Source organism: Adiantum capillus-veneris, chromosome 7 (assembly GCF_014529385.1).
Source record: "Adiantum capillus-veneris isolate H3 chromosome 7, ASM1452938v2, whole genome shotgun sequence".
Taxonomy (NCBI): domain Eukaryota; kingdom Viridiplantae; phylum Streptophyta; class Polypodiopsida; order Polypodiales; family Pteridaceae; genus Adiantum; species Adiantum capillus-veneris.
Window position 1 is genome coordinate 98,280,207 of NC_140937.1, and position 72,089 is coordinate 98,352,295.

A 72,089-nucleotide genomic window follows, 5' to 3' on the forward strand; every position below is an offset into this window, starting at 1 on the left:
CAATATTTTGGGAGAGATGTTAATGTTAGATTTGTGAATGTTGATGATGAGTATGAAACCTGTTAGCAACTAGACACACCCAATGGAGAATGACTGCTCGGTGGAACATTATTTTTAGTAATTATTCTTTAATTGAGAAAACCCAACATTTCACCTTTTGTAAATAGTGGGGCTTACAGAAGCTTCCAGATTGTATCCCATTTTTGACATTTAGATTGAGTAGATAGTTAAATTGGAACATTAGGGTTTGATATTGTAAGGTATTTATACCACTTTTGACCTTAATGAAAATGACCTTTGTCATTTTTAAAAAAGTTATGTCTGTGAGTGAGCGTACTGTGTACGAGAGAGAGTGAGAGTTTCATCTTGACGCTACGCTTATATCGGTGGTCGGAATCGAGTGAGAAGAAGTGCAGCATGTTGCCCCTGACGAGAGCTACGCACCAATACCTACATTGCGGGTGTACGGTCTGGTTTTGCGAACTCAAACCACGAGCTACATCTGGTGATTGGTGAGCATACGTTATCCGTTTTCGCATTTGAGCATATCCACGCGTTCGCATCGAGTAGAGCTACACATTAGGCACTTTAGTTTTCAAAAACGACGACCTGTAAATTTTGACCATACATCCTACGTGATTTTACACCAAGTGTTTAGGGTTGGAATTTTGGTTCATGAACCTTAGGGAGAGCCACCTATTGGTGTTAGTAGGGTCTCCTTCAAGTTCTGTGGCATTTCGAGAACGTTTGATGGGTATTTAGCTCTTGGAAGCGTTGTAGGAAATCTCCTCTTAAGCACTCCGGAAGGCTGTAGCTTAGACATTGGGTAGAGACCTCCTTAGAAATTAGTCGAGATTCGGTCGAGTGTAGGTTGACACCCTATGCTTGCTTCCACGCGCCTGCGGTTCAAGCTTTGTCCTTAGCTGGCAAATCTTGTTAGGTGAGTTCTCGCTGTGCTGACGTCCGTCACGGCATATCCGCCAACATTGGCACCGCTGTCGGGGACGAAAACCCTAGGTAGGTGATCGAGACTAGTCCTTGAGGATAGAGATTCTCTGGCTTGACTAGAGTCTCGTTTTACATTTGACAGGATCAGAGGGTGGAGGACTCTTTAGGTCTTAGAGGGAGTCTAGGGAGCGTGTGTCTGGCCTAGATCCTTCGACTTAGGTAGACTTAGGTAGTTTTAGGTCTTATTTGAGTTGTGGTGTAGAGAGTAGGAGTTGGAGTGGTAGAGGCGGTGGAAGGAGAGCTTGAGATTCCGGAGAAGCCAGGAAGCAACCAAGACACCAATATCACCATCTCATATGATGAGTAGGAGTAGAGTAAGTAGGACATCATGATGTATGATCTGGAGCACTTCATGCATGTTATATTTTTTGTTAGGCTCATCGCAAGGTTGTAAAAGACACAAAAGAGTGTTTGAAAGCTGAAGTGAAGTTCAAAAGTTGTTGTGAGTGTTTCTGAGAGAGCTGCAAAGCATAAGGAGCATTTCTGTCAGGAAAAAAGTAAATTTTAAGCCAAGAGACATCCTACACGTAGGATGTCTACAGGGTGATCTGGTGGGAATTTTGAAATTCTGAGTTGACCAGTGTGTTTAGAAGGTAGGTTTTACCCTATTTTCACCTAGAAAGTGGAAGTTTGACCATATCTTGACAGGATAAGGCCAGATAGACAGAAATTGCCAAACATCCTACCCAAATTGTGCCAAGGCATTATTTTAAGATCAAACCATAGGATGGCTGCATGAGCATGATCTGCATGATTTATTGAGTGCCTGAGGAAGTTTTCATCTCAATTGGGTAAGAAAATTGGGTTTTAAGCAGACTTTAGCATTTTTGACTGAAAAAGGCTAGAACAGCTAAAATTGAGGTCTTTTGAAATCCAAACCAAAATCTAAGCATAACATTGGGTTGCTGACATCAAGGGGAAGCTGTGGCTCAAGTTTGGGGTCAAAAAGGCCAAATAGACATCCTACATGTAGGATGTGTTCTGTGTGATTTAGCACTCCAAACCTAATTTTGAGCATACCAAAGTGATCAGCACCTTAAGAGGAGTCTATGCTTTGCATTTGAAGCCATTTTGAGCAGTTAGACATGCTACGTGTAGAATGTCTAATGCATGAAATTGAAGCCAGAAACTGACTGTAGGCATAGTAGGGTGTTGTATAGCCTAAGACAAGCCTCCTAGTCAATTTTGGTCCAATTTAGAGTTGATTTGACTGGTCAGACCAACATCAGGCTACTGGAACAGATTTTTGATCCATTGACCAGCTTATAGGTGTCCAAATCAAAAAGTAAAAATAGTTGTGGACTCAGCACATCAAGGGGAATCTATAGTGAAGAGAAAAGCTGACTGAGGACATAGAGTGATGTTCCAATTGACTTAAGAGTTCTAGAACTTCTTTCAGAAGTGAATTTGGACCTTGTTTGATCTTTTGATAGAGTAAAGACGGAATTAAGACTTTCCATGTAAATTGACCAACATCCGAGGGAAGTACAGTTCCAGATTAGCATACCTAATCAAGAACATCTGAAGTGTATAAAATACAGTAGTGGTTGGGGTCAACCCTCTAGTTACACCAATCATTACTAAGACCACCTCTAGCGGTTAAATGCTTTGATTCGATTGCCGAAATTAAACGCTTGTGTACAGGACCTATATTCAGCGGCAAAGCAAGAAGTTGAGCGAAAACTAATCCTTTACCAAGTGAGTGGTTGGATTTGTGTTAAATTGCAATGCTAAGTTTGATGAATTTAAGATCAGGAAGACACATTCTTAGAGATCAAAAGGTGGCAGGTAATCAGGGTAGCTTAGTGTCCACCGAAGAGAGTGTAACTCAGGCAAGGCTAGATCCATTAGCACCGATCATTGAGGAGGGTAGTGATACTGACACTTCATCCGATAATTCCTTCTTCATGATGGGTATTCAACAACCAGGAGGTTTCTCCAATGAAGGACCAATGCCGAGAGGAAGCACCTCCCTAAATCCTTTAAACGATTCCAAGTTCACTATAATCTTCTTAGAAGGAACAAACTCTAGGGGAGCCCTAGTTTATTCTGACTATCGAGGATGCAAGTGTATTTGTATTGAAGAAAGGCCTACTCAGAGACTGGAAATAATTTGAGTCTATGATGATGGAGATAGATTCCGAGACGAAAAGGGGAACCACTATCTGATAGTTAGTAACCCTAAGGATTACAACAGATATGGAGATAACGTGGCAAAAGGAAAAATGGTTTCAAAAACTCAAGAACCACCTCCAAACATTGATCGACCTTGAGCTCTTTTTATGTATGATAAGAAAACAACCAGGGTCTCAACCTATAATGAGAAAATGGGGATTTACAAGCATGAGAGCGAGGGAATAGTCTCCTACTTTTTTTGCAAAGAAACCTAGCCAAACGAATTAGGCAAAGACAAGGTTCTTTACTTATTCTCTTATGAAATTGCTATGGGAAAGGGTATTGTTTTTGTTGATAGGTACGGGCGAGAATACAAACGTATTCTCCCAGAGGAGGTAGAAAAGGAAACAGTTCCAGAAGCATCAACATATGTCCCCGAAGAAGTGCCAAGGGTCACCTACACCCCTAGCAAGTCAAAAAATCCCTTTTCAAAAGATTATGACACGACCTCACATTCTACCCGACAACAGACGCTCAACTACCAGAACCAACCATCAACTCAACCATCGTTGCGCGCATGGCTTCGACAAAGTGCAACATTAGAACAAGATCAAAACCGAGATGGTTATCCAGCCGCACAAGGGCTAAGGGATTTACAAGAACCACCACTCTATTCACGGTATCAAGGCGAGAGTAAGCCAAAAACTCAAGGGTCAACAGAGCCTGGAAGACAACCCATAGAACAAGTTCGAACAGATGAACCATCTCTTGCAAAAACCGTCCAAAATTACGGCTTAGGAGCACCACTAGGAGAGGAACCCGCTCACTACCAAAGGCCAGAGGAGGTATATCGATTAGGACAAGGAGATCCAATGATGAGAATTATAGACCATCGTATAATTAGACCTTCTCAAGTGCAAAAATGGGTAAACAAAAAATACACGGGAAACAGAGATCCTAGGGATCATGTAGCAGCCTTTGTGGGTGTAATTAGAGCTGAAGAGGTGTTAGACTTCCCTACCCAATTTGCAGGGTTTGGACTAACCCTAGAGGAGGATGTTGCTACTTGGTTTGACTCTATGGAGCATAGAGACTTTGAGTCTATGGAGGAGGTGTTTAACGAGTTTATTGAGGAATTCTCACAAAGGGGGATAGCTCATAATACAGTCTCACAAATCCATAAATTCAAACAGAAAGAAGGGGAATCTATGCGAAAGGCAGCCTTGTGACTAAAAAGATATGTTAAGTTCTGTCATGTGGAAGAACTGCCAACTCAGTCCAGACTTATGCTTATATTTATTCAAGGACTAAGAAACGTAGATCTCCAAAAGGACTTACATATGAAGAGGAGCACGACATTAAACGAGCTAACTAAGGAGGCTCTTTACCTTGTAGACAATTGTGCGGTCTACAAGGAGGGTGAATTCAAGGATCTTGACGACGATTCATCCTCACAACAAAGTGGAAGCAAGTTTGCTAAGACAGCACCGAAAGGAGAAGTAGCTGTAAGCCAGGAGCAGCTTGTAGAGGAAGTGCTAAAAAAGATTAAGCTGTACGCCAAGCCTCAGGCTAAACAGCCAAAGTGGTGTGCTATCGAACAAAAATGGACGAACCATGTGATGGAAGAATGTTATTATAACAAGGGATATGTGAGAGAACAACCTTATGCTCCCAGGCTCAGGTAGCATCTCCTCAACTTCCACTGATGTCTAGATATCAAGCAGGCAACCTACCAAAACCTGTAGGTGTAGAAAGACCACAACCAGTGTTGGGGCAGCAACCACCCCTACCAGGATTAAGACCAGTCGGCATAAGATACACACCAATAGTAACCGAACCAGAAGAGAAGGCTTTGGTTCCTATGCATGCATATTACGAAGATCCCAATGGATATGCTACAAATCCTATCTATTATCCACCGGAAGAACCCCCAATGCCAGAACCTTGGAGCATGATGGGAAGTGCAGGACTGTTGGAATTAGGGTTACAGAGAAACACACACAGCTTGGAGAAGACGAAGGAAGCTCAAGGAACACAATAGAGAGTGTATTACTTAGTGTGCAATGGAAAGATAGATAGCCCTAGAGTGATGGGCGTATATACAATGCACGGGGGAAAAAACCTCCTAAAGAGGGAAAAAATGCCCCGACGGTCCTAGTGTGTTCACACACATCACTACCACATGTATATGGTAACAAATCCCCCCTGGAGTGATGCGGTGAACGAGAGCTAGCACATGAGTAAAGGGAAATGCCATGCCCTGAGGACAGGATCATTCCACAAAGGGGAGTAAGCCCAAAGCTTTGCGGAAAGCTTCAAGCTTCTCACGAGACAATGCCTTTGTGAAAAGATCTACAAGGTTGTCCTGTGTTGGCACATAAGCCAAGCTGATCTCTCCTATTGAGAGCCTCTCCCTGACATAGTGGTAATGCACCTCAATGTGCTTTGTGCGAGCATGAAAAACTGGGTTTCTCGCAACTGCCAATGCGCTATGACTGTCAGTGTAGATAGTGTTGGCAGTGTCCTGTCCAACACCCAAATCATCCATAAGGCATCTGAGCCATACACACTCAACCGTAGCTGTGAAGACTGCCTTGTACTCAGCCTCACAACTCGAAGTGGCCACAGTAGGTTGCTTCTTGCTCAACCATGATATACTTGAACTGCGAAGCATGAAACAAAAACCACTTGTGGACACTCGCGTGTCAAAACAACCAGCCCAATCTGAGTCTGAAAAAGCATGTAAGTCTGGCGGCAATGATCCCCCCTTGGGATAAAACAAGCCAAGATGTAAAGTGCCACTAAGGTAGCGGAAAATCCTCTTGACAGCCTGCCAATGCTTAGACCCTGGGCAATGCATAAATCTGCTGACCTATGAGACTGCAAACTGAATATCCGGCCTCGTGTTGCATACGTAAATGAGGCAGCCAATAGCAGTTTGGTAAAGAGTGACATCAGCAGGATCGCCAGCATCATGTAGACTCAACTTCAAACCTGTTTCCATGGGAGTGGCAATAGGTTTGCAATCCTCAAGTCCAAACTTACATAGCAATGTCTCTATGTAACTTTTCTGACACAAGGCAATACCACCATCACACTGCTTAAACTGTATACCCAAGTAATGATGCAACAGCCCCAAATCTTTCATCTTGAAAGTAGCATTCAAATCAGCCTTAAATTCAGAAATATGTCTCTCATTTGGTCCAGTGATCAGCAAATCATCAACGTAAAGAACCACAATGAGAAGTACATCACCCTCACACTTTACATACAATGTGCTTTCTGTTGGACTCTTACGAAAGCCTCGTTTAACCAAATGAGTGTCAGCTTTCTCATACCAAGCACGAGGAGATTGCTTCAACCCATACAAAGCCTTCTTACATCTGCGCACTTTGTCCTCTTGTCCTTTTATGACAAAACCGCGAGGCTGCGTTACATAAACTTCCTAAAATATGTCACCATTTAAGAAAGCAGTAACAATGTCTGATTGATGTACATCCCAACCAAAATGAGCTACCGATGCACATAGAAAACGCACAGTAGTCATACGACAAGTGGGAGCAAAAGTCTCTTCATAATCAATGCCTTTTTGCTGTGCATAACCCTTTGCAACAAGTCGAGCCTTATGGCGATGGATCTCACATCCGGCTTGCATTTCAACTTGTAAACCCACTTCGTACCAATGGCCTTTTTGCCAGGAGGCAAATCACATAAAGTCCATGTGTCATTTTCTAGAAGTGCATCATATTCTGATTGCATGGCAGCCATCCAATTTTCTGAATTCTGTGCTTCATCAAAAGACAGAGGCTCCTCAACATCATGTAAACTAGACACAGCCAAAGCATAACAATCTGATGCATAAGATGCATGGCGAGAGCCTGAACGAGTACGACTAGACAAAGGTGCATCCAATTTACTGTCACGCAAAGTGTGCACCAACCATTTTGGCATACCTCTAGCCTGCTCATTACACGCATGTGCTCAATAGAAGGATTTCTATCATGCCATGCTTCATATGGAGTAATAGACTGCAAAGCTTTTGTAGGACACCTATTAAGTACATAAGTGGCACACATGATGGCCTCAAGCCAAAACGAATGCGGCAGAGCTTGACTTTTGACCATACATCATGCCATTTCCGTCAGTGACCTGTTTTTCCTCTCAGCAACACCATTTTGTTGAGGTGTATAAGGCATTGTACATTTGTGTTTTATCCCACGACTAGCCAGAAAAGTATTAAATTCATGAGACATATACTCCCCCCCTCGATCGGAACGGAGGGTGCCCATAGTACATTTCGAGACATTTTCAGCCCTAGCCAGAAATTGTTTGAAGCACATAAAAACTTTGGACTTCGTTTAAGTGGAAATACCCATGCATGCCTGGAGTAATCATCAATGAAAGTCACGAAGTACAGGTAATTGCCCAAGGACGGAGTTTGCATGGGCCCACAAACATCACTATGCACAAGCTGCAACTTGCATGTGGCCCGAACTGAACCATCCTTTGGAAATTTAGAACGCTACATCTTACCCAAAATACAGCCTTCACAAACATGTTTGACAGGTGCTTCAAGAGGCGGCAAAGAAGCAACCATATCAGATTTCTGCAAACGCAGCAAACTGGCAAAATTCAGATGACCAAAACATGCATGCCAAAGTTTTGCATCTGAAATAGCCCTTGAATCTGCAACAGCATTTGCAAAATTTTGTCCACACTTCTCATACAAAGTGAGCTTATACAACCCACAGCACAAAAGGCCAGATGCAACAATTTCATCACCAAAACTGAGATCATGAACTGTACATCTGTCATCCACAAATTTGACTACAAGTCCAAGTCTAGCAAGTGCGGATACAGACAAGAGATTCTTCTTGATCCCAGGTACATAAAGTGCATCAACAAGTGTGAAAGAACTGCCATTAGCAACAATGAGCACAATCTTTCCAACTCCCTGAACTGGATAAGAGGCATTGTTGACACGAGTGACTGAATTCCCATGAGGGACAGACTCAAGAGAGGTAAACAATTCACAATGTGAGGTAATGTGCTTTGTAGCACCACTGTCAAAATACCACACATGTGAATCTACAGCAACTGACAAGCATGCATCATGGACAGCAGGATTGTAAGTGCACTGTGCGCTAAAAGCCCATTCTGCATCAACATCAGCATTACAGTCTCCTTTCACAGAAGACTCAACAATGGCTGCATTTGTAGTGGAACCAGCATTTGCAGTGGAACCACCCTCTTTCTTCTTAGCCTCTTTGGCCTTCAACATAGGACACGACTTGATCAAGTGATCATTAGCCTTGCAATAATGGCAACGCATCTTCTTTTTGCCCTTATCACCAGAATTGCCAGACGAGTGCTTCCAGCAGAAGCATTAGAAATAGAAGTTTTGCCACTCACAGCAAGACCATAAGAAGTGGTTGCATTGTTGTTACCACCCTTTCTTTGAGAAGCAATAAAAGCCTGTTCAACTGCACGCTGTCTAGTCCTGTTTTTTCTGGAAAGTGACTCTTGCAACAGCAATGTGCATAATGCATCAAACTTGACAACTTCGGGATTTCCTTGGGTCATAAGTCTCCAAGTACTAGCAAAAGTCTGGTAAGACATCAAAAACAGTCTGCACAAGGGAACTGTCTGAAATGACTTCACCTGCAGAAATAAGCTACTCATTGATATTCTTGACACTAGCAAGGAAAGTGTCCATGTCATCTTCCTCATGCATAATCTTTGACTCCAGCTCTTTACGCAGCAAAGCAATTTTAGCCTCATTGCGGCTTGCATAAAGACCTGCTAAAATATCCCAAGCCTGTTTTGCAGATTTTGTTGAACGGATGTGAGGAACAATGGTGCGCTTCACAGACAACGCAATCAATGCATGAGCCTGCGCATCCTTAACATCCCAATGAGCTTGTTCTGCCGTAGGCAAAACAACTCTAACAGCTGCAATCCTTGCAGCAAGACCTGCAACATCCTCAACAACGCCTACATCCTCAGAACCAGGACGTACATCAATGCCTTGCACAATGTTCCAGACACCCTTTGACACAAGAACATGTTGCATCATATAAGCCTACATAGGGTAGTTGTCCCCATCCAACTTGTCCTCAGCAGCAAACATCTTGAACACATCTGTGTTGTTGTTGTCAGCCATGGTAAATGCTGCACCTGATGTGAAAACTGCCTGAAAATAGGAGAAACAGAGCAAGAACAACCTGTGCTATATAGCACAAACCGTAGAAGACTATAAGGCACTTGTTATGCAGAAAACGGCACTGACAGAAATTCTGCACACGAAATAGCCTGTGCAGTACTACCTGTAGTGGAAACGGAGATCGAAATGAGCCCAAATCAAAATTCTTAGCAGACCGAGATCTACGAGGTCTCCCAAAGTATTTGTCGACCTACGAACGCTCGCCAAAGCTCACTGAAATCGGAGAAAGTGAGCAGGCGTGTGCTGGAGCAGCTGGCGACTAAGCCCGGGAGGACGTGACCTGCTCTGATATCAATTGCTGGAATTAGGGTTGCAGAGAAACACACACAACTTGGAGAAGACGAAGGAAGCTCAAGGCACACAATAGAGAGTGTATTACTTAGTGTGCAATGGAAAGATAGATAGCCCTAGAGTGATGGGCGTATATACAATGCACGGGGGAAAAACCCTCCTAAAGAGGGAAAAAATGCCCCGGCGGTCCTAGTGTGTTCACACACATCACTACCACATGTATATCGTAACAAGGACCACCAACAGCCGCACAGGTAGCAGGAGAAGGAAGATATAGCTTGGATGAACGAACATTGTTGTTCATAGCCAACGAAGGCATGGGTGGGCAGAGACATGCATACCAACAAAGAGGAGCTCAAGGAGCACCTCAACAGCCTAAGGGACCCTGCTACAAGTGTGGTGGAGACCATTGGCTAAGAAACTGTCCTCATGATGAAATCATTAGAGTCAACGCATATTGCACCGAGTGTGGAATTACTCATTTACTTCCTGATTGCCCTAAGAACCCGAGCAAAGGAGCAAAAACTACCTTGAACATGTTGGAAGCAGTGCCTTCCAGTGGAGGGTCAGAAAACGAGATAGTAATACCTATTCAGGCAGTGACACGAGCCCAAGCTCAAAGAATGACGAATGAACCCATAATTGAAGAACCAAAAACCGATGCCCCAAGTTCAAAAATGAAAAATTAGAGAAGCACTTGGAAAGCTAGAAAGGCGCGTATGAGAGCCAGGAAAGAACGAGAGCAAACGGCTCTATTCGAGGAGTTAAAACACATGAAGGATAGATTAGAGCGGTTAGAGGATCTAGCTAGTCTAAGCTCACACACTGCTGCAACCATAGCACCCAAGGAAATAGTAGAACCCAAAAGTGCACGATCAGGAGGATCAGTGTTGGGAGAAAAGGTAAATGAGCAGTTAGACGCACTTTTAAAAGCATACGAAGCCAGACTCAAAAACAACCAAACCCAAGAGCAAAGATGGATGACTTATCCATATGCAGAAATAGAAAAACAGAGGTTGAAAATGTGTCAAAAGATGATTGAAACAGCTTAATCCTTGATAGAAAACCTGCTTGGTAAACCTACAAGTTGGCATGAAGTACCAACTCCAACCCCTATCAAACCAACTCTAGAGAAACAAGTAGACACGAAGGAGAGACTCATGACTGTCTCTAAGTCTAGGGGAGAGCCTAGGGGACTATGATAGGCTCTCCCCTAGACTTAGAGACTCGTGACTGTCTCTAAGTCTAGGGGAGAGCCTATCATAGTGCCAAATACAACAGATGAGACAATTGATGATTGTCAGCCTAAAACATTGGTAGAAATGGGTACGGATTGCAACGGTCTAGATGACCCTTGGAAGCAAATCCGGGATGCCAACGAAGCTAACAAGGTGAGCTACCAAATGAATAGCACGAGAAAAGATAAAAATGAGATCTTACCTCCTATTGAAGAATTTGAGGCAAGATCACAAATGAACTTTGATATACATTCACAAGGGGGAGACCAGGGGTCAATTAGTTCGGGGCACAGCCAACCAGACTCGCTAAAAACTCTACCCTCTTACTTAGGAGAGTATGAAGCCAAGTCTGAGGTGAGAGCAATCCCATCTCAAAGACTTTCTTCATACAGAGTGATGGATTCACAAGGGTTGATTGAGTTATTGTCCACCCCTGTGGCATGCGCAATCACATTAGCCGAACTCCTAAGGCTACGACCAACCATGTGGACCACTGGAGGCAAATGCTTAGAAAAATTTGGAGTAAAAGACCCCACCTCGAAGCTTCAGGAAGGGATCAGAGAATTGGACAAGCCTCAACTAAACACTAGGCCAGTACCTTTAAACAAGGTTGGAGAGTATTGCGAGGGAGAAGATGGAAACACCACGCTACCAGTAGAGTTCCAAGGAGTAGTTTCCAAAGCTATTCTTGACAGTGGAGCAGGAATCGCTATTGCCACCAAGCAAATCTTTAAAAAATGGGGAAAACCGGCTTTGAGAGCTACCAGAATGAAATTGCAATTGGTAGATGGGTTCATGGAAAAGCCTCTAGGACTCTTAGAAAAAGTAATTGTCACCTCGTGCGGAATTGAGTATGAGCATACATTTGCAATAGTTGATTTCGACAAAAAGAACAATTATGAGATCATCTTGGGAAGACCATTCATGAGACAATTAAAAATGGTCCAGGATTGGGGTTACGACCACATATACCTCAAACATGGCAAGACTACAACCAAAATACACATAAAAGACCATAGTTACAAAGATGTTAACCAGACACCAGTGGAAGAGTTTGATTCAGCTACACTGGCAAGGTCTGAACTTCCATCATGGTTAGGGAAAAAAAAGGATCTATGGATGTGTGGAGCTTCACATTGTGGGAGCTTAAAAAGAGAGGAATCTGTCTTAAAAAGAGCTATTGAGGACAAGGATTATATTCCGGAACCTTTTCCTGAAGATACCTTAGAACCTCTGGAATGGGAACACATACTAGCAACATTTGGATGTCTGTACCATTACAAATAGCCCAATGACAAAATTTTGCGATAAGGACGGCTATGATGTGCTACCCTATTACATGGTAAGCCTTATACCAGCAGGGGATGAGAATGTAGAACCACCAGAACAAGAAGAGTTTTATAACTCCTCTAAGCATCTGGAGGTAAATAACGATGCAGATAACGAGTGTTCAAATAGCTCAAGCGAGCGTGGGGAGAAAACAGCGAATATCAAGTTTTATGATATTGCCAATCAACACCCCAGACGCCAGGAACACTATAGGAAAAAATGAGCAGAAAACAAAATGAGAGAGAATCCTATGCCCAGGATAAAAGATAAAACTCACTATCTAATGCTTGTCAAAGCAGAGGATTGTGTAAAAGACCAAATATCAGGAAGATTCTCAAAAGTTCGAAGGGAAGGAACACGAGAGGAAATAAAACAGGTACAGAAGGCTAAAACAGAAACAAAATCAAAAAAATCACAAAAATCAAAACAAGAAAAAACAAAAGACTCAGAGTGGACCAAATTAGAGCGTAAAAATAAATACCAAGAACTTAAACGATCATTACGAGAGGTATGGACGACTGAGGGAGAAAGTGATGGTAAGGAGGAGTCAGAAATAGGAAACATGAATGTACCATCCCACAATCGAAAATTCACCATCCAGGACAAAAAAATCATAATGACACCACCAGTCAGGGAAAGAATAAACCAGGAATCTTATGATGGGCCGGAGAATGCAAAACAGATAGACCTTGCTTCACCAGGTGAAAATCCTCAGCCGGTCTATATCGCAATTGATTTAGAGCCTAAAGAAGAAGAACAGTTAACACAACTTCTCAAGAAGTATAAAGATGTCTTTGCATGGTCTTACAAAGACCTCAAAGGAGTTGATCCATCAATATGCCAACATACGATTCCTTTGAAATCAGATGCCAAACCTAGCAAACAGCGTCCTTACACATATAATGACACATTTGCTAAATGAATTAAAGAGGAAATTGACAAGCTGATGGATGTTGAATTCATGTACGAAATTGAACATACAGATTGGGTGTCACCCATTGTGGTTGTACCCAAAAAGAATGGGAAGCTGCGTGTGTGTGTGAACCTCAAAAAAGTAAATGCAGCCACCATAAGGGATAATTATCCCTTGCCGATCACAGAACATGTACTTGAGAGGGTGGCTGGAAAACGGGCTTATTCCTTTCTAGATGGGTTTTCAGGGTATAACGAACTGGCAATTGCAATAGAGGATCAACACAAAATAGCGTTTGCAAAAAAATGGAGAATATACGCGTATAGAGTTATGCCTTTTGGCTTAACCAATGCCCCAGCGACCTTTCAAAGGTTAATGACTCATGCATTCAAAGAATACCTGAGAATATTCTTAGAAATATATGTGGATGATCTTTGTATACACTCTCTTCTACGAGAAGAACATATTGACCATTTACAAAAGGTATTTGAGAAGTGCAGAACATATCGAATCTGTCTTAACCCGGAAAAGTGAATTTTTATGGTTAGGCAAGGCCGCATCTTAGGACATATTGTCTCAATAAATGGCATAACCACTGACCTAGACAAAATCAAAGTCATAGTAGACTTGCCCAGGCCTACTAATGCGAAACAAGTACAATCCTTCATGGGACACTACGGATATTATCGAAGATTCATATATATGTATGCAGTCATTGCACAACCTCTGTATCGTTTATTAGTCAGTTTCGACTGGACTGAGGAGTGTGAAACTTCATTCCAAAAGCTTAAGAAAAACGTTGTATCAGCACATGTACTTAAAGCACCAGATTGGGAAAAGATATTCCATGTTCACATTGATGCTTGTGCATATGCAATTGGGAGTATTCTGGCTCAACCTAGAGACGGAACAATGGATTTCCCAGTTTGTTATACAAGCCGACAGTTAAATAGTGCAGAAAAGAACTACGCAACCACTAAAAGAGAGGGGCTAGGAATAATTTATGCTGTAAAGAAATTTCGGCATTATTTGCTTGCAAACAAATTTGTGTTCTTCACAGATCATCAATCTCTTTTGTATCTGGTAAATAAACCATGCAATACTGGGAGAATTGTACGCTGGTTTATTATATTGCTAGAGTTTGATTTCACAGTGGTGGTCAAAAAGGGTAAAACTCATCTACGGGTGGATCATCTTTCAAGGCTGCAAAACGGGAAAGCTCCTGAAGGAGTAGATGATGACATACTTGATGCTTATCTTTTCAATATTGAAATAATACCCAAATGGTCTCAGAAAATTGTTAGCATTCTTTCCTTTGGAGGTAGATTTGATAACAAGTAAGACAGATCCAAACAACTTACAATTCGACAAAAAAAAAAAATTCCAGTTAATTGCAGGACGACTGTATCATCTAGGATCGGATCAGATTCTACGATTATGTATAAATCTAGAGGAATTCGAGTGTTATCTTGAAGAAGCACATGTCCAGGATTGTGCATTTCATTGTTCAACAATGAAAACACACCAAAGACTAAAACAATTAGGGGTTTATTGGCCAACTATGTATGCTGACACACATTCTTACGTTAAAAATTGTACTATATGTAGTGCCAAACGACCAGTGGATCACGCGACATTGTTTCAGGTAAACATTGCACCTGCATGGAGTCAATATATCATTGATTTCTGAACCACAAGGACATTTCCTGAAAACATAACAAAATCACGGAAAAGGGCTATAGAGCTGGAGGCTCGCGACTTTAATTTAATTGGGAATCAACTCTATAAGCGAGGAAAGGATAATCAACTTAGAATCTGTGCAAGTGAAAGTGAATACCTGCTGATTCTAGAACACGCACATGGAGGAATAAGTGGAGGCCATTTTTCAGGCGATAAGACAGCAAAAATTATCTTAACTGCAGGAATATGGTGGCCTACATTACATATGGATGCTGAGGAGTTTGTAAAGCGTTATGACGCATGTCAGCGCACCAAAGTGCCGATAAAGAGAGATGAGATACCACTACGGCCAATGATGGGAGCAAGGGCATTTGCAAAATGGGGCATTGATTTTGTGGGGCCTATTTCACCCCCTGCATATCGCACCCATACCCAATATATCATTGTGGCTATGGACTATCTCACAACATGGACGGAAGTCAAGGCAACACAAAAAGCAGATGCACGAACTACTGCACAATTTTTGTATGAGAATGTCTTTGTACGATACGGATTACCAATAGAAATTGTCAGTGATCGAGGAACACATTTTCTTAATGAAGTCATTGAATATCTGCTAGAGGAATTCATGGTCATACATAGAAAATCTGCTCCATATCATCCACATGCAAATGGACAAGCTGAGGCCACAAATAAAACACTATGCACTGTTCTGACTAAAATTGTATCAGAGTCAAGAACAGACTGGGATCAACAGTTACACTCAACACTATGGGCATACAGGGTAGCTTACAAAACATCAATAGGAACAACACCGTACAACATGGTATCTAAACGCTATATTACCCATAGAGTTTTTAATTCCAACCCTACGAGTAGCAAAACGCTTAGAATGGACAGGGCATGAGCTCTCTTCAAGAGTGGATGATCTTGAAAAGCTAGATGAACTTCGCTTGAGAGTTGTAGCTTCGATCTATGCTAAAAAGAGAAGACAAAAATAGTTTTTTGGCAAGCATGTGCGCATGAAAGAGTTCAAAACAGGTGATTATGTACTTGTTTATACCTTGAAGCAACATGACAAGAAACTTAACAAGCGAGGGATGGGACCCTTTGTGATTAGTGACTTATCACAAAGTGGAGCTTTCAAGCTTGCTACATTAGCAGGTGAAGAAATGCCAAATTGGATTAGTGGGTGTCGATTAAAAAAAATATCATTTACCACTAACACAGGATATGCTTCAACAAATACATCAAGAAAAACAACGGATACAGGAGAAACAGAGGGTACAAGAAGAGGCCCAAGCAGAAGCAAAAGAATGCATTGCAAAAAGAAGGCTTCTACGACAACAACAACAATGTGGATCACCGTTGCGAATAAATGTTATCCGACTAACGAATTTTGATGAAGACACAATGGAACCAATAATTGCAGTCAAAGTGGGTAGCAATCAAGTTGAATCGATGGCATTGCTTGATTCTGGAGCTCAAGCAAATTTGATCTCTTACAGGTTATACAAACAGCTCAAGCCCAAAGGTCAACTACATCCTACTCCACAAGTGATGGAAAGTAGCACATCACATTCGCTGAAAACATTGGGCTGGACTATATTGCATGTACAAATACATCAATATATTTACCCACACAAGTTTTATGTGGTTGAGGATGAAAGCACACAACACCCCGTATTGTTGGGACAACCTTGGCAAAAAGAGTATAATGTGCAGATAGATTGGAATGTGGATGCAGTCAAAATTCGGCATGCACAAGAACAACAGGTGGTAGCCTTTGCTCAACAACCCCGGAAGAATCAGCTGACAGCAATGCAATCACTGGATAAAGAACCAAAAGAATGGGTGCCACTAAAGAACAACATGATACCCATGGCGCACAAACAGGGGACTGCCAACCATGTTCACTACAAGCATAAAACAACACAGACCGCAGTGAAAAGATCAAGGTTAGAAACACGCGAAAAACAAGTATGGTTGCAGAAGGATAGAGGTAACATGGCAGACAAACCACATTACAACAGCAAGAGTCAAAAGGAGAAAAGAGTTCAACCAAAAGCCAAGGGAATAAAACACATATGGATCCCAAAGAGAATGCTCAGTAACAATTTAAATGCGACTCGCATTTGGATCCCGAAACCAAAGCAACAGGAACTCCCTTTAGTACAAGCAACATCGCTATGCAGACATACACTACATATGAAACCGGCAAACAGATCTATGTGGGTGCCAATCAGCAGCAAAACAATGAGAACCATGAAAGTAGCAATAAACCTACAAAAACCTCCAAATCCAAGCTACAAATGGCAAGCAAAAAAGACAAATACTATGGACTATGGCCAATTCCGCCACGACAATTCTCTCCAAGGAGACAACCATGGCCATATCGATTGTAGCCGCACACCAAGCGACTTTTGCAAGAAAGACGATCAAACAGAGAGCTATCGAGTTACAACTATTACTTGCAAAGAAAATCTGCCAACCAAATCAACTACAAACAGAAACCTCGACGAGGAATGCCAATAAGCATCTTGCTTATACCTCCTCTTGCACAGCATTGATTTTTCCATGCATTGACCGAGTATGCATCATATAGGGCCACATTACACGGCCAAGCATTAGCACAATTTTTAACCCATGCACGGCACATACACCAAGGTGATACCTTGTCGTCCAAGAGGACTCCGGCTAGGAGGGGGGGAGGCATTCTCAAATGCGGACCCAATGGAAAAAAGAGCAAAAAAGGGCATGTTTTTCGACTATTTTAAAGGGTTGTCGTTTGATTGCAAAATTTTCTAGACTAACCCAAGTACATATGCCCTTATACAGCATGAATCTACAAATATAAGGGGCCAAACGCCAAATCAAGCCCCTAGGTGTGTGTATATAGGTAAAAATAGACATTTTTCGGGCAAAATATTGGTAAAACGGAGAAATCCGGCCATAGAAATTGCATGCGAGAGTATATAGTGTTTTGTGGTGATATTTTTGAGTTATTATGATTTTTGGAGATTTTTTGGGTTTGATTTGCTATTTTCCTTTTAATTTTACTAATTATCGGCATAAAAACTTCAAAAATACAAAAAGCAGGTGAAAAACGATCGTAATGAAAAAAAAAATATGGGGATATTCAGTGACTATAGGACAACCTATGGTACAATGGGGGTGCAATTATGTGAATGGAGCAGAAAGCGTGTTTTGGCCAGATTTTGACCGAAACGTCAAATTTCTCGGAAACTGGGCAAATGGAGTCCAAATCAAGAAATTTTTGAGCCTAAACCGCATCTCGCAAGAAGTTGGGAGCACATGTCAAATTTCATGAAAAGTGGTTCGGGGACCCCCATTACAAAAAAATTTCACTTCAATTTAAGCTCATTTCTACTATTGCCTTTTGAGAGAGAGCTCTTGCCACCTAGAGCGAACAGGACTTCCAGTGGCTTCTATGACACGCACGACCACCCGACAGGCTCCAGACATGAGAGGTAGACTCACCACCTTGAGATTTTCGCGCATGTTTGTTATTTTGTCGCGAAAACTAGCGTAGGGTTCACACGAGAAGAGGGCAGTAGAGACCTACAGGTAGAAGTGGCCACCTAACGGCTAACCCAAAAGCAATGAAACTTCATCGGCGGCTTACCCTAGCATAGGAGACCATTTTTGAATGACCAAAGGTGGTAGAAAACTATCGGGAAAAATCCTAACTTCTACAGCCTTGCAAGAGGCCACCAAATGGTAAATCGGCGGAAAGGCGCCCAAATGCTACCAAAACTCATGGGTAGGAGCATCTCGACATGCTCGACAAGTCTATAGAGCCCACATGGCCATAAGGCAACCCAAAGCGGTACTAAACTTCAAAAACGGCATCAGACACAAAGCGTCAAATAGCTCTCATGACCAAACCGCACGTCCGTTTGCCACCAAACTTCACGAGCGGCTTTCCTAGACCATCAACAACCAAGTCCTATGGTGGTAGACCACCACAAGTCATCAACGACATGTAAACGCAACCGCAAGTGCTTCTAGAGTGACAAATTGCCAAACGGAGCTTCGATGAAGCCAAAGTCGATAAAAATCATATGGCAAGGATCCCTAAGGGACCGTGAAGCTATGGAGACTAACATCAAGAAATTTCATCGCCGAAAAGCACTCCAAGAGTCCAAAAATGGCTCGGAGGCTCTGAAATCCACACAGGGAGTTTCTTTCTATCTATTTGACTTTTTTGTTGAAATAGGGCTTAAAAGGGACTCAGGGAGGCTCAGGGTAGGTACCAGTAGCACCTCCAATGTAAATTTCATCAAGAGACATCCTACGCGTAGGATGTCTCAAGGCCAAATCTGGGCACCAAACTCAACATCTCTTATCACACACAGCTTCTGAATAGCCTGTACATGCTAGCCACCAAGTTTCATCACATTTGGACAAAAATTGACCTCATATGCATCAAAAAACGCAAAGTCAGAGCATAGAGGCAATAATGGGCCATAGACCTACCAAAACTAGTCCAAATCACATGAAACTTGCACAATACACTCATGAGCACATTGCCAAGCTATATGTGGGGTCATATGTGAAAAATGATGAAATAGACATCCTACGCGTAGGATGTCTAAATGACCAATTTGGCCCCCAGCTGGCATTTTTGAGTTCCGGATCTCCTTATGACACCTTCCTAAGCTCATATATCAAGTTTCAAGCCATTCTCATCACATTTGGACCCCAGCACCTCTAAGATGCACTTTTTGAGCCTGAAAACACTACACATGCTCTTACCAACACCAATTCTTGTCCAAATCAAAATCCAAGAGCAGGACCATGTTCCACATGCCAAGGGCTAACCCCAGAATCAATTTTAAGTCATTTTGATGAAAAAAACATCCTACACGTAGGATGTCTCTAGTATGATTTTGACCTTCTGTGAAAGAAATAACTTCATGGGAGCCATTAACATGGTGCAAGAAGCATGTATATCAACTTTCAACCCATTTGAATATCATTTGCCACCTGTTGAGGACATCCTACCCAATTTGTGATCCTAAAGCCTGAATCTGTCCAAAATCGCACTGTTTGATGCCCAAACCCAATTCCAATCACATAGCCATGTTGCACAGGTCAAGGGCCACCAGCCTACCAAGTTTCACCAAAAACAGGCAAGGTAGACATCCTAAGCGTAGGATGTCTAAATGATAAATTTTAGCCAGAAAGCTACTGTGAGCACATGAAGAGTTTCCCTAGTTCCTTTTAAGTTTTATTTTCAATTTTCAAGTCGTTTGGATAGTTAGAACTCAGTTTCTCAGCTAATATGGAAAAAAAGCTAACTTCGGACTACTCAGTGCAACAAGATCCATGGTAGCCACAAAATCACCTACAAAGAAGAAGAGGATGACAATAAAAGAGTACTTAGAAGAAGTGGAACCGTTTGTGATCCCAGAAGGAACCCTGAAGCCCACCAGCACATGGATTTAGGATGATTTGCTAGAGTTCAATGATTTGAAGATCTACCAAGGCATGTTCAAAGATCATGAAGGAAATGGATTGGAGCTACCCATGATACCAAGGGAGCTCAATGAATTTGTCAGAAGCAAGATGGGGGATTACCTGGAGAAGCTGGACCTACATAACTACTTTGAATCTTTGCCAGTAGGAATTGACATCAAAAGAGTGTGGGAATTTGTAACCACTATCAAAGAAGATGGAGTGGCCCGAGTCACTGATCTGCAAGGCAAGCCAGATACCATGATTGTCATCATAGAGAGGGTGGTGGCAGCCACACTTGACATCTCCAACAAGGGAGATAGTGTGACAAAGAGGCGAGATGAAGTCAAGGTGTACTCAAAAAAGAGGAACAACTACACTTTTGAAGATATTGCAAACCCAAAAGTGGCTATCATGAGCCAACTTTACAACCAATACTTCCACATGTGTACAAAGCAGCCACAAAAGTACAGGATGCCACTTGGAGCCATTGCCACCACCTTCATCTGGGCAATGCAGAAGAGCAAGCCAAAAGTGATCAATGATGCTGCTTACATCCATGACAACCTGGTGAAGATGGGCAACAAAAGTCCCACCTACATTGTATCTGGTGAGCTGATAACAAAAGTGGTCTATGGAGCACTACATGCCAAGGGAAACTGGCCTGAACCTCACTCACAGAATGATTGGCTAAAGCTGAAAGAAGATAAAGAAGAAGAACCTCCCAGGGCTCCCAGAGTAGCCACACAATTGAAGCGCCGGTTAGAGACCATGCTAAAAGAGTCGCCAGAGTCGAAGAAGGGGAAGAAGGAAAGTCTACAAGTGCCAATCAAGGAAACCAAGTCACAAAAAGCAGCACGACTAGAAAGGCTAATGGAAAGCTTCAGAGCTGAAAGGGTACTCAAGGGAGATCTAAGTGAGTTGTGGAGGCCCTCCCTGGAAGCCATGTCCGGATCATCTCGAAGGGTGCACCGAGATCGGTTTGAAGACTACATCAAAAACTTTGAGATTTTAGATGCTACGACAGAAAATATCCTGAATGTCCCTTTTACAGAAGAAGAAGTGGATGAAGTAAGACGAAAACTACTAGAAGAGCAGGAAGGCCAAGAAAGAGAGAGAAAGACCAAGGTGGACCGGGACTTCAAGAAGAAGCCACCAACTCCACCGTTAAGCTCGGAATCCAGCCCACCGCCATCACCAACTCCCCTTAGCCCTCCACAAACCCAACAAAAGGAGGATGAACAAGAAGATTCCAAGAAAGAGAAGAGCCAAGAGCAAGAGCAGAAAGAAGAAGCTGAACCGAAAGAGGAGAAGCTAGATCCACAAGAAAAGAATTTTAGAATATTTCTTGATCTACTAGCTGTGGGTTACTCTCGAGAAGAGGCACCTACTGTAGCCTTTGAGTTGACAAGCACAAGGCCCAAGGAACAGATGCAGAGCCTTCGGTTAGTGGAATTGAAAGAGATGGCCACTGATACAGTGGACCTACAGCCACCAACCAATGATTGGGATGTGGTGATGCAAAAGCTAATCGGGCGTAGAGCAAGATCAATGGCCACGGAGAGTGAGATTGATAATCTCAAAACCAATGAAGTTCAAATCAAGGCTGAAGTCGACTCACTACAAAAACAAGGCCAAGAGAATATGGACAAACAAACAAAGCTGCAAGCTAGTTTGGATGCGGCATTACAAAGATGCCAGGAGATGGAACGAGAGAATCAGGCAGTCGAACACAAGCTTCAAAGAGCAGAGGAAGAATACAAGAAAATCAGCAAGTCATTGACAGATGCAGAGAGAGAAAGGGACAACCTAACTCTACAACTTACTGAAGAGTCCAAAGAAGTGGAAACACTGAGAAATGCCAAGGAAAAGGCAGAGATAGAACAGGAAGCAAGCCAGGATGAGGTAATAGAACTAAAAGACTAGATTAAAGTAAAAGATCAGACCATCCAACGGCTAAGAGCATCTCCGGCCACAGTCCGAGCTGCTAGGTCAACTGGCACGACTTCAGAGACTGAGCTATATGAAGAACAAATGAAGGAGCTCCAAAAGGAGTGTTAACCCTCACGGCACACGGACACCCTATGATCTATAAACGTTGTATTATTTAGAGTCAGGTACCGGGCTTGTCGGTCCAATAGGGAAAGGTAGAGTGATCGCCGATGAGAGGCGCACTTTAACTTGGACATTCAAGGGATTAGTTGGCTAAGCATGGGCGCCCAAGTGTGAATGGGGTGAGCTCCTATAAAAGCCAACTAAACCTAATTTTTACTCATTCTCTCATTTGTGCAATAGAAGAGTGCTCTTGCTCCATCTCCATCTTCTTCTTCTTCTTCACCTCCTTGTGTGTGTGTGTGTGTGTGTGTGTGTGTGTGTGTGTGTGTGTGTGTGTGTGTGTGTGTGTGTGTGAGAGAGAGAGAGAGAGAGAGAGGGAGAGTGTGTGTGCGATCGAGCATTATGAAGGTACGACGGCGGCGAAGCGGTTGAGCGTGGCACGACTGCAGCTTCTTCTTCATCGCGGCGAGGAATCCACCACGAAGGCGAGCGTAGAGCAGTGAGTGACACACCCTTTGTTTTCTTGAGCTTGCTAGTTTAGGCTTGTTGTGTGCTTGGAGCCGTTTGTGGCTCGCACACGGTGTATTGGCAAGTCCCTTGCTTCGACCTTTTTCCCTGACCTCTCAATCTCCGATCTTAGGGAATGTACATATAAAGCTTTATACTCACAAAAAACAAAAAAATAAAGAGCAAGAGCAATTAGCAAACGAGTATGCACATTAAAGTCAAAACATTAACTCAGACCTACACATTCACATCTGGTACAGTGAAATAGAAACCTATGCCATAAAACACCTTTGATCCTCATCACTTGAGTGATGGAGGGTAGGTAAGATTAGTACGATAGGAGTGTTTCTGTTTTAGAGTTGAGTGATTAGCAAAGTTCTCTTTTCCCACTAATGTGCCTCCTGGAGGTATTCCTTTTGTTTCCTAGTGTGTACAGGAGCGTGTTGCTATTGATAGGATTTGGACCTTCATGGAACCTTTCTCTCGTTCACACTTCAAATCAAGCGCGACCATCAACACAAACAGGTGTTTCTTGTCCATTAGCATTGCCCTTATCTTTTTGCATCCATGTTTGTCTGCTTTGATTGTGATTGGTAGCATAATATTCAGCGCATTGGCTTAGTATCAAACATTTAATTCACTGTAATGTTTTTTCATAATCACTTGTCTAGGTTTAAAAATCAAGCAGTCCGACTAAGCTAGTTTGACCAAGCTAGGTATTAGAAATCTTCTCTTAATACCATGGGGAATGCCTTCCTAATAAACAATGGTTACTTAGGTTCTTAATCCGATTTAGGCAGCATTGTATGAAATGTACTAGGGCTTTCTAGTGGGCTTAACCCTATTGACCTTTAGCGTAAGTATTAGAAAGGGAGTTTACTAATGTGATGAGCCTGGGGAGGGTAACAGTGTTATATGACCCCCCAAAGTTACAAAATTAAAATGATGAAAATGAACAAACAAAAAATCAAAGTGCCACAATGTAAAATCTTACGCTGGAAGAGAAATCTCAGCTTGATTTGGTACTTCACTCACTTGATTGCCTATGGTACTAGAGCCCTAGAGGTTCCCAGTGTGGGCGCTTTTCCTTGAGAAGCAAAAAACCCAAGGCATACAAAATAAGCACACACATCATAATTGAATCAATGTGAAAAGACTTTGGGGGGTCAAAGAAAAAGTAATCAGTCAGGCGATGATTTCATGAGAAATTCCTTTTATGGTAGCTTAACTACAAAGTCTTCTAGGTATAGCCTCTAGTCAGCCCTCGAACATGAATACTTGGCTCTCGCGATTAAACAACTTAATTGACCACAGAAAATTAAGAAGCTTACCCATGGTATTAATATTCGATCTCTAGTGCTTTTCGACCGTCAAATTAGCGACCCCAGACTTGTTTAATTTTCTACCTTTACATCTGTTTATGCATTTGATTACATTGCAATTTAATGTTCATTGCTATCAAATTGTTTGAAATTCTTTGACCAATCAATGTGTCTACCTAAAACTGCATATGCTTTTTAAGAAAATGCAATTACTGTGCCAATGTTGTTTGATTTTGCAGTGACTGAAGAAGGCTAAGGACATTCATCTCAAATGCTCTTCCACCTCGACGAACCAGCTTCAACTCAATAGCTTCCGAGGACGGAATCTACATCAGGAAGGGGGGCATGTTAACCCTCACGGCACACGGACACCCTATGATCTATAAACGTTGTATTATTTAGAGTCAGGTACCGGGCTTGTCGGTCCAATAGGGAAAGGTAGAGTGATCGCCGATGAGAGGCGCACTTTAACTTGGACATTCAAGGGATTAGTTGGCTAAGCATGGGCGCCCAAGTGTGAATGGGGTGAGCTCCTATAAAAGCCAACTAAACCTAATTTTTACTCATTCTCTCATTTGTGCAATAGAAGAGTGCTCTTGCTCCATCTCCATCTTCTTCTTCTTCTTCACCTCCTTGTGTGTGTGTGTGTGTGAGAGAGAGAGAGAGGGAGAGTGTGTGTGCGATCGAGCATTACGAAGGCACGACGGCGGCGAAGCGGTTGAGCGCGGCACGACTGCAGCTTCTTCTTCATCGCGGCGAGGAATCCACCACGAAGGCGAGCGTAGAGCGGTGAGTGACACACCCTTTGTTTTCTTGAGCTTGCTAGTTTAGGCTTGTTGTGTGCTTGGAGCCGTTTGTGGCTCGCACACGGTGTATTGGCAAGTCCCTTGCTTCGACAGTGCGGCAAGGAGCGCACAAGGAGTTAACACTGGAGAAGAGGCAAAGGCTGATGCTGGCTGAGGGATCTATGGTAATGCAAAACCGCCTGGAAGAAGAGAACAAAGCCATGCAAAATGAGCTAGAAGCCATAGAAAGAAAGATGGATGAGGATTTTCAGATATGGCAAGCAGAAAACGAAGCCATCAAGAGGAAGCTTGAGGAGGCGGAAAAAATAAATGTAGATCTAAACGACCTCCTAGTAAACATGGAAGAGCAAGCGGAAGAGGAAAAGAAGACCCTTCAAAAGCAGATAGAAGAGCTGAGAGGCGAGCAGCAAACGGAAGAGCAACAGTTTAGCACTGGGCTAGCAGCCATGGAGGGTATTGACATAGAGAATGTGTTGGATCCAGTGGACACCACCATGCAAGAGGACATCCTTGTGGGAACCTCGCAAGAACCCCAAGATCTGACACAAGAAGAAGAAGAAAAGCTGCAGAAGGCCATAGAAGTGGCAGTAAAAGACACAGCCAGAGAAGCATTGGAGTGGGAGCAGAGGGGGTTTAAGTCGATGACCATTCAGAAGATAGATGCCAGTAACCTTCAGCGTGAATGGCTACAACCATATCTTCCATATCCTCTGCTAAACTATGAAGCTTCTACGATCAACAAACGGATCAAAGAGGAGCCAACAGTGCCATTGTACAAAGCAGATATCTACAAACCTGAAGGGGTCAAGCTGATAGTGGATTCTCAGCCCAGGTGGAGAAAGGCATGGTTCACAAAATATCCGCAATATTTAATCCATCTGGTAGAGGCACCTAAAGTGATCAGAGACAACCTCAGTTTCTGCCCTCTACCAAGGATGAGGACATGGAAAGCCCACGAGCTACTGCAGAGAAGCCAACCCACTTGGTTCAATTACCCGAAGCTGCCAGGCTTGAAGGCAGGCGAGAGAATAAGTGAGCAATACATGGTGAAAACCCTAACGGGCGCCATCAAATTGTTCACTGGCTCGCATGACCTATCTTGCATCATGATGAGAAAAATATGTAAAACCCTTCTAGCAGTCTTCAAAACCTTCAAATCAGGCCAGGCGACAGACAGTATCTTTTTCTTTCAAGATACATACAGATGTGCATACGATCTGTCTACTCAGCCTTCCCACGAGGTGATACATGCACTATATCAGAGGATTATGTCTCTGGCTTCTTATCACCTCCAGGCCTTTGAAGAAGCCTTCTACACCGGCTTCTTCACCATCAGCACAGACATATTCAGCCCGACGCTACTGGCTCAGCATGTGCAATATGAGTCCCTTCTAAACATGTGCAAAAGCGTACACTGAAGAAGCATCTCAACTGCCATGTCGGGGACGACGTGAACTAGGAGGGGGGGAGTATTAGCAGCTGGACACACCCAATGGAGAATGACTACTCGGCGGAACATTATTTTTTGTAATTATTCTTTAATTGAGAAAACCCGACATTTCACCTTTTGTAAATAGTGGGGCTTACAGAAGCTTCCAGATTGTATCCCATTTTTTACATTTAGATTGAGTAGATGGTTAAATTGAAACGTTAGGGTTTGAGATTGTAATGTATTTATACCACTTTTGACCTTAATGAAAAGAACCTTTGTCATTTTTAAAAAAGTTATGTATGTGAGTGAGCGTATTGTGTACGAGAGAGAGTGAGAGTTTCATCTTGACGCTGTCGAGAAATTTGCGGTCTTGCCAGGAAAGCACCGGGCTTATGGCTGTGAGAGTTTGTGAGAGAACTCAACAAAAACTATATGAAGGAGTTAAACCATAGATGCCATGAATACTAGGGTTTGGAAAGAAGTGCAATCAAAGAAGACTCACTCTTTCTCTCTTGCACTCACACACACAAAGAAAGAACACAAAAGAGAATGTCAAAACAATACAAAAATGAAAACATCAAGGCTATGGTCATATCGTATCCTGGGTAATATGAAAGGGTTAATAGATGAGTTAATGGCATTCAATCTTGGCTGACCAAATAGGCTACGAATTGTTCTTTGGAATTGTAGTTTTGTGCTTACCATAATATATATATTTTGTCTAGTGATTGGAATTAATTGTGTGTACAAATCCTCTTGGTTCATAGCAAGATAACTACGCTTACGTCAAAAGAAAATTTATAGTCTATGAGAGGTAGTATGATGGGATCCGGTGATAGAAGTATTTCATTAAGCCTTTCTGGGCCAAAGAGAAACACTATACGTTGTTGAAAGTGTATTTTTTGGCTAATCCATACGTTAATTCTAATAGATTGTACAGAGTGAAAGCGATAGAAATGATCATCATGTGGGTTATTCATCTAGGATAGTATATGAGAAATGTAGATATGAGAGGAGTGAAGAGATGAGAAGTTTCCCTCCCAAGCCCTATTCTTGCCCGTAAGCAATAAGGATACTGCGGGGAGAGATGTACCTGTAGAAAAGAAAACCTAGAATTTGCAGAGAGGATGAATTACTAAGAATGAGAGAGATAGGTTTGGTTAAGGAGATGAGATTAGATACATATATATATGTTGGATTAGAGATGAAAATGAAAACAACAAGAAATCAAGAAAACATCAATGTAGAACACATCTTACTTGAAACCCTTCGGCACCATTATTGATGGGAGAGAGAAGAAGAGGGGAGAATTCAACGTTGATTGATACGCCAAGTACAACACCTTCTTTGATTAGAGTTGATCTTCCAAGGATAGTGTACAAGAATGGCTAGTCTTCCTCTAGGAGAAAGTGTAGGCTTGGGCTTATGTTAATGGGGCTAAGTACAATTAGGCATTACTACTCACTCCCTCAAGAATTCCTCTCATCAATGGCTTGAATGCTTTAGTTCCTTTCAAGGAAGAAGAGGTCCCCTTTTATAGGTGAAGCGAACCCCCAATGGTTTACACAAGAAGAGAAGAGCCAGTGTAAAATAGGAATTGGAAAAGTTGGAAATGAGCTGTCCCTGCATGATGTGGGCAGATTGGGTCCAGTATTTTGATTATATCTCCTCAACCGTGGCTCCAAATAAAAAAGTAAAAATATGGGCAGAAACTTCAGCTCATTAGCTACGATTTTCATTTTAAAATCATTTTCCAATTCGGATTGGAACCTTGTGTAAAAAATTCATCAAAATAGGGTCCATTTCTGGCAGCAAAAGTCTTCCCGTGGTCCCCTTAGCCTAGACTTTCATTTAATTCCAAAGGACACTTCATGCCATATGAAAGCATGACATTCCTCCTTGAAAAATTTTTGTAATCATGCTTGCAATAATGCATTAAAATAAGTGTATCTTTGAAATCATGCCACATAGTGTCCCACTAGGATTTGATTCCCTCCTAGTAGCTATTTAAAAAGAAATATAAGAAAAGTATAAAAAATACATAGAATATATATATATTGGAGTTTACCCTAGATATAGGATCTAGATAGGGTGTGAGATGATAATGAGATAGTAGAAATAAAGAATCAATTCTTTTTGCCCCAAGTTAAAGAGGCGGCGCTATTGAGCTTTTCCCATAGTATTTTCTGATAGTAAAGTAAGGATAGGTTACCCTTGAGAAAAATAATAGGATGAGATAGAAGGCTTATTTTTATACTTAAATATGCATATGTACATTATAGGAAAGATAATTATGTATCTAAAAAGCTACAAGATAGATCTTGTAGCATGCGTTCCCACTATGTACGTGTCACAGCACGACAACACTACGCGCGCATCGGTGGCCGGAATCAAGTGCGGAGAAGTGCAACGTGTTGCCCCTGACAAGAGCTATGCGCCAATACCTACATTGCGGGTGTACGGTCTGGTTTTGCGAACTCGACCCACGAGCTACATCTGGTGATTCGGTGAGCATACGTTATCCATTTTCGCATTACAGCATATCCACGCGTTCGCATCGAGTAGAGCTACACATTAGGCACTTTAGTTTTCGAAAACAACGACCTGTAAATTTTGACCAGACATCCTACGTGATTTTCTACCAGGTGTTTAGGGTTGGGATTTTGGTTCATGAACCTTAGGGAGAGTGACCTATTGGTGTTAGTAGGGTCTCCTTCAAGTTCTGTGGCGTTTCGAGAACGTTTGATGGGTATTTATCTCTTGGATGCGTTTTAGGAAATCTCCTCTTAAGCACTCCGAAAGGCTGTAGCTTAGACATTGGGTAGAGACCTCCTTAGGAATTAGTCGAGAGTCGGTCGAGTGTAGGTTGACACCCTATGCTTGCTTCCATGCACCAGTGGGTCGAGCTTCGTCCTTAGTTGACAAATCTTGTTAGGTGAGTTCTCGCTGTGCTGACGTCCTTAGTTGACAAATCTTGTTAGGTGAGTTCTCACTGTGCTGACGTCTGTCGCGGCGTATCCGCCAACAAAACCTCAAATAAAAGCCACTACTCTAAATTTCATGAGGCAAGAGCTACAACGAAAAATTTGGTCAAGGTGGGTGATCTTGAAGAGCCATATGTTCCACTGATAGATAATGGCTCCAAAATTGATCTTATGTCCCAACAGTCTTTACATGAGTGGCAAGTGGCCGATAGACATAGACCATTTTTGGATGATTAGAGCTATCAACAACTCATCAAGAGATCTCTATGAGGCGTGTCCAAATGTGAAGGTGACTATTGATAATGTCAAAGATGAGCAAACCTTCTTTGTGCAAGAGATATCTACTTATTCTCTTATCCTTGGGTAGTCATATATCACAACGTTCACATGGAAACAAAGGTCTTGAATGATGGTTCTGCTTATGCCAAGATAAAGAGTAGATATGGAAAGCAAGCTATCTAGCTCTTGACAGTATGTGTGAATCATGAGAGAAACCATGATATTATTTGGGAGTATAGAAGGGAGTATACTCTATCGAAGGCGAGCAAAGAGTTCAAGGACTTCAAAGAGATGAGGGGTTTTGGCCATCTATCATTATGAAATGGGATTGAAATGACATATATTGAAGAAGGTTGTCATCTATCCCAAACAAAGAAGAATCTTTCTTTACATGTTTTCAAGGGCTAATAGAGTGCATGGGTCAATATATTTCATGAAGCTTGAAAATATGAAGAGAACTCAACCTCAACATGTATATAATGTCCAGAATGAGATGAGAAAAATAGGGTTTATCGATGATAGTGAATGTATTTTAGGCTTCTTTGAGCGGGTTTCTAATGCTGATTCTATGTTTGAGCTTGAGGCTATAGTGGATTCTAAGATGCAATATGGAAGCCATGTTGTGAAAGTGTGCACTCTGCAAATGTATGAAATGATTGAGGCTTTTGAAATGAAGAAAGATTCAATGTCAATGAAGGGACAAAAGTTCGAGTAGAGACCGGGTACAAAATTGTGGCAAAGAAAGTAAGACCAGTGGCCTTGCCTTTACCATCAAATTCTAGAGAAAAGCTAGAAAAATCCCCTTTGCGGTCAAATCTCAGGGATCCAAAAAGAACAGGACATAAGTTCACAATGGAATGTCTAAAAGAACTAAAGGTTGGTTGTGATGTTTGTTTAGCACAAGAAGAGAATAAGTTTTACATAAGTGCTTTCAAGACATGGTAAGCAGTTCTTTTTTGCACTTGCATGACATGGGAGGTGTTGATCCTAGTTTTGTTGCAACTATGGTGATCTTTACTATCCCTCATTTACCTTGGAATTTATGTCTAATTTTGATCCCAAAAGCACACATTTGCGAAAGCTGGCAGAGCTACTGATATGCAGTTTGTAAACAAGATTATAATAAAAAAAGTAGGTGTAAGACTAGTTGTGGATGAATTTACAAAGGCATTTTTAGAAAGGGCGATTTACTCAATGGAAGATCTCTATTTAGGGTATGAGCAATTTTAACTATCTATTGAAAGTAGGAATTTTACAACAATGAAGACACCTTTGGGATATGGAAGGATGTGCTCCTTACCACAAGGAATGTACATAGTAGAGTCATTTGTGTGAAAACAGTTTCCATGGCTACATTAATATACATATCTTACCAGGGAGGTGAGGCCATGGACATGGCACTATGGCATGTTTATCTCATAATAAAATATGCTTAATTTTCTTTAGAAATGTACATATAGAAAGTGCATGCATATGGCATACTCATTTTTCCTAGAAAAGCTCAATGTGAACGATCTCATCCAAAACTAGCAACTTTCATGCGTAGTCGTAAAATATGTATGCAAAGTGCTTGTCAAGTGGGACAATGAGCTTTAGCATAAATTGATCTCAAGGGAGTTTTTTCGCAAATTTAGGGTTTATTGAGCTCGTTTGGGCTTTTTACAGACAAAAAAGGAGCATTTTTGGGTCCACTATTCCATAACTATGAGTAATTAGGGATCTGGTTTGAAGAAGAAGATCGGCACTTTAAGCCTCTCTGAGAAGGGATCCACAAGCTATTTCTATGGTGTGCTAGTGCAGTCCCCCATTGTTTCTACCTTGTATTCAAGTGTGTGAGGGTTCCAATTAGGGTTTTCTCTCTTCAAAAAGGTGTGCGGAAATTTCTATGAAAGTGTTGAATCTTCCATGAAATGGCCTTGATGAAGAATTGAATGAATAAGAAAGTGTTTTTGATAGGGCAAACAAGCATTATAACTATGCAATTGCGGTTGAGGCTACACCAAATTATGGCACACACAAGAGTTTTGAGTTGATATTGGTTCTTTTTTAGATTGAATCTTTCATGGATGGAGTTTTGTTATTTTTTAATGTGTCTTTTTCTTTGAAGGTTCCACAACTTAATTAATTTTCCTACAAACTCTCATGTTAGGGACCCAGTGCTTGGATGCATTGCCTACTTCTTGACAATGTTCTATAGGTATTTTTGGAAGGTGAGCTCCATAGATTCCACCTACTTGTATTCCTTTCCTCCCATATGATCCATTATGCATGCTGGTTGAGACTTTGAATAGAACTAGTTAGTTCTTTCTATACATTTCTATTGTACAATGTGTTTGAAGTAGATAATCAAGCATATTGTTTTGATTGGTATGAATGCATGTGTGGTGCCTATTGAATCTGTAGTTGGTGGTGAAGGTTGGGCATAATTAGAGGTGTATAATAGAGGGAAACATTGTGGCTCATTTGAGTAGACACATTGTTTCCTCTCGATACAAAGAGTAGCTATATCCCTCCTTTTGCTGCATTGAGTGAGAGTACATTGAACATTTAGGTCAACAAGTGGATTGCATTGGTAAGAAATGAAATTCCTTTTGTTCCAAGTAGATTCGTTCATTGGAGAGTAGAAGGAAATCATTGTGGTTCTTGTGAGCTCACACATTGTCTCCTCTTGCATACAAAGAGTTTCTACATCCCCCCTTGATGTGTTGAGTGAGAGTACATGGAGCATTTATGTCACAAGTGTAATGCATTGTTAGGATATAATATTCCTTGTGTTCCAAATTGGAGTAGGTCGTTGAGTAGAAATGGTAGATCTTAAAATGAAAAATGGTATAGCTTGTAGTGTGCACAAGATGTATCTCTAAAGACCACCAATCTAGTGGTAGGTGTGCCTCTTTTCTGTGCTCTAAGATTGAGTTAACTTCCTTGTTTGCCAAGTTGACATTTTAGTTTGTTTGTTGCAAATGATACAGTATCATGGATGCACAATCTGATGCACTTGCAAGGCACGTATGGAGAGAGATGTTTTACTTCACCCATATCCTTCATGTCAAAATTTCCATGTAACTTTGACATGTAGAGTTTTTTCCACTAATGAGCATATTATCCACATATAGGATAAAAATCAAAAGACTGCCATATGTAGTTTTTCCCATGCTTGCTTCAAACCATAAAGGTTCTCCTAAGCCTTCTCTTTTCCATTCTCAACAAAATCCTCTAGGTGTTGTAAATAAATTTCATCCTAAAGATCACCATGTGAGTTTTCTAAACATTCCTTTGGACCAAATCCATGTCTCTTTTGAAATTGAAGCCAGTACTATTGCAAGGTATTCATTTGGAAGCTGGTGAAAAAAATTCATCAAAGTCTATGTCTTTCTTCTATTTGTAACCTTTGGCAACCAATCTAGAATTGTACTTCAAATTCCCATCATTGGGTGTGACTTTTAACTTGTAAGCACATTTACATAGCAAATTATTCTTCCCTCTTGGAAAAGTTACTTGGTCTCAAGCCGGAAGAATCCATCTTTGATATCATGCACTCTCCACTTAAGCTTTCCATCCCATAACATAGCCGCATCATACCAAGAGGTCTCACCATCACAATCTATTAACATAACATAATATAGGATCAATACAAACCTCTCACAAAACCTAATAACTCTCATTAATATTCTCTACAATGATATTTACTTAAGATACGTTAGCATGTATTTATTGAATGGGTGATAGAACAAAAACAATGTTGAATTATCTTGCAAAGTCCAATCATGGTTGTCAAAGGCTTACAAATAAGGTTCTACTTTTATCTATATTTATAAAGTCTCTATATATTGTTGTAATAGTTCTAGAATTTGTAAATAGGCTCACATGTGTTCATTGAGGGAACCATGTGGGGGGGATAGCCACTTTAGGGTAGCACCTTCTTCTTGATTATGCATTGAAAAACAGATATTACAAGCTTGTTATATAGGGATCATAAAGAATGACATCATGGGTACATCATGGAGTGAAACCTCACCATATATATATCATCATCCTAGGTGGAAATCTACACATGTTATGTAATGGAATTGGCCTATTAACTTGAGAGTAGCGGAAATTAATGAGAGTACTTTTGAGAAATTACTTTGTGAGCATAGCGGGTGAACATAATTGGTAGTAGCAACATTAACATAGCATTTAGTTAACTTGACATGAACAATAATTTTGCAATAGAGAGAATTTAGAGAACATGACAATAGTTGAGGACCGGATTTATGTGGAGCTGTTCCCCCCTCTAATAGGCATTTGTATTATGATTTCTCCCATTAAGAGAGACTTGTTACAATACAATATTTGTGTTTCTTGTGACCTAGGTGATGTAATGAAGATGGAAAGCTTCATGCATCACAAGAATAGCATAAACTTTGAAGAAAGCTTTAACTATCCCAAGCCTCAGTTCCAAGACCTCAAACACCTTCGAAGGTGGAGAGAGCTAGCAGGGAATGAGGGTAGGGAAGAGGAAGAAGAAACATTTCATAGGAGAAATAATTAGCTCCTCACTTATCATAACTCTTCTTGATAGCATACATAATAGCATAGTAATGAAGATGGAAAGCTTAAGCATTGAAGCATTCTCTTGGTTGGATTTGCACTCCATAGCCAAGAGTGTTGGTGTAGGCTCTGAGCCTTTACTTGCTTGGAGAAGGAGAGGGAGCTCTTGCACTTTTCACAATGCATAATGAGAGTGTGTGTGAGTGTGTGTGGGAGAGTATACCCCCTAAGAAACCCCCTGGCTTGCTTTGGTCGACCCCCCCTTGTAGCACATGCTTGAAGCTCATTGGACCCCTCCAAGCCTAGCCAATCACAAGCAGAAGGCATTACAAGCAACAAGGGTAGCCTTGGGACAAGTGTTCCCCTTTCCCCTTTGGAGAGATATGACTTGATAAATGCAAAGACAATTAATTAAATCTCCTAAATTATCATTGGAACGCTTGGAACTATTGGAGGTCTTCAATAAAGCTAACCCTAAGGTCTTATGCTCCATTGGTTAGCCTTGCTCTTTGATAGACCATCTCTCATTTGGGCCCCTTTACGATTGGCCCTGTGTTGAGATAGATATATAAGCGCATGTCTATATCTTAACCCTTGAGGTAATATCTAACCAACCCAAATGATTTTCTCGTATTAAACCGATCATTTAATGACAGTGGGAGAATAAACGAGAACAAGGGTTAAGATATAGACATGTGCTTATAGATCTATCTCAACACGGGGCCAATGGTAAAGGGGACCAAATGAGAGATGGTCTATCAAAGACCAAGGCTAACCAATGGAGCAGAAGACCTTAGGGTTAGCTTCATTAAAGACCTCCAATAGTAAGTGTAAAAGTCCTTTGACCTTAGGTAAGCTAGGGTTGAGCTTGAGGTGGGAACCCGGCCCAAGCTTAAGGCGCTTGAGGTGCTTGATGACTGATGTGCTTGAGATGCTTGAGGTTCTTGATGATTGAGATGCTTGAGGTGCTTGACATGCTTAAGATGTTGGGGCTGTACTGAGCTGAGAAACTAGCCCAAGCTTAAAGTGCTTAAGGGCCAAGCTTGTAGTGGGAACTAGGCCTAATCTTGAGGGGCTTGAGGTGTCAAAACTCAAATAACCAATCCCTACAAGGAGGGGGCGATCCCTACATGAGGGGGGATGAGAGAGAGAACACACACACACACACAAGGCATGCCTAGTACAAAGAAAGCAAAGGGGACACTTGTCAAGTTCCTCCTCATGCTGCCCTCATGGTGTGTCTGAAGCCTATTGTTTGGCCACCCAAGGGGTCCAATGATAATTTAGGAGATTTAATTATTTGTCTTTGTATTTATCAAGTCCTATCTCTCAAAGGGTAAAGGGGGGCACTTGTCCCAAGGCTACCCTTGTTGCTTGTAATGCCTCCAACTTATGATTGGCTAGGCTTGGAGGGGTCCAATGAGCTTCAAGCATGAGCTACAAGGGGGGGTCGACCAAAGCAAGCTAGGGGGTTTCTTAGGGGGTATACTCTCCCACACACACTCACACACACTCTCATTATGCATTGTGCAAAGTGCAAGAGCTCCCTCTCCTTCTCCAAGCAAGTAGAGGTTGAGAGCCTACACCAACACTCTTGGCTATGGAGTGAAAATCCAACCAAGAGAATGCTTCAATGCTTAAGCTTTCCATCTTCATTACTATGCTATTATGTATGCTAGCAAGATAAGTGAGGAGCTAATTCTTTCTCCTATGAAATGTTTCTTCTTCCTCTTCCCTACCCTCATTCCCTGCTAGCTCTCTCCACCTTCGAAGGTGTTTGAGGTCTTGGGACTGAGGCTTGGGATAGTTAAAGCTTTCTTCAAAGTTTATGTTATGCTTGTGATGCATGAAGCTTTCCATCTTCATTACATCACCTAGGTCAAAAGGAACACAAAGATTTTATTGTAACAAGTCTCTCTTAATGGAAGAAATCATAATACAAATGCCTCTTAGAGGGAGAATCGGCCCCACACAAATCCGGCCCTCAGCTATTGTCATGTTCTCTAAATTCTCTCACTTGCAAAAGTATTGTTCATGCCAAATTAACTAAATGCTATGTTAATGTTGCTACTATCAATTATGTTCACCCTCTATGCTCACAAAGTAATTTCTCAAAAGTACTCTCATTAATTTCCGCTACTCTCAAGTTAATAGTCCAATTCCATTACATTGGTATCCATAACTTTCTCTTGAAGGGAATGGGTAACACATAGCCTATTGTTGTGGAGAAGATAACCATCCTGCAAGGTGAATGGTTCCTCTTTCTTTCCAAAGCAAGGGCTGACATTATGTCTCTAAAGTCAGGGTAAGTAGCATACTCATCTATCATAGAAGATAGATCATTGTGAGTAGCTATAGACACCGCATTAACTTTTGGTCATCGTGAAAGTGCATCAGCCACTTGATTGTGCTTACCAGCAATGTGAGCAATATGGAAATTAAATTGCGAAAGAAAATTTTCCCACCTCATTTGTTTGTCGAAAAGCCTTATTTGCATCATGAAATACTTGAGACTTTGGTGGTCGGTTCGTAGAATAAATGGAGTGCCCAATAGGTAGTGCTTCCATGTGTCTAGGGAGTGTAGAACAGCTAAAAGCTTTTTCTCATAAATGCTTAAGACCCGTTCATCCGTGTTGAGCCTTCGGCTCTCATATGCTATGGCATGCCCTTCTTGGAAGCAAAATTGCTTCGAGGCAATCACCACATTAAATGATCAGTTTAATATGAGAAAATCATTTGGGTTGGTTAGATATTAGATTTTATGACATGTTATCACATGGACTATTGCATGGTTTATGATTGGAGAAGGGATGGTGCACACCACAAGTTCATGCATAAGACAAAGACCACATGCCCAACAAATATTCCATTGGGATTTGGACTGATGATCACTTCCATAGAGACTATAATGCTACATAGGCTACTCAAGTCACACAAACTATGTCACACATGTTACAAAGTGTTTTCATGTTGCTTTTCTTCCATGATGGAAAACATGGATAAAAGATGCAAATTAATCTTTCTTGAGATGTATATGTTATTAGTGCAGTGATGGGGACGATGACACGGTAATGTAAAGGTGAATGTATGACAGCTGTGGCTTCTGGGACTAGTAAGTGTACCATTGATGCTTGTAAGTTGGGATGCTTAGAAATTATTGAAGTGCAATTTTATGGCCTAATTATTCAATGTTCAAAGTTCTCTCCATGCTTGTCTTTATGGTTGGCTGATCGGAGTTTGAATGGAGAAGTTATGGGCACTTTACTATTTTTTGAGGGCTGCAGTTTTGGGGGTCATCCTCAAGAAACATTCCGAGTAATTTATTTTAATTTGCCAAATTTTAAGATTATAGCTATTAATGCAAGTTACATGGAGTGCTTTGTAGTGCTCGAGTTGGTTTTTATTTGATCAAGTTATGATCAGCTTAATTGTGGATGAGAAGCTCTACAGTTCTAGGCTTCCATAAGCAAGGAAAATGTAATGCAAAAGTGGTTAAGTTAGAAGATTTGTGCTTGAGATTCAATTCCCTACACAAAGCACGGTGAGGAGCCAAAATCATTAAGAATACGAGTGGAAAGAGGGAGAGAAGCAATAAATGCTACTCAAATTACCATGCAACCTCCCATTCTTTGTAGGGGAGGATCCCACCCCATTGATTCAAGATTAAAGAGAGTAAGAAGTTGTCAAATGGGTTAGTCCCACTCAAGATAGAATGAAGGGATAGGTAGAGGTACGCCTCACTCTTATGTTTGAGAAGTACTGCAAATTATAAGGAGTAGTGAAATCATTTGGGGCAATAAAATCCTTCCTAGCTTCCAATTATCCACCAACTAATTTTGTAGGCGAGCAACTCACCAAGAAGTAACAATTTTTAAGGGTTAATAAGAGAACTCTAACGTTCCAAGTGCCCAAACTTCAAGGTAGTTGGGCCTTTATAAGAAGTTTTCATTCAGGGGCTTATCCCACACAGACAACCAAGAGGGCCATTGAGTTCAACTACAACACCAAAGTTGGTAAAACCAACAATGTAAAGCAATGTCTATGAAGTAGATATCAAATAGCTATAATAAGCTTTATGAGCATAGATAGGTGCCAAGCGAGACCTTAATAGGTACTTAAAAGGAAGCAGAGCCCTAAGATGAGGACATTTCGTTATGATATTGGGAATTTGTTAGGAAAAACAATAATCTTGTGTTGTGTTGTGTTGTGTGTGTTTTTGTGTGTGTGTGTGTGTGTGTGTGTGTGTCATCAAAGAGAGTATAGATAAACAAGGTAGAATCTAAAATAACTCTTGATTATGCAGTAGAAAAGAGATATTGCAAGCCTCTTATACAAGCATTATAAAGGGTGACATCATGGGTACATCATGGAGTGAAACCTCACCATATACATTATCATCCTTAGTGGAAAGCTACACATTCTATCACATGGTTTATGCAATTGAGGCTTTTATTGGACAAGGGATGGTGCACACCACAACTTGGTGCATAGGACAAATACCACATGTTCAAGATACATGTCCTATACTCACATTGGGTAGCCCAGCCTCCACAAAATTGAGTTCAAAAAACCTCACCACGGCCCTCACAAAAGGCTATGCAAACTCAAACTCGAGTTGCACAGCAAACAATCTTGTTGGCTTAACTACACCCTTACAAACACCTACATAATTTTTTTGTTGCCTTCACACCCCTAACCTGAATTTTCAATTTTGAAGCTACTGGAAAACCCCTGCATCAAAATATCATGTTTTTTCCCAATTGTCGGAGTGAAGCAAGATTTGACCAGCAGCTTCAAAACATCAAAGCAATAAACTTTTGTGAAGGAACTTCCATATTGGGATTGATCAAGAGGGTTTTACAATAGAAAAAACTCCCTGAGCAAGCAACGATGGGCTCATCCCACACTCAAAAGCACGAAGCTCAAGTTAGGCAAACTCCCACGCACTACGGTTCGGGAGGGAAAGTGGCCTGAAAAGATAAATACGTAAGTTATTTTTAATTGTGCAAGTTTGGATAACAAAAGTGTTTTAGCTTATTAGACCTTTTTGGTTGGCGTTAACATAGAGAAATATCACTTTGACCCATCCTACTAGAGAGATGGTCAAGTAAAAAGAGAGACACACAAAGTTCGATACTTGACGATGGTTGTTAAAAAACCATCATATCTCTCAAGAGAAATCCAACTCATTAGTCAGAACTCTATAAACAATGAGTGTATAAGACAATGAATATTATATTCAAATCTAATTTGGGTTATTGATTTATTTAAATTGTCCTTGGTTGGTGTAGAGCCAAGGCGATCCAACATATGTAGCTTAGGACAAGGATGAGGAGGAAGAGGAGGAGGATTAGGATGGATAGAAACTTGTTATGTAATCCTCTTTTACAAGTGCAGATGTGGCACAAAAAAACCCTCAAATTTTGTATATAAAACTCGTTTGTCAATTTGATTTTATTTGTAATTTTTCCAAAGTATTGTTGTGCTCCACCTCAAGTTGTAAAGGTAATTTGACTTTATTTGTAATTTTTCCGAAGTATTGTTCTATGTTGCCTCAATTTATAAAGGTAAGTATGAATTATAATTGAACTTTTTTATATAATTTTCAAAAAAATTGATATTTTACATGTTTTATGCATATCAAAAGTAAAGATGCTCATTTGGGCCACCCAATTTTCGGTGGTCCAAATTAGCATCTTTATTTTTGAAAATTTGTATGGCGGTAATAAGTGTGGTAATGACGCCCTAGTAGAGGTGATAATAGTCGTGGATATATTATCGACGTAAATATTATCGTGCTTATTACCAGATATCCATTCCCGCACCAGTTACCACCTCTTTTACCGCACATGCAAAAAATTCTCTCTCCATTTTTCTTTGTTAAGCCACGACAATACTAACAGTTCAGGAGTTTTCTTTTATAGTGGAGAGCAAACATAAGGATTCACAAACAAACTTCAAGAAGAGACATTTGATCAGCTACTCCAAAAACCAGTGATCTATAACCTGGGGAACTCAGCACATTGTATAGATAGAGCAGTGCTTTCAAAAATTTGCAGTACCTTGTCAAAAGTCAAGGTCCTTTGAGCACTGAGCACTGAATATTGTCCAAAAAAGTCGCCAAAAGAGAGTCAAGAGCTGTGTCGAAAGTGTAAACTTGAACCTTATCAGCACATTAAACATCGTCAATTGGATGCAATCTTGTCTAATTCTACTCGTTCAAGTACTCAGCATTCCTCTTATCATAACATTGATATGTTTTAGCTAAGTTTAGTATGTATGATGAGGAAGAAACTATGTAGGATAAATGTTTTAAACATTGGTTTGTTGCAAGGACAAAGAATGTATCGGTGGTCCCGAAGGATGTCTTGGACACTCCTTCTTCAACTGATTTTTGGGGAAGGGAACTCATTGAGTCAATAATGATTTTGGAGAGACGGAACTCATCTCTCTCTCTCTCTCTCTCTCTCTCTCTCTCTCTCTCTCTCTCTCTCTCTCTCTCTCTCTCTCTCTCTCTCTCTCTATGCACACAGGATGGAGCCTTCTCTTGAGCCAGGTGTGTGTGTAAGTGTGTAAGTGTGTGTGTGTGTGTGTGTGTGTGTGTGTGTGTGTGTGTGTGTGTGTGTGTGTATGTGTGTGTGTGTGTGTGTGATGTGTGTGTGTGTATCATCAAAGAGAGTATAGATAAAAAAAGGTAGACTCTAAAATAACTCTTGATTACGCGGTAGAAAAGAGTGATTGCAAGCCTCTTATACAAGCACCATAAAGGGTGACATCATGGGTACATCATGGAGTGAAACCTCACCATATACATTATCATCTTAGGTGGAAAGCTACACATTCTATCACATGGTTTATGCAATTGAGGCTTTTATTGGACAAGGGATGGTGCACACCACAACTTGGTGCATAGTACAAATACCACTTGTTCAAGATACATGTCCTATACTCACATTGGGTAGCCCAGCCTCCACTATTGAGTTTAAAAAACCTCACCACGGCCTTCACAAAAGGCTATGCAAACTCAAACTCGAGCTGCACAACAAACAATCTTGTTGGCTTAACTACACCCTTACAAACACCTACAAAAAAAATTTGTTGCCTTCACACCCCTAACCTCAATTTTCAACTTTGAAGCTACTGGAAAACACCTACATCAAAAAATCTTGTTTTTTCTCAACTGTCAGAGTGAAGCAAGATTTGACCAGCAGCTTCAAAACATCAAAGCAATAAAATTTTGTGAAGGAAATTCCATAGTGGGATTGATCAAGAGGGTTTTACAATAGAAAAAACTCCCTGAGCAAGCTGCAATGGGCTCATCCCACACTCAACAGCACGAAGCTTGATTTAGGCAAACTCCCACGCACTATGGTTCGAGAGGGACAGTGGCCTGAAAAGATAAATATGTAAGTTATTTTTAATTGTGCAAGTTTGGATAACAAAGTGTTTTAGCTTATTAGACCTTTTTGGTTGCGTTAACATAGAGAAATATCATCCTACTAGAGAGATGGTCAAGTAACGAGAGAGACACATAGAGTTTGATACTTGACGATGGTTGTTAAAAAACCATCATATCTCTCAAGAGAAATCCAACTCAGTAGTTAGAACTCTATAAGCAATGAGTGTATAAAACAATGAATATTATATTCAAATCTAATTTGGGTTATTGATTTATTTAAATTGTCCTTGGTTGGTGTAGAGCCAAGGCGATCCAACATATGTAGCTTAGGACGAGGATGAGGAGGAGAAGCAGGAGGAGTATTAGGACAAATAGAAACTTGTTATGTAATCCTCTTTTACAATTGCAAATGTGGCACAAAAAAACCCTCATATTTTGTATATAAACATCGTTTTTCAATTTGATTTTATTTGTAATTTTTCAAAGTATTGTTCTGCTCTACCTCAAGTTATAAAGGTAATTTGACTTTATTTGTAATTTTTCCAAAGTATTGTTCTATTTTGCCTCAATTTATAAAGGTAAGCATGAATTATAATTGAACTTTTTTTATGATTTTCAAAAAACAATTGATATTTTATATGTTTTATGCATGTCAAAAGTAAAGATGCTCATTTGGGCCACCCAATTTTGGGTGGTCCAAATTAGCATCTTTATTTTTGAAAATTTGTATGGTGGTAATAAGCGTGGTAATGATGCCCTAGTAGAGGTGGTAATAGTCGTGGATATATTATCAACATAGATATTACTGTGCTTATTACCAAATATCCATTCTTGCACCGGTTACCACCTCTATTACCGCACATGCAAAAAAATTCTCTCTCCATTTTTCTTTGTTAAGCCACGACAATACTAACAGTTCAGGAGTTTCCCTTTATAGTGGAGAGCAAACATAAAGATTCACAAACAAACTCCAAGAAGAGACATTTGATCAGCTACTCCAAAAACCAGTGATCTATAAAACCAAGGGAACCCAGCACATTGTATAGATAGAGCAGTGCTTTCTAAAATTTGCAGCACCTTGTCAAAAGTCAAGGTCCTTTGAGCATTGAGCACTAAATATTGTCCAAAAAAGTCGCCAAAAGAGAGTCAAGAGCTGTGTCAAAATTGTAAACTTGAACCTTATCAGCACATTAAACGTCGTCAATTGGGTGCAACCTTGTCAAATTGTACTCATTCCAGTTCTCAGCATTCCTCTTATCATAAAATTGATATGTTTTAGCTAAGATTAGTATGTATGATGAGGAAGAAACTTTGTAGGATAAATGTTTTAAACATTGGTTTGTTGCAAGGACAAAGAATGTATTGGTGGTCCCGAAAGGATGTCTTGGACACTCCTTCTTCAACTGATTTTTGGGGAAGGGAACTCATTGCGTCAATAATGATTTTGGGGTGATGGAACTCATCTCTCTCTCTCTCTCTCTCTCTCTCTCTCTCTCTCTCTCTCTCTCTCTCTCTCTCTCTCTCTCTCTCTCTCTCTCTCTCTCTCTCTCTCTCTCTCCTTCTCCTATGCACATAGGATGGAGCCTTCGCTTGAGCTAGGGGTGTGTGTGTGTGTGCGTGTGTGTGTGTGAGAGAGAGAGAGAGAGAAAGATGTTTTGTTGTGTTTATGCCTTGAGCTCTTCTTTGTGGTTGTTATGGGTGTATGTTCATGCCTTGAGCTCGTTCTATGTAAGTGTTCCTGAACCAGATTTGTTCCCACTAGTGCAAACACGAGTAGAGTTTCCTCAAAAGAGTCACAAGATGCTTACGGGAGTATTGGGCTTCACAAAAAAGGGAACAAAGAGAGAGGAAAAGGCACACTCCCAACGATGAAAAGAAGAAGGATGTCAAGCTTGATGAGAAGCATAAAAGAAGATTCTTCTTGATGTGTCAAAGTGTCGGTAAGCGCAAACATAAGGATTGACAAACAAACTCCAAGAAGAGATATTTGATTAGCTACTCCAACAACCACCTTCAGAACTCGACACATTGTAAAGAGAGAGCAGTGCTTTCAAACATTTGGAGCACATTATCAAAATTCAAGGTCCCACACTCAGCTACAAAAATACTTTTTAAGAGGATAATAGTGATGGTCTGCATTAATTCTAGGGATGAAGTAGATACAAGGCTCTTTATCAATAGAGCAGTTACAAAGTCACTAGTTATAGATAGAAGAAGATCGTTTTAGCAAATGCACGACTACACTTTGAGGATGAGAACAATCCTTTTCCGGCTATAGCATGCCAAGGACAAGTTTGTCATTCTACATGCATCACATAGGACATTAAGGATCTTTGTGTTTGATTTATGGGACAGCAAAGACCCGAGTCTCTCCAAATGAGAACGACATATGCCAAGGGCCTGTCAATAGAAAGGTTGTTGTTAAGTGTCCATTGCATTTGCTAAACCAACATCAGGTATTATGAACCATGCCATAAAACTTTGTTTCCCTACATAGTAAGAAAAGACACTAGGTAAAGTGCTTTCAACCACCACTTTGAAGCAAAAGGTTAAGTGCTTTCAACCACTTTATGTGGCTATTGCTCTTAATAGCACTTAATAATGTGTAATGCGATTAAAAGCCTATGAACTACACTTAAACCCACTTTCAAGTAATTTTTTGACTGTTGTTAACCCCTTTTGTGGGGTTTGATTTTGACAAGCTTTTGAAGGTGCTTTGTAACACTTTGAAGTGGCTTCAAAAACCTACAAGTGGTTAAAGACACTCTTAGGTGATCTTGACCACTTTCAAACTTTCACAACCATTGATAATTAGAAAAACCACTTGAAAGTGGTTTTAGCAACCTCAAATACCACCTCAAGGCATTTTTGTGGTGTTTGAATTACTTTCAAATAAAATGAGGATGCTCTTTCAGGTGGCCGAAACTTTGTCTATGTGCTTATAGATTCTTCTTAAGTACCACTTTTAAGTAATTTAATGACTGCTTTCAACCACCTTCTGGTGGAACTTGGAATTCGCTAAGTGCTTATATAGGTCCTCACCACTTTCAAGTAGTTTGATGACTACTTTCAACCACCTTCAGGTTGTTGGAAATTTTCCAAGTGCTTATATAGGTTCTCACAACTTTGAAGAATTTTGATGACCACTTTCAACCCTCTTCAGGTGGTTGGAAATTTACCAAGTGCTTAAATAGATTCTTATCTTTTTCAAGTAGTTTGATAACCGCTTTTAACCACTTTGAGGTGGCTGGAATTTTCCAAGTTCTTTTAGGTTCTTCTTAACACTTCCAAGTAGTTTCAAAAGACAAAGAGTGGTTCCAACCACTCTGAGGTGGTTTTAACCACCTCGGAGTGGTTTTAAAAGCCAGAAACTAGTTCATACCACTTCGAGGTGGTTTTAACCAGTTGGAAACAACTAAAAACCGCTTTTTATCATGCAAAATCACTTCTAAGTGGTACTAGCGACCTCAAAAGCTACCGTCACCACTTTCACCACTTTGCAATGGTGAAAGTGGTGAATTTCTTCCTCTAGTTTGGCTGAAATTTTTCCATTGCTAATAAGTTCCTCTTTAGTGCTTTCACAAGCTTGAAAGTGGTTATAACAACTTGTAGGTGATGGTTTCAATCAACTTAACCGCTTTTGGCAGGTTTAACCACCTGCCAAGCATTTTGAACCATTTTAAGTTTTTGTACATTGCTGCTATCTTTGAAATACAACATTGGTTATCTCATCATTGCCTTCGTTCTTGTGCGGGTAGAATTGTACAAAAGTTTTTAGGACATGCATCCTCTTCATAGATGCTTTGAGAGTTCTTTGTTTGAAAACTGAAGGACCGTAATACAGGATGTTGCGAGTATCACACTACAAGAGGTTGTGTGCTCTTGTGACGCTTTTAGCGACGAAAATACACTGGGCTTTTATAACCCCCGGCGTCGCTAAAAGCGTCGATACGGGGACGTCGATATGCCAGTCGTTACCAGCATCGCTATATAGTGACGCTACAGAGCCATCAATAGCGACGCGTATAGCGACGCTGCAGAGCCTTATATAGCGACGGTCATAGCGACGCCCGAGAACAAAAACTTTTGGTGGCAGGGCATTCAACCATCGACCATATTGAATGTTTCATTTGTATATTTACCTTTGAAAAAAGTGCAAAGGTAAATATAGACCCAAAATAGTCACCCACAAGACAATATAATCATTAACTCCATCATCAATAGTACGTATTGTTTGCAAAATAAAGATACAAAACTGACAAGCGTGAATTGATGAAAGTAAATCAATGACAATTGTACACATAGGCAAAATCACTTGATTGTTAATCTTTGCAAATGTAATAGTTACAAACCATTGTCATTATTTAAAAAATATACATGGTTTTCAAAAAGACGTATAAAAGTCGTCTCATGATACATAAGCTATGACAAAAAGAAACTAATGCTATCTAGCTATGGCTAAACTGACGTCGTCTAATCAGATGTCTCATCGCGTCCAAGCGACTTTTTGTAAGTATAAACATATAGTGACGTTTATAAACAATACAATAAATAGAAAATAATAAACCCTAGTACTAACCATGCCACCGCGAGAACTCGGGATGTCTATAAGGGCGTTTAAGCCCTTCCTGCCTGCGTACTCACGCTCGTACGGTGTGGGATCACGTCCTGTAAACGACCACTGTCAAAACATACAAAGAATCCATTATGTTAGAATTTAAAATCCCATAAACCCTAAACTATCAAACATAGAGAGCAATGCGAAAACTCTTACAAAATCGGCCTCAAATGATGGCCACCCGCCGCTCCCCAAGTGGTGCGAGCTCTCTGCCTCTACTCACGCTTTGGCTACCTCCTTTTGTTGCTTCCACTTGTCGAGATTCTCGCGCGCTGCTTTCTTCGCATTCTTCCAATCTTCTTTGGCCAGCCAATTTGGTCTACTCCACCCATGCTTGATTTCTTTTTGCACTTCGAAACGCTTATGCTTGCAGTATTCGCGCATTCGAACCTTCATCATATCTTCATTAAAGCGGTCATCCCGTGTTGGAACGGGAAACTCGTCATGAAGCATGCTGATGACTCTATCTTTTAATTCATTCGGTACTTCACTCCATGTGTTTAGTATGTAGTGTCTAAACACCTGAGAGCAAAGACCGCGCATGCGCGAAATCACCTTCTTACCTTCATCATCCAAGATGGTGCTGCCACTGAAGTTGACGGATTAAGGCAAGCCCTCTCACCGCTGACATGTGAACCTGGGTGTCCTGGCAGGGGTCTCTAGCGGCGTGTCAACGAGGATACGGACGCCAGGTGTCTCCATTGGAGTCTGAGCCCCGAAGCAAGGAGTGTCCACTGGAGTGACTCCTGGAGGAGTAGCTAGTGGTCTATAGCTGCAGGGAACGGCAGTCAGCCGCGCAAAACCTGGTGTCGATGCCGATGTCGTGGCTAGTGTCCGGACGGGCAAAGAAGGGGAGGGTAAAGAGCCTCGTCGAACACGAGGTGGTGTCGAAGCATCGGTGACGGCACCCCCACAACAACCGCCACCGCCACCACTAGAGCGCCAGCGCCTAGACGAGTGCGAAGATCGTCTCATCGACACCGAAGCTTCGGAGCGCACTGAGGACTCTGAAACAGAGGGAGATGCGGATGGAGTAGGAACGCGCGATGGTGCGCCAAAGCGATGACGCTCCATGTACCACTGTCTCTGCTGGGGTGACAAAGAAGAAAGAAACTCCACATTGAAGAGTATAAACACAAGCTCACACTCACTCTTACCTAAACCATGCGGGAACAATCTCTATCCCTAGAACATTCTAGGCCTTCCATCATAAGCCTATATAAGAGAAGGCTCTCAAGCATGTAACTCAATCTCTCATTTGCATAATAGAAGGTTGCATTCTCTTTCTCTATTGTGTACATTCTCATTTACACTCACACACACTCACTATGAATGCTTCACATGAGCATCCACCCTAGCCGAGGCCCAACAACTGGTATCAGAGCTTTGAATGATCCTTGGCCTACTCATGTGAACTTCCCTTCTCTCTAGGAGTCTCTCTCTCTAAGCCCACGATTTTTTCAGCTCTCCCTTTCCTTTAGGAAAAGTTGGGCACTAGCCCACATGCCCACTTGCCACCTCTTCTACCTACTTTTGACTTTTTGCCACTTTCTCTCTCTTCTCTCTCCTCAAGGGTGCCCAAATCTAGGCGTGGGATTTTGGGGCTGATTCTTCTTCTTCCTCAGCTCCTCAAGCTTTAATGGAAAGCTTTCTCAACTTCATACTCAGCCCATAGCTCATATCCACCCTTTCCTACATCATTTCAATGCATCTCCTACCTCACTAGCTCTCATTTTCTCTCTCTAAGCTCTTTCTCATAACCAAAGTTTGAGATTTGCTGCTGTAATTTGAGCATTCTCAGCCTCATAATATCACTAAAATCTCATCATTAATCCATCATTAGTCTACCATAAGTTCTCTACACATTGCGGGCAATGCGGTGAAGACTAGTACCACAAAACTAGTCAAGAAGTACATGTTTTAATTTTCTGTTTCATAACAGAAAATTTCCAGCCCACATTAGCTCAAAAATTGGTGGTTTACGGCCTCGAGAACCTTTATCAAAGATCGGGCAACCTCGGTGCTTCATTTGGTGTCATTCTACATCAATTTTGCGGTCATTTTAGCTCATTTTGGAGGCATTTTGAAGGCACTTTTGGCTACAACTATTGGTGGAGTTCAAAACAGCAAATAGAATTTCAGATTTGACTCCAAATTCAACATCAAATCTCAAGGCAAAGCTGAGTTATATCATCCCCATCTACTCCGGCACATTTGGAGTATATTTGGTAATCATAATTGTCATTTTTGTGCTTATTCATAATCCTTTTTTTTTTCATTACCGCATCTCCCATTTCTCACATGCTTTTGTAAAAGGGTAGACACCATTTCAAGAGTCTTGAAATAGGACCCCCTTGCTTGCAATTTCACATATCACTAAGCATTATGGGTAACAAGGAGATAGCTATGTTCAATGGCATCGGATTTCACACATGGCAAGTGAAACTCAAGGGTCATCTAATGAGAAAAGGGCTATGGAGTATCATAACCACTGATGCACAAAACCTCACGGCACAACAAATCCGAGAGCGTCAAGCCAAGGATGAGAAAGCCCTAGGCATTCTCATCACTAGTGTGGCGGATGATATCATTCACCACTTAGATGAAGCCACATCGGCCAAGCAAGCATGGGAGACTTTAGAACGCACATTTGGGGCAAAATCTAAGCACTCTAAAATATCTCTCAAGATGCAATTATATGGTCTAGCAATGTATGAAAATGAAACACTATCTAGTCTTGTTAATAGGCTAAAAAGCTTATGCACTCAACTTTCATACATTGAGTGTCATATAGATGATGATGATAAAGTTGCGGTTCTTCTAAAAGCACTTCCTTCTACATATGACAATATTGTAACCGTACTTAAGGAAAAAGAGCCTATCCCTACACTAGAAAGTGTAATCAACTCTCTCCAAGAGGACCATAACAACAAGCACCCACACAATGAAACTAATGCATCAAAAGCACTCTATGTTTCAAGTTCAAAGCACACCAAGGCTTGCAAGCATTGCGGGAAGTACAACCACTTATCTTCCGAATGCTACAAAATCAAAAAATGTGTGAAGTGCGGGAAATTGGGGCATCCACCTCAATTTTGTACCAAAGGCAATGGCGGCAATGGCGACAACGGCGGCAAGAAGGTTACCTTCAAAGGCAAACGTGTCAACTATGTGCAAAGTGAAAGTGATGATAGTGATGATGAAGATCAAAGAGCTCACTCCGACAATGATGAAGTGAATATGGTAACTTCCGCTTTCTCTTCACCCTCTACTTCTATTTCTTCTTCAAATAAACATGCTAAGGGCCAACTCAAATATAGCTACAGTGAAGGAAATGATATTTATTAGAAAGAAGGATGCTACCCTAAACACACTATGTTGAATCTCAATTGTGAAGTTGCATTTCTCATGTGAGAACCTCTTATGTTGTATCTTTGTAGACATGAGTGATGAATCCAAATTGAGAACCACTCATGATCACATTAGAACCTTAAGTGTTGAATCCATCTCTCTATGTTGTAAAGAGCATGAATGATGAATCCAATTGAGAACCATCATGACTCTTACCTTCTTCCTGTTGAGAACCTTAGCTTGTGTGTAAGCATGTGTTTAAGGGGGAGATTGAAGAGTATAAACACAAGCTCACACTCACTCTTACCTAAACCATGCGGGAACAATCTCTATCCCTAGAACATTCTAGGCCTTCCATCATAAGCCTATATAAGAGAAGGCTCTCAAGCATGTAACTCAATCTCTCATTTGCATAATAGAAGGTTGCATTCTCTTTCTCTATTGTGTACATTCTCATTTACACTCACACACACTCACTATGAATGCTTCACATGAGCATCCACCCTAGCCGAGGCCCAACACACATCATCCATACCTGCATTAAATACACGAACATTTAAACTTAATATTGAATGAATGGAGTAGAAAACATGGACAAGTAGATAGATAGAGAGAGAGAGAGAGAGAGAGATAGAGATAGAGATGGAACATTAAATACAATGACGCAATGACGCATATAAATACAATGACGCAATGATGCAAATACTTAGAGAGCCAGAGTTTTTACAAAACGGAGCAAAATCGTTCAAAATGGAGAATCGTACAAAAAACTTGAAGGTGCTTGTAGCTTTGAAATGTTCAAAGGCTAGCAGCAACAGATTGCATTCTTCTTCTATTCAACTTGAGTGATGGAAGAGGCAAGTGCATAACTCTGAATTTTCAATCGAAAGAGAGAGAGAGAGAGAGAGAGAGAGAGAGAGAGAGAGAGAGAGAGAGAGAGACAGAGAGAGAGAGAGAGAGCCAGAGTTTTTACAAAACGGAGCAAAATTGTTCAAATACAATATTTATGGCTTTAAGAGATCTCTCTCTCATCCTCGCATAGCTCAGCATAACTTCCTATATCTATATAGAGCTCTCCGTTTAAACAGATGTCCTCTCTTTCATTTTGTAGATCCTCTGCGTGCACCCCATAGAGAGTAGCAGCTTGATGTTCGTCTGGCACCACCTCCACGGCTTCTGACTGAGCATCTTCTCCGATCTCCTCCATTGATGCCACTGTGATTGACACGTGGTAGCCTTCATACGTCTGTGCACTACGAGGGGCTACCTCTATGACGTACCACCAGTTTGATGCAGACTTTGTAGGATGAAATATCACCTACCAGAGCCACATAACTTACATGAGAGCTTCCAAGCACATAAATTCTAAAAAGGGATGTTAACTATTTACATACTTACTTGTTCACAATGCTCAAGTAGTACGAAAGTGTCTCTTAGGTCAGTCCATTTCTTAGTTGAATCCACCTCAAGAAAACCAGACTCTCCTCTACACACAGTAGTTTTGCGACCCTCCATGATTATCTTGAACCATTGCACGTCGAACAAGCCGACAAAAAATCCTCTATAATCGATCCTCAAAATCTCTTGTAGCGTGCCAAAGTAAGTGAGTTCCGCCACCACAGGATCTGCATCAGAGGACTGTGTCGACTAGACTGTTCAAATTTTGCCATGGTTCCACAATCTTGAGTAAAACGCTTTTTGTCGATCCGTTCCACCCTAAAATGTCGACCTTTACACCATGCTGCTGTGTATGACTTATACTACAACCAACAAAGATTATGAACCGCCGTTCAAACATCTAGAAAGTTACTAGTCGTACATTGCAAACTTACCTTGGTCGCGCAACCCTGAGAGTACTCCCACTCTTCCTCAGTCACTTCTTCATCGCACTGTTGTGTGCTTTTCAATTGGTTGTGCAACCATTTAAGCTCATGAATGTTGGTAGGCTCTCCAGACCCGTCGGATAGTGCATCGGTGGTCGTCTTCCCCGTCTCCACTCTATTCGTGCCCTTTGTCGCTCTTGCTTTGCATCCTCATATTGTGAAATCCACTTTTGCATCACTGGATTGTGAAGCATGCAAAATCGGTTGATTTTAGCCTCTAGATCTTCCGTCATCTTCTTCTCAACACCGAGATTGCACATGACAATCCCAAATATGCGCTCATCATCTATGGTTCGCCATAGCGTGTCCCGGGCTTTATCAAATCCGTCTAGCCACTCTCCAATGTACACTAGGGACTCTGATACTAGCCAACCTTCTGTCATGCTACCCTCCGGACGTGCCTTCTGACGCACATATCCCTTGAGCATTTTCATGAAACTTTCTAAAAAGAACATTCATCTGGAATATACCGTGCCAGCTATTTCCACCTCATCAACTATGTGAACAAGAAGATGCACCTGAATGGTTAGCATGGTAGTAGGAAAATGTTTCTCAAACATGCACACAACCTCCGCAGTGTTTAGTTTGGCGAATGGTATGGAGTCTACGTTGATCTCCTTTTGTGAGATCCATTGCACCAACTTCGCAAGTTTGTAGATTGTGTTACGGACGTCAAGAGACAAACATCCCTCAATGGAAACCGGTAAAATAAACTGCAAAACACGTGCAGCAATGATATTAAATTCCACACACGAATTTGTTACACAATTCCCACTATGCTATACTCCACTATGAACATACCTGACACATTTTATGCCAGTTGTGTGACTTCAAACCGGTAAGCTTTCCTTCTTTAGTAAAACACGTTCGGAGCGAGTGCATTACACCAGTGGGGGTCCGCAAAGATTCAAATGGTCTCTTTTACTTTGCGTTCTTGGGCTCTTGTGAAATCCATGGTGCTTTAAGGAGTTTTATCGATCCATCGGACGCTGTTTGCGGCCAATATTGCTCCATACGATCCACATTTCTAAGGTCAAATATGGCTCCCAAAGTATCTTTCTTGCCGGTCAGATTGTCCCATAGTAGATTACCCACATTCTTGAATATGTGCATTGGATCGAGCAAGTGATTGATCATGAGTCGGGGCCAGTATGGTAACTCGTACCATAGAGATAGTCTCTTCATCCCTGGGGGCAATCCGTCATCACACATCTCCTTCTGCTCTAACCATGCTTGTGGAGACATCCTCGATGGATCTCTTCCCAAAAATCCGTCATGTAACACATGATTCTCTGGAAGATACGCTTGATGACCTTCGTAGATTTGCTTCTTCAATGAGGGCGCCCTACATGCATTCAGTCTAGGTCCACATCTGAAAAATGCTCTGTATCCGCTTGTTTGAAGCGCTGCATGTATACACATGATAATAGATCAGCTTGAGAAAAACCAAGATTTACAGTGTCTGAGTGAGGAGTGTAAATAGATCACCTGAGCATTCTCTTAGTCCGGGATAGTCATGCATGGTCCATATTAGAATGCCTCTGATCAAAGCATTACGTCAATCTGTGTGTCGGCTCATATCCACCACTTCTATGCCAATCCACAATTGTTGTAGCTCTTCCAATAGTGGACGAAGATACACATCCATATTCTTTACTTTATATCGCCCCGTCACAATCAAGCTTAGCCATAGGTGCCCCTTGTTTGTAGTCAACCACGGGGGAATGTTGTAGTTGACGATGACAACGGGCCATACACTATAAGATGTTGATCTTTGACCAAATGGATTTACGCCATCCATAGCTAAGCCTAAGCGCAAATTTCGAGCTTCCCTGGAAAAATCCAACCATGTTCCATCTATATGTTTTCAGGCTGCACAATCTGCAGGAATTCGTAGCACACCATCCGAAGATTTATTCTCCTCATGCCATGATGCTAGGGCGGCCATGGACTTACATTCGAAGAAATGCTTGATGCGAGGAAGCAAAGGAAAATGTCGCAAAACCTTTTGTGAAATTTTTGTTCCGTGGAGATCTACTCGATATCTTTCAAAATCACATTTCAGACACTTCTCCATGTCTATGTATTCCCCTCTGAAAAGAATTAGGACAAGCGAGGATCGAATTGTAATCCATCCCCAAGTTTTGCAAAATCTTTCTTGCTTCCTCTCGGGAATCTGGCATCACATTATCAACTGGTAGTATGTGCTCTTTGAGCAATCTACACAACATAAAAATACGGTACAATTGTGTAAAAATCTATCAAATCATTATACATTTAGAGTTTTATTAAAGTAAAATAATTGTAATAGATCACCTGAAAAGCGCTGTGACGCTAGAGTCACTCCATCCAAACTTTGTCTGCATGTTGAGAAGAACCAGGAGCGCTTTCAATCTAGACACACGTGCTCCATTATACAATGGCGTATCGGCTGCACTTTTCATATCATCATAGACAAGCCTTTCTGAATCCATGATCGTCTCGATCATTTCATCAATCTCGGGCTCAAACATTGCCTCGTTGGGAATGTGGTCTGCATGATCATCCCCCGAGCTGTCAAAGGCTACATCTTGTGGCCTCACATATACTGCTTGACCAAAGCGCCTGCGAATACGTCTATTGGGTTGCAAGATTCCTGTCTGTTGGCCAGCGTCAGAGTCCAACGAGTTATAATTGGCAACAACTCGATCTATAATAGATGGATCAAACTCGCCAAATTCGCAAACGTGCTGCAAAGAAACGCGTCTTGTCCGTCACACAGCATGCTTGCAATGATTACAAGGACATAAGATCCTCGTTGAGAGATAGGTGTTTCGGTTGGACGGCCCCACATCCTTGTCACTACTCATAATGAGGGTAAAAATCTTATAACCTGGACAACAAATTTAATATTCTATTGACACTCTTCATCTTTTATCTCTCTCTCTCTCTCTCTCTCTCTCTCTCTCTCTCTCTCTCTCTCTCTCTCTCTCTCTCTCTCTCTCTCTCTCTCTTCACACTGTAAACTACCTCACATTCTCTAATCATGTCCAATCCCTGCACACCTCGATCTAGAGGTGCACGGAGATCAGAACCACCGGGTTATAATCTCGTCTTTATTGGTCAATGCCTATATTTGTGGGTACAAGAAATCTACACACCCACGTCTACATGATACTACATGTAGTGGAAAAAAACCCTTTGCCTCTTCTCTAGCTGTAGCATTTCACAGCATCTTAACATCTTTTCACAGTAGATCTTTGTTTGTAGCATGCAGGTACACCATTCTTGCAATGTAGCTGATGTCTGCTCAAAGCACTTAATTCTTACTCTACATTTGACAGGATGTGGTGTGTGTGTGTGTGTGTGTGTGTGTGTGTGTGTGTGTGTGTGTGTGTGTGTGTGTGTGTGACCCTTGGAATCGTCATCTTGCATCACTAATTTCTATGTAGGCTCAATTTGCTCTTCCATTAGCTGAACATGACGGCTTATTGTATGGTAGCAGCAATAGAACATGTAGGTGGAATTGCTTGTCCGCATGGACTGTCGAGGCCATGAGCGTAGGAAATTTTCTCACCATTTTTGACAAGCGTCGGCGGCTCTCTGAGTTGCGCCTACACGAAAATCTAAATCTAATCTTAAACAATAAAAAGAAGAAAATGGTATAACCTTTCTATCACCCAAATGTGGTAGATTGGTTATGCCAATTCCCTCTTCAATAACAGGTAAATAACATAAATAAACCTAAATCTAATCTAATATAGCGTAAATAAACTTGAATTAATAAACCTAAATCTAATCTAATATAACATAAATATAAATCTAACGTAAATAAACCTAAATCTAATCAAACGTAAATCTAACTAAAAATAAACATAAATCTAATCTAATTTAACTTAAATAAACCTAAATCTAATTTAACATAAGTCTACATCTAACCTAATCTTTAACGTCTTTTGGGATAGTTTCCTACGACGTTAAAACTCTCTTCTTCTTGTGTGTGTATGTGTGTGGGTGTGTGTGTGTGTGTGTGTGTGCCAATAAAAAGAGAAAAATGATATAAACTTTCTATCACCCAAGTGTGGTGGATTGGTTATGCCATTTTCCTCTTGAATAACAGGTCTTGAGTTCAACTCCTCGTCGGCTAGATCTTTAGGTCTCTTTAATTAGTTTCCTATGACGTTAAATTAAACTCTCTTCTTCTCGGGTGTGTGTGAATGTGTGTGCACGCCAATAAAAAAAGGAGAAAATTGGTATAACTTTTCTATCACCGAAGTGTGATAGATTGGTTATGCCATTTCCCTCATGAATAACAGGTCTTGAGTTTAACTCCTGTCGACTAGATCTTTAAGGTCTCTTGGGATAGTTTCCTACGATGTTAAGACTCTCTTCTTCTTCTTCTTCTTCTTCTTCTCTCTCTCTCTCTCTCTCTCTCTCTCTCTCTCTCTCTCTCTCTCTCTCTCTCTTTTTTTCCTCTGTCAATGTGTGTGTGCATTCTTTGTTTATGCATGTGTGTGTGCGTTTTTGGTTTATGCATGCTCTCTCTCTCTTTTCCTCTCTCAATGTGTGTGTGCATTCTTTGTTTATGCATGTGTGTGTGCATTTTTTGTTTATGCTTGTGCTCTATCTCTCTCTCTCAAAAACACAATGTGTGTGTGTGCGTGAGAGGGAGAGAGAGGGAGAGAGAAAGAGGGGAAGGGAACATGAGAGTGAGGAGAGGGAAGGAGCATACCTAGCTCTCCTTCCTCTCCTCATGTGTGTGTGTGTGTGTGTGTGTGTGTGTGTGTGTGTGTGTGTGTGTGTGTGTGTGTGTGTGTGTGTGTGTGTGTGGAGAGAGAGAGGGAGAGAGTTACCTTGCTTGCTTGAGCGCGCGCCGAAAACTCAGATCTGAGATCTGAGTTTTCGGACGCTCTCGGTTATTTTTTTTAGCCCATAGCGACGTGGCTATAGGCGTCGCTTTGTTACAAGTAACATAGCGACGCTCATAGCGACGTCGTGGTTTTTCATGTTTGAGCGTCGCACTACGAGCGTCGCTACTATTAAGTACCTCTTGTAGTGTCACATGCAGATTGTGTACATCAAAGAGAATGTCAATCAAATGCGACAAGGAAGGTATGGAGTACCTTGAAGTTCTTGTCAATGTAGATGTGACGTTTGTGACCCTGCAGTAAGTGGTAGTATCTGTGTGGCTCAAAATTCCACATTTGAGAGCCCCACAACACACTTTTTTTTGTCCCAAACAAGAAAAGTCCATATTTTATTTACACAACTACTTGATGGGAGAATAGGATCAGTGTGGTGCTAAACTACTCAAGTCTTGTCCCCTTGAGGTACATAGTGAGAACAACTTCATGGTTGCTTTTATGATAAAGCCAATGGATGATCCAATCACGATACATGTTAATAGATTATGTAACTCCTCCTTCCATGTACTCGCACCTGGTTAGATGCCTTAAGTTACCCTTGTATCCTGAGAAATATGAGCCTCTTGTCTACACCTTGAGTGATACTATGTATGAGAAAATCTACAATAGCATGCCTTCTGATACCATGCCTTTTTAGAACACATTATACTCTTGAGGTATAGTTGGGTACCCCTTTGTTGTATCTTTTCCTCACAAAAACTTATGTTCTTAACCCTATAGTTGAGTCTTTTTTATTTTTCCAAGTACTTATAGCCCCTCACAACTTATGTCAACCACTTCAGATGGTTGGACCACCTACAAGTGGTCGACACCAAAATTTCCATCCACTTGAAAGTGCTTTGAACTACTTGCAAGTGGTTCATACAAGTTGTAACTGTTCCTTGAAACCACCAAGAAGTGGTTGCTAGAACACTCTTATACACATAGTTATAATCTCATAGAACACTTGCAAAAGCTTTCTCAACCTCATGCAAGTTCTTCTCAACCACTTTCAATTGGTTATGAACCACTTGCAATTGGTTTTGAACCACTTGCAATGGGTTCTCAACCTCTTGCAAGTGGTACCCACTTTATAAGTAGTTACTAGAACACTCTTATACACATAATTTGGATATCATAGACCACTTGCAAAATCTTTCTCAACCACTTGAAATTGGTTCTCAACCAATTACAAGTGGTCCCCACTTATAGATGGTTTTAATCACCTACAAAATCCCAAAGACAAACAGTTAAAACAATTTGAAACCAACTTATAATCAGACAACTTGCAAGGAACGGAAGGGAGTAGTTGATTGAAGAGAAAATTGGGTTTCACATTAGAAATTAGGGTTAAATTCCACAATACAATGTCAGCATTATTTACATTTTACAAAACATAAGAAGTCCCCATCATGAGTTACACTATCAAACCCATCATGTATGTTCTTATATCATACATAGTCACAGGTATCTAGCTCTTAAGATTTTTTATGAGAATCACAGGTCTTAACACCTCAAGAAGGCCTCTTGTAACATGGTGCTAGAGTTAGGACTTTTCCCCAACATGACATGTTTTTCCTCACTATTTTAGCAAACTAAGATTGGTTTTTTCTTTCTTCTTACATCCATTGCACATGTAGTGACTGTCTCCGATCAATTTTGTGATATCTTCCATTTGTAGACGAATGGAAAACCTTCATGATGTAGGAAATTACTCCATTGCTCTTATGTCTAGTCCTCTAGGAGTCTTCATCATTCAAGTAGCACCTGTAATATTTGTCATCTAGCAAGCGGGTGTTACCCTTGTTGAATCGTGGAAATTCTTTCCAAAAAGTGCTCAAATTTGAAAAGAGCATATGTTCGGAATGATTGACATCCCATGAGCTTTTATTGCACGCATGTCTTGGAATCCACCCACTCAAGCACCTACAAAAACGTGAAATTCAACAATCTGGCTAGCCTCAAGAACAAACCATTTTGCAAAATGGTGCAGATAGTGCTTCACAAAGTTGTCCTACTTCACAATCCCAAAGTGCAGTGTGTCGAGATTAGGTGGGGTTGGTCCCTCATTCTTGTCATGAGTGACAAGGAGCATATCATTGATATTAATGATCAATTCAGACATGTTGTCATGACCAAGGTGATGATCATGGAGCTGAACTACCCGGAGTGTCTCCCAATCAAACTGCCCCAAGTCTGTTTCACTACACTGTCGATGGCCAATATTACAAATGACTCGTTCTTTTACTACAACACCCATAAAACCCCCCAGTAAATTCAAGTGGAGATTAACTTCATGAGACAAAAAATATATCTTATATTTGAAAAAAGTAAATAGCACAAGGAACTTAAAGTTTTTGGTGTGCATGGGTTTTTTTAGGAGTGGTCATGGTTAGTACTTTTCTTTGGATCTGGTGGGTACATTCCTTCCTCCATCTATCACTTATGCTTCTTATTCAATTTTTTTGCAATCACCCATAACATCTCCACGTCCTTGTGGTCCTCCACTTTATTTACAATTTTCTATTCTAAGATCACAGCAAGGTTTAGGGTAAAACAATAGAAAGTTGGTCCAACAAAATGAAACGCTACATCACTGTTCTTTTTTACCTTCTTGGTTGTCGGTTGAGAGCTTGTTGGAGTCATCCACAATGGTAGCCTTGCCATAGTTCTCCACAAGCAATATTGGTTCAGCCTCGAGGTCCTCCACTTTATCCGTAGATTTTGATTCTAGGATAACAAAAAGGTTTAGGGTAAAACAATAGAAAGTTGTTCCAACAAAATGAAACGTTACATCAATGTTCTTCTTTACCTTACTACTTGTGGGTTGAGAGCTTGCTGGAGTCATCCACAGTAGTAGCCTTACCATGGTTCTCCTCAACCACTATTGATGTAGAATCCATTTTGCAAGGAGGGTTGTCACCCATGGCTATGTTGTTATGGTTGTTCCCTTGAACAAGTTAAAACTGTTAGATATTTTTTTGTTGTTCTCATCAAGTGCAAGCATTTAAGAACTCTCAGCCTTGGTTTTTGTAAAGAAAATGATCATGTCAAACTCTTGAGGACTAATCTCATGGCAGATGGAATTAAGCTAAGTTTAGTGAACTCACCCGTGGGCTCTGTGTCAAGCAATTCAATTACACCACATTCCAAGGGCTCAAAACTATGAAGCCGACACCTTAGCAAGTGAAAGACTGCAGGAAATGGTAGTTGGGGCTATAAAGCTAAAGCTCCCTCTATTTCAAGGAAGTGGTGCCTTACACGACATAATGTATTACTATAAAGCAAAATGAGTGGTACTTATGTTGACATTCAGCAAGAAAATCTATGCCATGTGGTCAATTTAGAGGGGATTCCTACATGCAACACAGTAGCCACCAATATACGCAACCAGTTTTAAAACAGAGACCCTTGTAGAAGGTGAAGGCACCATGAAGGCTCTACTCTCTTGTTGGATATATTGGATTGTTATATCCATGAATGCTTTTCAAGATGTCAAGAACCCTAATTCACATTCCAAAGCATTCTTTCTCTCTTGCCAACCATAGCATAGACAACAACATAGAATAAGATCATTTGATGCACTTAAGTGTGCTTTAATGCTTTTATCCAACTTATCCTTAACCATTTAAAGCAAATTTTAGGATTCTTGGCAAGTACTTTTGAAACACCTACAGAGCACTCCCTATGCACTTTCTTCTTGCTTCCAAGCACATACCAAGCACTTTTAAATCACGCTCTCTAAGCTCTTTTTAAGCACTTCTAAGGACTTTCTAAGTACCCACAAAGCTGAGTCATTTGCAAACTCAGCATCCAGTATCTCATCGCCCCAAATAGGGAGTGCTAAGCCACGTAGACCAACTACTGTGAAACCAAGAATCTGCTCATCGCCTTAGCATAGAACGAAAAGAGGAAGGGGGCAAGAGGACATCCCTGCCTGACCGAACGTGTGAGCATGAAACGATCCCATCTACCTTCTGCCAAAAGCACCTGACTGTGTGCACGTCTGTAGACAGCTGACACACCTATGATCCAAGCATCTAAGAAGCCCATCCTATGTAGAGTGCCCTCCAAAAAGTCCAGTCAACTCTGTCGTAGGCCTTCTCAAAATTGAGAAGAAGTATCACCAAATCCTCACCACTGAGGCGCGCGGGGCAGATGCCTCCCAAAAAGTGAAGACGTTGTCAAGGATACTACGTTCCTTGAAAAATCTGTCTGTGTCCCATGTATAAAGCTCTCTAGAAGTGGAGGAATCATCACACACAGAGCCTTGGCTAGAATTTTGTAGATTGAGTTGAGGATGGTGTTGGGCCACCACTGTCGAGACTCATCCAAGGAGCCACCCTCCTTGAGAATGAGGTAGATCAAGCCCTCACTCATGGTGTCAGGCATCTCTCCTGTGTGCAAGATGTATTGAAAAGCGTTGCAGAGGTCTGAGCCAAGCAAGTCCCATTACTCTAAGAAAAAATTTAGAGTCAAACCATCCTCACTGGGACAACCACCCCGGGAAAGTGCTATGAGGACCACATGGAGCTCCTCTAGTTGAAGAGGAAACTCAAGCCTCTGGCGCATCTCCTCAGTCACAAGACAAGGCATATGTGCCCAAACCTGCTCTCTACATGCATCCCGATGCTCTGGCTGAGGCTCTGCTGACAACAGGTCAAGGCGGTAAAAGTTAGTAGCAACTGCACGCATGTCCTCTGGCTTTAAAGTAACTGACCCATTAGGCCTCCTCAACTGGCTGACACTAGCGTGCACATGCCGAGGTCCCGTTATCTCAAAGAACGCCCCAGTGACTTGTCACCCACCTAGTTCCACTAAGATGCCTGTTGATGGAAAAAATGGTATGTCTTGCTACCAAACTTTGGGTTTGGGGGAGCGTGTAAACCCATTACAATACATCCACCTAGTAGATAGTGTTGGCATCCCATTCTTCTTCTTCTTCTTTCTCTACAACATGTACTTTGCCTTTCAATCTCAAGGATTCTTCTGGTTCTTGTCATTATCTTTGAAGAAACACCGATTGGGTGTGTGTCCTTTCTTGTTGCGATGAAGACACACCTTAATGCAAAAGAAATCTTGTGATTTATGGTTGCTTTTGCCACAATGTAAGTGACCTTTACCTTTTATAGACCATTGCATTATTTTGAGACCTTGTGTAAGTGCAATTCTTTTTCTTCCTCTAAAAGTGAATTGATTACATCTTCAAGTGCAAGGATGGGATCTTTCTCGTTGAACACAATTACAATGTTACCAAAGCTACTTGGTAGGGCTTTAAGAAAGATGGCTATTTAATCCTCGTGTGGAAAATGTACCTCAGCATTAGAAAGTTGGGTTGGGATACTCTTAAGTTTGTTGACAAGTCTAGTAAGTCATCTTGCTCTTGCTAAAACAACATCATCTTGCCCTTGTAGCGAGACCATATAGTTGAATTTTGAGGCTCATCTTTGAGTGCTTACCTCGAGCATCAAATAGATGCTCTGGGGGTTTTTGAGCATGACGAGTGGATGTAGCATCGTCAATGTGGTGGATGAAGTCATCTTCCATGATGATGATTCCAAGTGCTTGTTCGTCTTTGGCTTGCTGTTGAGGATTCAAGGTTAGTGTCGATGCTTCCCTCGAAGTGGATGATGGATTTACAATGCTTCAAATATTCTTTTTCATAAGCACCTCTTTTGCTTTTGTCTACCAAGTGTGAAACTCGATGCCATTAAACTTGTCAATGCTCTTAGTGGAAATTGTGTATGTAGAGTGGTCTTACGAAGAAATTTGGCAGCATTTAAACCCTTTTATAATTTTGAAGTGCAAAATAAAGGGGCCTACTAACCCAAATAGGGCATACAAATTAGTTTTGTTCACAAACAAGGAGACAAATGCAAGCTTAAGGATAGAAAACTTGAAGATATTTCACCCTTTGAATCGAAGTTAAAAAGAAATTGTGAAAAGTGGTTCACTCGAATATTTGATGCTTTGAATTGAATGCTTGATATGCTCAAACGATGCACTTTTGTTGCAAACAGTGTGGGAATCTGGGCTAGCTCAAATGGGGAGGGTCGTGGGCTTAAAATTAAGTACATAAGTGAAATGAAATGACCTACGAAAGTAGAAAGTCAAAATACTTTTTGTGTCCATATAAAGAATCGGTCGAGTCCACATTGATACATTTGTGTTTTTCTTTTGCTTATTTTCCCTTTAGCGTTTTTTTCTCTTTTTAAAGTGCCCTTGCACTATGTAGGTAGTGTGAATCCCCTGTTGGGACTACCTTGGAATGATCCTCCCAACCTCCCTTTATATAGCCCCATGGGCCTCATTCCCTATCTACACTAGCAGCCCGCCCCTTGGGCCTGGTCCTTGACCACCGGGGTTTATGCCCTTGGCATGACATTACTCCCCCTTTTGGAGAAGCGTTTTCGTCCTCAAAAACAAGAGTGGTGATACACTAATGTGTTCCACAGTGGCATCCTTCATGGATCCAGCTGTTCATTGGACTGGAACATGGTTCTATGGGAGGTTCAATGAAATCATGAATAACATCCTGATTTTTGACATTGTTGTCCCTTTGCAACCGTCTTGGTGTAACCGGCTCATATACAACATAGCGTGTAGAGTCCATTTAGAACTCACTTGAGTATGCTAAACAAGTTATCACAACTAAGATGTACGCAAAAGAGTACATCTTTTCACTTTCCATGAAAGTAACTTGCTAACGTGGCTCATCATCCAAGTTTAAGTACTTGACTTGTTATCTTCTCATATCTATAAACAACGCCACCATAACTAGTGTTCAAGGTTGAGAACCTGAATTATACATGAAGAGACTAAACCTAGTCGCAAACTTGCTTTAACTTACAGTAAGCAAACTCCAACTAGAGCAATAAATGCTTACTAATTGGATTGCTTGGTGCTAACGTACACACTTCGTATATCCTTTAGCACAAGATTACGCTTTTTTCTCTGCCTATCCCCTTGAATACTGATAGTAGCATAACTTTTGTAATCTACCTATCCCCTTGGATACTGACAAAAGTGAGGTGTGTGGGATTCCCATGGTTTACAGACAGTCTTCCAAATGACTGGTAAATGGGGATCACAATGTCGCACAACATTACTGAGAAATTAACAATGTCCTGAATAACCAACTTAAAAGATCCACAAGCACCCAAACTGAGCCATGACCTCTATTGGTGATTGGTAGATCCAAACGTAATCTCATAGAGATGTTGCACATAGAGTGCAAAATGCTTCATAGCACTAATGTGATGAATATACATGCTGCTCCAAATCAGCCTTTGCTAAACACTAGGGCCCATAACACCTAGTGTGCACGCATTTAGCAGGAAAAATATACGAACCTGCATATCCCCCATGATCATACTTGCCAATACTTATGGCAAATGTGATGCTCCTAGCACACATTAAAGAGGAGTGTAAATAGCTCTAAAAAGAATCTAAATACGTGCGATTGCAATCATTTGCAAGCCTTGTCGACATATTTGAGCCATAATAGAAAGTGAAACATAAATCACTTCTAGGTACAAACAATGAAACCTTTTCATTAACAAATCATAGCCTTGCTATATGCATAAACAACCATCCATTAATATTGTTTAGCAGCACTTGTACCTTAGCAAGACATTCTGAGTATGTGACAATTTCTGGCCACTGAAATTGTTCCTGATATGTCGTGCTGAAAATGGTCTAGAAAACAGATGTGACCAGCACCTAGGGACTTTATCGTGACACGTAATTGATATGACAGGCGATAGTGTCAGTCCCAGAGACTCATTTTCTCTACATGTGGAATATGTCTCATGTAAACATGTTTGAAAAAAGAACATCCTTCAAGTGTGAGATGTACGTGTGTGTGGAGGTAACTGCAAACACTCCACAACCTGAGTGAGAGGGACCCTCATAATCCTTACTTTGCACTATCTAAACCAAACTCCTTGAGTTCCTAGACCATGTTGTATCCCATGCGACAACATGTGCCAAATCAAACCCTACAAGTGGGTCTATAACTGTGTAATATAGAAACTTAGTTTGGACACTACAACCCAAATTTCTTGGCTCTTACATGACCTTGTCATCTCTCTTAAGAGCAACAATGGATGAAAGCATAGAAGTTTATACATCCTAGTTGGAAATATAAAGAAAAACATAGTAAAAAAAGAAACAAAACCAAATCAAGTGCGTACCTGGAGGTTGAACATAGTGTTCACTTATCCATAGTGAAAGGCATCTGCCCAAATTTCCCGCCTACAAAGGCTTAGGAACACTAATTGAAAATCAGTGAAATTCAAGTAGTATTGATCATATAACCTTAGGTATTGCCTTTGCAATCGAAACCCCTTGGTTAGACTTTTGTAGGAAAACTACTCAACTAGCAACTGGCCCTTGGCGTGTGTCTGTGACCCCCCTTGGGTTTACCCTTATTAATTTGGAAGTTGAAATTGTCCACTACCCCTTGGCAGTTGGTGGACTTCTTTCCTTGAAAGTGCAAGTGTGAGGGTTCTAAGAATTGACCATCAACCCTTAATAAGTGATTTAGTAATCACGAGCTGGGTCTTACCCCAGGATTGTACTCATATAGACACTCTTATTACTATAGATAAACTAGGAGATCCACTGAAGTTGGAATCATATTAGCAACTAGATTTCTAGACCCAAAAATCCATACTCTTGGGTTTTTGTGAACAATTGTGCTGTCTGAAATGCTGGCTTCATCTATACACCTTGGTAGAGATAAGCCCTTACGAGTTTAAGACGTTCAAAACTTCAACTTGGTTCTCACACTTAAAGTGTGTAATGCTAAAATAATGCCCAAAAAATTGCTAATGGCAAGACTCTTGCTTGTCCATGGGTACTCAATTGAATAGAATTGTTTGATCTCGAAAGTAATCATTGATGTATTACAAATAGATGGCTCTTAGCCATTCCAAAATAGATGGCAATAGATGGCTCTTAGCCCTTCCTATTGTCTCTTAGCCCTTCCTGTTATCGTATTGACATAGAAAGATTTCAATAAAATCATACCTAGTTTCACATTTCCCGTAGAGAAGTTGGAAAAGAGAGAGAGAAAGAGAGAATGTTGGACTGAGAAAACCCCTTATTATAATCTGTTGTATGCCCCTTGCATATGCTCCAATGTAGACCATGTTTGTGTCATAGCTTATCCTATAAGCGTACAACTGTGTGCGTGTACAATGCTCTTGTAGAGAGAGGTACCCTAATTTACATCTGGACGCACCTAGTGTATATGTGGTCATGACTGTACCAGAGTGACTTAGGTATGGCACTTTGCCTCTGAAAAAAATAGAAAAAATGTTTTAAACCATCCATAATTGAGCTCGTCCTTGACAGAGTATCTAGTGCTATAGGCGTAAATAGTAATGAGATGGAAGTATGTCAATCTCACTTGCATGCCATGCATGCAGAGGTGTATGCCTTTGGCGACAGTGACGGCCGTATTGATTGAGCCGATACCAGAGTGCCTTGCACAGTCGGGCATGGATACATCACAATTTGCCATTGTCATACGTAAATTGTGACTTTATATCCTCACATTGCCGAATGTTTAGAACTGTGTGCTAATGTCGTTGATTTGAAGTCAACGATAGGATCTTGGCAATGGCTAGAAGCCTTGATTCTCATAACTGTTGTCAAAGCGCTTTGCTTTGTACAATAGGAAATCTTTGCCAGCGTAAAAGTTAAAATGTAGAAAAACAAGAAAACTCGAATTGTCTAACATGGTTGCCTTGCTGTGGCCTGTTGTCTCGTGAGTTTTTGAAATAAAAACTCGCTTAAATATGGCTCATAGCCACATTTTCTGCTCGAGTGAGTTAGCATATGTATCATTTACGGCCTCGTGTGATTTAAAAACCTGCAAACATTTTTCAAGTCCCCTCCCAAGTTCGTATGCTCATAGCATATTCCAAATGTGGTAAGTCTCATCTTGGCATGATACATTTCAGTAGCCCTACTTCAGATGCTACCATTGCTCATAGGTACAGAGACTTTTGCTCGCAGACAAATGCCATAGAAAAAGAAAGTCGACCTTGTCGAAATTTCACAATGAATCAAAGCAACACTGAAACATGCATATCTTGACTGAATATGCTATAATGAGAAATCTATTGTATCTTATACAAATAATTGATGAGAAATGATTGACTACTTAGTATTAGAATCCACAAAAAGCCCTATGAATCCAGTACCTGGGGACAATGTTTTTTGTTGATGATGTCCCATGCAATTGAAGCATAACTTTTGCAATTTTTTGGCTTTCTTAAAATCTACTGGTGAAAGTCTCCTCTTTGCCACATTGGCTCAGATTGGTTTGACGATTGCCACATGTGTAGCTACTGTAGCCTGTGGGATGCACAAGATGATCAACTCCATAAGTTGATCCACCTGTGCAACGAGCAATCGGACGCGAACCACAAATTTTGAAACCGTTCTTCAAACTTTTTAAAGTCATGTCTTGTGACTTATTCCTTTTTGTTGATTAAATTGCTAGTATCCTCCATAATTTCAAGCACACTCTGAGGAGGAGATTCTCTTGAAGGAAGTTCGAAGTCAAAAAAATGATTTTTGGGCAATTCCTCTTCTAGAGAATCGAACAAGGAATCCATGACGGTTTTGCATGGTGCTAGTAAAAGAAAGGGAAATACCTGGTTGGCTGCAGAAAGAACTGATACAACCTTGTCGTAATCGTTGTCGTTTATCGAAAATCACCGCTAATTAGTCTAATTACGTGATTTTTAGGTAAGTTTGTTCCTTCACGTTCGTTGCAAAGGGTGTTTGCTCAACTATTGACTCCCGAACCATTGTCCAAAGATTGAGCTTCAAAAACTTTGCAATTAGTCGAGATGACTCAAGAGCGACGACCGAGTCAAAAACTGAAACTTTTTCATTATTTTTTGTTTCTCTGCAAACTTGTGATGTTGCCGAGAGGTCTATACGGCCTTGAGAATGATGCTCAAGCACAAGAGGAGGGGGGGGGGGGGGCGGGGGGGGGGGACCCGACTGTGGGTACCCTCCCTTAATCAATTTATTTCAAAACCCTAAGGCTCATGGGCCTTGGACGGACCCGTGTGAAAGAAGAGGTTACATGAAGTCTGGTGATGGCGGCAAGGCAGAACGCCAAGTTAACGAGGAGAGAGAGAGAGAGAGAGAGAGAGAGATGCTCTACGGTGCTCGCTCCTGAAGCGGAGTTTCTTCAGCTCCCCCTAGCGCACTTTCTGTGCCCGCTTCCTTTTTGTTCTACAGAACTCGCACGTGCCCCTTCTCCCCTCGTTAGGGTTTTTCTCATGGCCTTATGCACTTCGCCTTTGTCTATTAAGCAGCCATGCTTGCCTCCAATGTCTCTTTGGCCCTCCTTGCTTGCATGAGCATGCAAAAAGGAAGTGTGTGACTCCACGCCCTTAGCTCCAAAAATAGAAGCTCTGATATCAGTGTGAAGCCCCTGGTGGGACTGCCTTGGAATGGTCCTCCCAACCTCCCTTTATATAGCCTCCTGGCCCTCATTCCCTATCCAAACTAGCAGCCGGCCCCCTTGGCTTGGCCTTGACAACCGGGGTTTATGCCCTTGGCATGACAGAAACTGATTTTTTTTAAAAGCCATTAGGAATACCTTAAATGAAAGCCATTGAATTGTTTCAAGAAATTTATGCAGTTAGTTGTGAGAGGACACAAAGTAGCTCACACGTGAACATACGCCTTCATGATCTAGGAGGTGGAGTCGGGACATAAGCAGACACCTTGATGGGGGGGGGGGGGAAGAGACAACACACACACACACACACGCACGCACGCACGCACGCGCACACACATATTTTCTTTGCCGAAGAAGCAGTACTCTGCATCAAACTACGCAAAGAAGAGAGGAACAACATTGCCATGTATTTAGCTTCTGTGTGTGTGTGTGTGTGTGTGCGCGCGCGCGCGTGTATTTGGGGGCTCATAGATTTTCTTGCAACAACCTTCATTGCAACTGTAGCATGTTAGAGACTGGTTGCTCCCAATGGTGCAAGTAGCTAAATGGGGGGCCGTAGGTTGTCTTGCATCAACCATCACTACAATTGTAGCATGTTGGAGACAGGCTGCTACTAGTGATGCAAGTGGTTTCCATGATTGCCTGCACGTTGCGAGGCTCACCTCTAGGAGGAGCAATGCAAAGTCAACAACCCTGCCACAACAACGCCTCCTCCTCCTTTTCCTCTGCACCTTCATCAGCTTGCATTTTTTTAGTGGAGGCCTCTATATGCTTGGAGACTCCCCCCCCCCCGCCCTGCGACATGGAGACCACATACCCAACCTGGCTGAAAGACTAGCTAGTGAGGCACTTCAGGGCACTGCCACATGGCATTTTACACAAATTAGGGAGAGATGGCACCGACATAGTTGATGGAAGATCACGTGGCTGCTGCATGAGGATGAAGATGAAGTGCTTGCATACACGAATACGATCACTACCCTGAGAGGGACCTGAGAGAGGTAGGCAAGGAGTTCAATCTTACTTGGCTGCTTAAGAGAGAGAGCTTCCCTGTGCGTAGATTGTCTCACGCTTCTCGAGTTTGCAACAAGGCTTTCCCTACCTGGCCCTTTTGGAGTCTGTCCCAACCTTCACAAAATCTATAGCAAGGCTCTCTCTCTCTCTCTCTCTCTCTCTCTCTCACACACACACACACACACACACACACACCCGGGCCCATGATTACATTGGCATTGCTTTACAACATAAAAACTTCCAACATGGTTCAACAAGGAATGGTGATAAAAGTTACTTATATATGGCATTCTTTCATGTGTGCATTGGGATTGATTTGCTAACAAGTAAATTACTATAAAGATGCTATGTCAATAGTATCCACTTTTAGGTGTTGTATGCTCTTGGATACTTAGGGGAAGCATGTATCCTTACTTGATTGAGCTTTGATTTTCCTTGAAGATAAAAACGCAAAAAATCGGGTAATCTTTAATTATATAAGCTCGTGCGACTCGCCTACAACGGGTCTCACTCGCTCTTAGCAATGGGGGAATTCTATACACTTTCTCAAGTTCACTCATGAGCACACATAGAAACACTCACATTATTTCTCTCTCATGTCTTTATTCTCGCCTTGAAATGTCTCTATGTACCTATGTATGCATGTAGGTCATAGGCTTGGACTCCAATCAGAAAGCATGCTTAAGTGGCTACTTTCAAGCTCCTCAAGTGAAATCGTAACTTGGAAATTAGGTACACCTTGCTCATTTTTTGCGACAGAATGACAATGATATGCAGTAATATAAGTGGCTACTTTCAAGCTCCTCATGAGAAATGATAACTTAAAAATTAGGTCGACCATGCTCATTTTTCTTGACAAAATGAGAATTATGTGCACTTAAACACTTAGCATCCTAACCTTGCCCCTTTTGAGCATCTCCTACAACACCAATATGTGCAGTTCAAGAGGCAATATTCTCGATAGGAATCTCATGAATGACTTCTTATGCTTTTGAAAGGGCATTACACTTAGCATATAGGTCGATCAATGCATTGCAATGTACCACATTTTGCAACATACACTAAAGTGACCGTACAACGCTTTATAAATTTGAGGTGTTGTCTATTATCAACGCATTTTAACGTAATTTGAGCATCCATTTAGGATGATTTTCTAATAGATTTAGGGTTAACAACTTGTAAATGGGGCAGTGCCGTGGGTTTTGGGACATGCCAACAACGTTGGTAGGTGGCGTGAAGGGTTCACAGTTTGATGGGAAGGTGTTGTGAAGCTTGAGATAGAGAGGGGGCCAGGGGGTTTCGATGTAATAAGCACCACTATGGGCCAAGTGCATTGGTGTCTAGGGATTATTCAACTTCGCTGTAAACTTTCAACAGATGAAGTAAGGTCCATGGTGCTCAAGAGAAGGGGTCGCCATAGCAAAAGGTACAAGCAACAAAGAAGGAAAATGTCTTGGCATCTATGGCAAGGTTGCTACAGACTTGCAAGCAAGATATTTTAAGGCACCATCAGGCGACAATAGAAGACATGATGGCTTTGGGAAGGAAGCAACTACCAAAGCATACATGCAACATGGCACAAAAGGTGAAGCAATGGATCCTCTCCAAATGCTATCAACATCTTGATAGCAAGAAGTTAACATGAGGAACAAATGCATGATGAGAGGGTTAATCCATTGCTCTTGGTGGTACTTTGCAATGCTTTGGTTGACCTATATGCTAAACGTAATTCCCTTTCAAAAGAATAAGAAGTTATTCATGAGATTCTTATGGAGAATGTTGCCTCTTGGACTACATATATTGGTGTTTTAGGAGATGCTCAAAAGGGGTAAGGTCAGGATGTTAGATGTTAGGTGTATTAGTGCACATAATTCTCATTCTGTAAAAAAAATTGAGCAAGGTTGATCTAATTTCTAACTTATCATTTCTCATGAGGAGCTTGAAAGTAGCCAATTATATTAGTGCACATCATTGTCATTTTGTCACAAGAAATGAGTAAGGTGGACCTTATTTCCAAGTTGTGATTTCACTTGAGGAGCTTGACAGTAGCACTTAAGCATGCTTGCTAATTGGAGTGCAAGCCTATGACTTACATGCATAATAGATACAGAGAGACATTCGAAAACGAAACAGAGATATGAGAGAGATATAGTGTGTGGACTTACATGCATAATAGATACAGAGAGACATTTGAAAACGAAACAGAGATATGAGAGAGATATAGTGTGTGTTTCTAAAATTCTATGTGCTCATGAGTGAGCTTGTAGGATTGGTCCATTGATAAGAGCGAGCCAGACCTGCCATAATGGGGTCGCGTGGATTTACAACTTTGCAGATTTTTATTGACGGCAGGGAGAGTCTGCAGCCGCTTTTGTAATGCAGGCTTCCGTCTGAAGGGAGGCTCGGCCTAGACGTTATGCTCCAGCTGAGTAGAGGCACCTTGTCGAGGTTTCAAGAGCCCATCAGGTACCCTTGGGCCTTGACACGTTTGAGCTGTCCACGTAGTCACACACACACACACACACACACACACACACACACACACACACACACACACACACAGACCCCCAATCCCCGGCACGGAACACCGCGACGCAGACAGAGACACACACACACAAAACTAGGGGAAAAATATGGAGCATAGAGGTGAAGTTGACAAGGGAATTTTGCAGCTAGAGGGATAACATACAAAAACTGAGGATCCGTACCCTGCTCATAAATTGGGCATTCGGGTGAGGCATCCGAATGTTGCTCCCACATAACAATATAGGCCTTGAGAAGACTGCAAATCAATGAGGCATTCCTTGAGATCATGCAGGACGATGGTGACATTGGCCTTCTTTTTTGAAGCATCCTTTAGCTTCTTTCATAGACTTCAGCCTCATCTGGTGGTAGGCATTTCTGAAGCATAGCAAGGGGGGCCTAGTGGAAAACTTCTTGGGCCCTTTGACTATGATATAGTTACAATTTGGTTTTCGTCTTTGAAGACAAGTGTAGCTAGGTTTGGCTGGGTCGAGTAGAAGTCTCAAATGAAAATTGACACTTTAGGGAGGATATGCGCTTGTGATCATAGTTGACCTTCCATTTAAAATTGAAGTTAATACAGAGAGGGGGTGCGAAATTGGCGAGTTGCCTGACAAGACGGAAAAACTGACAGGAGAACACAGCAAACTGATCTGAAAGAGAACATTTGTGTCAAGGCACAATGGGACAAATTTCCACACTTAGAGATGGGCCCCTTAATAGGTGCC